The sequence below is a fragment of the Vicia villosa genome, linkage group LG1 (genome assembly GCF_029867415.1).
Source record: "Vicia villosa cultivar HV-30 ecotype Madison, WI linkage group LG1, Vvil1.0, whole genome shotgun sequence".
NCBI lineage: Eukaryota > Viridiplantae > Streptophyta > Magnoliopsida > Fabales > Fabaceae > Vicia > Vicia villosa.
Window position 1 is genome coordinate 219,897,531 of NC_081180.1, and position 72,089 is coordinate 219,969,619.

The following is a 72,089-nucleotide window of genomic DNA, read 5'->3' on the forward strand; positions in this document are numbered from 1 at the left end:
TACTACCTTCCATGAGGCCTCCACTGATTGGGGTTCCACCATATGATGCTCATGTTAAGGATCGCTCCTGACATGCAACTATTGGTCTTACCACCTCCTATCTCAAGTTACTCACAAAAGTCTGGGTTAGAACTTTATCTCATCACAGAGGAACCATCGAGCACCAAAAAGAAAAAAAAGAAGATAAACAAACAAAACACACAACAATATATACAGATAAAAACACACAGATAAACAAAAATAGGCTTAACACACTTAAAACTGGATCCCCAGTGAAGTCGCCATTTTTCTGTAGCGGGGAAAATCTGATATCGAAGCCATGGGATTGACTCGAATCAATATTTCGTTTGAAATCGCCACCGCGCTTTATTTTTTCAAAGGAAAAGGGAAAAGAACGAAAAACTCAAAGTTTTGTTTTTAAAACAAGAAAGAGAACTCAGGTTCGGGTGTTGATTATATGAGGGGAAGGTTTAAAGCACCCCTCATATTTGTGGTACTCCACAGGAACCTTTTTTAAAATATGTGTGTGTGTGCTAAAAAGAGAGTTTGTTTTATTTTTTTTAAAATAAGCTCGGCAAAGCGTTAAGCTTTGTGCCTACATACCTCCTCGGTGCAATGGAGAAGTCAGAGCTAATGTAGTTCCGCTTAAAGGGAAAAACGTTTTAAAAACGAATAAACACTTTATCGTCGTCGGAGAGAAATACTCAGCCATTGATCTTGAGCATGAGAACAAATGAGTTCTTTGCATCGCAAATGAAAGAAGGACTCCAACTCGGATAAAATCAACGAGTATGCCACTAGCTCTCTCACACGGAAAAGATCTCATTATATCAATCAATTTCAAAATCGTGGGGTATCGCCACTCGTTTCGACAATTAACAGTGTCTAAACTTTGAAGAAAAAGCCACTAAGGGCAAAAGATGTTTTAAAAGAAAAGGTTTTGAAAAGGTTTGCAAACATAAGAAGGTTTTTGAAAAAGGGAGAATATTTTGAAAATTTAAGAATGGGAGGAGATGAAGAGGCTATCCTATTGCGTAAAATAAAAGCTAAGGAAAGGAACGGTCTAACCGAAATAAGAAGCCAACACTTGACATTATAAGTCAAGGTAGATTTCCCATCCTTTGGAATATCAATACTAAAACATTAACACATGGGGATCCAGATGAACATATTATCTTAGCACCACTTCGCATTAAGCACATTAAAATTCTGACAAAAATCGGGCAGAGTAACGGCTGTTCTCGGGTAAAATCCTTATATCAATGCCTTGGAATTAACCATCAAGGGCTTTCAAGGAAATACCTGCACACATAAACAGACAATAATCCAATGCCAGACAGACAGAATAACAGCAGAGTAACAACAGAATAAGGGTCCAGAGGCACTAAGTCCATAAGTCTGAATCTTCAAAATGCTAGGGATAGTAACCAATAGTCCGAAAGAGAGCCTTAAATGTTTTTTATATTTTTGTTATTTATTAGTATTTTAGCATAAAAGTAAAGTATGGTCCAAGTGGACAAAAGAAAAATAGCGGAAGCATAAACATATGTCCAAATGGACAAAGAGAAAATAGCGGAATATAAACGTCCAAATGGACAAAGGAAAAATAGCGGAATGTAAATATGATGAAATGATAAAATAAAGCGATAAAGCGAGAAATATAAAGAGCGGTATAATAAATTGCGGAAATTAAAGTCAATTATTAAATGTTAAAGATAACCATCTTGAAACTTGTCAAGTATGTTATCAAAGTTAGTAATGAAGATCGATGGTGAGTGAAGGATGCAATCGGATTTAAATTCAATAGAAATTTATCAGAAGCTTGATAAAATCATAGCGACTACACGATAAACCTCCACAAGTCTTAAATCAACCGCACACAATTCTCTTCCATATTTGATCTTTTGATTCGGGACACGAAATATTGCGCTATGTTAAGCAGATCGCCAAGTGATTTATGTAGAAATCACCCTACAACGAGGCCGGTCAAAACTTTATGTGCTAATGCATGCGAGAGAAGTGATATGTAGATCATTCTCCGAAAGCAATACCGCACGAAAAGAAAATAGGTAACGATCTAGTCTTTACTAAGAATCCATAAGAATTCTCAAAGTGTTAAGACTTTCATCGATCAAAAGAAAAAAAGGAGAAGAAGATGATAAATGCATAAAGTAAAATCATCTCACACTATCATTAATATCATTCATCTAATATTATGGATTTGGTCCATTCAAACTTATCAACATCCTAGATCCAATGATATTAATGAAATCGAGGAAGAAGAATAAAATTCACAAAAGATAATCAACTCACACTATCATTAATATCATTCATCTAATATTATGGATTAGGTCCTTTCAAACCTATCAACATCCTAGATCCAATGATATTAATGAATTGGAGGAAGAAGGAAGCCAAAACAAGCACAAAAAAGGCAAAAAAACCACATTCTGCCAGCAGGAAATCGATTTCATGCAGAGGGAAATCGATTTCCATAGTGCAGTTTTCAAAAAAACAAGTTACGTTCAGCAGGAAATCAATTTCAGCCTTAAGGAAATCGATTTCACCAGTGTAAATTTCAGCAAAAACATCATTTAAAGGCATGAAACTTGATTTGAACAAATATACAAACACCTTATGATCACACATTAACTTGAGCACGAAATTTCCATCACAAAACCAACAAATATCATCAATATAGCATCAAGATGCATTGAACACAAGCAATAAAGATCTACATCATGGATCTAGCAAATTACCACTTCTTGAACAAAAGTCTTGAAGTAGCTTCAAGAGCAAGCACAAAGTGTATAAATCCTTCAAATTTGGAGATGAACAACCAAAGAAAAGAGAGAAATGTAGGAGGTTTAGTTCAAAATTAGCAAGATTCAATGTGAATCTCACTAATCTTATGAAAATGAACTTTGGGTGAGGGTTTTGGAAAGGGTGAGAAATGAATTTGCAAGCAATTTTTTGGCTCTCCAAGCTTGAGAAATGAGAGAGTAGAGGTCTCTATTTATTGAATTGGAGCAAGAGTAGTGGCAATTTGGTCTTTTTGCATTTGGTAATTAGCTTATGTTTAATTGGTGTTTAAATGGTATTTAAATGGTAAAAATGGTAAAATGGTATTTAAATGGTAAAATGAAGGGAATTAATTTTGATGAGGTGGAAAATTGGTAAAATAACAAAAATGATCAAAGAAAAAGGTGCCAAAATGATGTCAAGCTTCCCTCCTATTTTTTTTTGAATTTTCGCCCCAGGGAAATCGATTTCCTTCTTAGGTAAATCGATTTCCTTCTTCAAATTTTCAAAAATTTGCTTCCTTGCACTGTTTTGATTTTTGCCCGATCTTTTACCTGTAAAATATAAACAAAAGAGACAAAATGCATATTTTTGGATTTTGGTTAGTATAAACAAATAAAAAGCTAAAAGTGCTTGATGATTCCCCTCAGAGACGATCACAATATCAAGGATAGAGCTTCACAATGGTGCTCTTGATTAATGATTGAATGCAAGTGATGTATGATCTTAGGGTCAAAAATTGGGGTATGACACATATCCCTAATGGAAGTCAGAGCTTTTTGTAGTTCGGGGAACTAATTAGGGAAATTAATTGTTTTTGGGTGCCTTGCTTGAAGCTCAAGGTTGAAGCTTGAATTAAATCTCTATTTACAGTAAAGAGACATGAAGTCATCTTTACAGAGAGGTATTTCTACTATTCCACCACAAACATTTAAAGTGACAGAAAAGCTGAACTTGTTTCATAAGAGAGGGACCTTACTTGGATGTACAAATATAGCAGTCACGTGTCTCTTGAATGAAAGAAAGATTCTCGACCAAATTAGGGAAATTTACACAAGCCTGGGGTTATGCCAGAGCATGTCTTTCGAAATCCTAAATGGGAGAATGTTTAAAATTAAAATTTAAATGTTTTTTTGTTTGTTAGAATGTGGTGAGATAGGAGAAATATCTCTCTATAGAGACAAGTTATGTCTATCTAGTGTTTTGAAAGATTTAATTTTTAGCTGGCTTGTATGAGGGCCAAGCTTGAGGCTTTTTAAAGGTTTTTTTTATTGACACTGGGAGATGACTCCACTAGGAATTGACTTTGTCTTAACGAAATTTGTGTTCCGTACAAAGCCCAGAATTGAGGCTGACTCTACCTAGGGAGACTATATTTTGTGCCTTGTATGAAGCCCAAGGTTGTGGCTGACTGTTGAGGAAACTTAGTATGGATGACTTTAATTTGTGGCTTGTACAAAGCCCAAGGATGTGGCTGGCTCTCTAGGGAAAATATCCTAAAGGTTAGGAATCTTTTGACACAGGAAGTGATGTTTATCTGCCTTGTACAAAGCCCAAGGTTGTGGCTACTTGATGGGGAAGGATTCTCTGTGGAGACTCTATTATCTGCTACAAAGCCCAAGGTTGTGGCTGACTCTAGATAGGGGAACACCTATGAGTAGGGTTTTTGACTCTAAAGGGAGTATCTGCCTTGTATAAAGCTCAAGGTTGTGGCTGACTCTTAAATGGGGAAAGATCTACCAGTGTGGGATCTTTTGACTCAGAGGGGATTACTCTGTTGAGGATTACTCTATTGTTTTATGGACTAAAGGTTGACCCTTCTGGGGATTGTGCTTTTGTTAAGCAGGGATTGATGAATGAAAAACCCAGGTTTGAAGATTGACTCTACTAGGGAATTTGTTTGAGTAATTGACCTAGACTCTATTGGAGAGTTTTGAAGGTTTGAAAGATGATTTTGGAAGCTAACCCTTTCCAGGGAATTTGGATTTGAAGGATTGATTTTGGAGGCTGACCCTTTCCATGGGTTTACTCAGCTGGAGAGTTTATCTTTTAAAAGTTGAATTTTTGGAGGCTGACCATTTCCAGGGGTTTTTGACTTGTGAAGATTGATGTGGAAGCTAACCCTTTCCAAGATATTTGGATTTTAAAGGAGTGTTTTTGGAGGCTGACCCTTTTCCAAGGGTTTTAATTAAATGTTTTAGACTTCTTGTTTAAAGCCCAAGATTAAGGCTGACTCTGACTGAGGATAGACAGATGTAAAAAAATTTTGGAGATTGAGAATAAAGGTGACAGAGACTGTCCATGTCTCTCATTCCAAAAGGTGACAGAGACTGTCCATGCTAAGGAGGAAAATTATTGGAGATTGATAATAAAGGTGACAGAGACTGTCCATGTCTCTCATTCCAAAAGGTGGAATCAATACTGAGATTGAGACATTCTTAGCTTATTTAAAGTCTGGTTTGAAGAGTAGAAGAATCTCACCAGGGTAGGCTTAAAGGTGACTAAAGACATGTTCCTATGGTTATAAGAAACTTGATGGGTCCTTGTATACAAGCTCAAGAGAAAGCTGTGAGTATGCTTTTAAGAAGCCTATGGGTCCTTGTATTGTAAGCCCAAGAGGAGGCTAATCGAGGGTCATCGAGGGTCCTTGTTATAGCACAAGAGAAAGCTATGTGGTTTTGAACTTAGTTTGGCTCTAAGCAAATGGGTAAGATGTTTCACTGGGAATAATTCCTCTTGGGTGGATGTGCCCTATTTTTGTTCTAAGGATTTTTTCAAGATGTTTCACTGGCAATAATTCATCTTGAGGTTTGAACTAAGGAAATCTAATTAGGAAAGAGCCTTCACTGGGAAGACATTATCAATCCTAGGCCATAGTCCTATATATATATATATATATATATATATATATATATATATATATATATATATATATATATATATATATATATAGTTTATTTGTCCTAAGGTTGCATTAATGCGTAGTTCTAAATAATATATATATATATATATATATATATATACAGATTATATTTGACAGTAATTTAAATAAAAGCTTGTAAATTGAAAGCTATAAAGCCTAACTTGGATGAAGAGGAGGCCTTTGAAAGATGTAAGTACAAAGATTTACCAGTAGCTTGGTTATTTATTGATAACAATTTGAGTTGTTTATTGAAAACAGTTTTGAAATGTTTTTTGTTTTGAAAACAGAAGAAGTGAAGATGGACACTAGGTCACATAGGTATCTGAAGAGTTTCACCGGGAATAATGCCCTTCAAATACCAAAAGAATGTTTTGAAAACAGATGAGAAGATTTTGTAAAGAAATACAGTTTTGAAAAAACAAACTATGAAAAGAAAAGGGTGTTGGGCCTTACACTCTATTAGAGGCCCACTGAAATTGATTTACTGTTTATGAAAAACAGTTGGAAATGATTTGCTGGATATAAGGTTTTGTTGAATGAAAACCATAGTCGTTTGTTTGATCGAAGTTGAAAAGAGTTTAAGTTTTGACAAAAGTCAACTTAATTAGGGTAAAGACAAAGTCTATACCTAATTAAGACCTAAATGATTAGGGTTTTATCACAAAATTACTTATGAAATGATTAGGTTTTGAAACTTAAAAGAAAAACTATATTTTAAAGAATTAAAACATACTTAAAACATATGATTTTAAACCTAATTAAAATATATTAAAATAATATATTTTTTGTGATTTTTTTGGATATTCTCAAAATAGATATATTAAATGAGAAGTGTGTGAAAAATCAAGTGAAAATGATTTAATTTGATAGGTGAATTAATTAGTTAAAGTTGTGAAGAAAATTAAATGGGAAAAGTGGTAAAAAATTGGTTTTGTCTCTACCAAGGCTTGAACTCACGCCCTTAAAGTCACCACCACAAAACAAAGCCAACAGAGCCACAAGCGTGATAAAATGGGAAAAAATAACAAAAGGTCTGAGGGGGGGATCGAACCCCAGACCTTGTGGCAAGAGAGAGTGGAAGCGCATGTGACCAAGTGAGCTAAACAATGTATTCGTTTATAACAAACTTCCAATTAATTATATTTTAAACTCGCCCCTAAGAATTCAAAAATGGCGCCACCCACCATCTTCGTCTTCAACCTCAAGCTCTCAAATTTTGAATTTATGAACTTGCTCATTTCTCAACCAAACAGGATGATGTAAACATGAATTTCTCTCTAAATTTCCTCACGAATCCAGATATGTAACTAACATAACCACATCTACTGAATTAACTGAAATATGTGAAGAACCCTAGAATTTAAAAACAAAATTAAATGATGATGCTGAAGAATAAATGAATGATGATAGAGGGTTTTTAATCCTCTGATGATGCTGAATGAACTGGTATTGAGATATATTGCAAAGAGTACTTAAATAAGAGTGTTTAGAGTTTGAAAAAATACCTCTGAAAATGGTGGTCGATGGCTATGGTGGAGAGCTTCTGCGTATGGATGAATGATCACAAAAGCTTCCTGGTGACTCAATGATGCTAACTGAATGCTTATTGCTACTTGAATACTTCAAAATTGCCCTACTCAACACCTTCTATTTGAGCTTCAAGTGAACATGGAGGTTGGTGATTCTGTGGTTACAGATGTGCTTCCGGCATCTGAATAGCTTCACTACACTCCTAGGAACATGTTGATGTGCTTAGATTTGTTTGACACCCTCTAAATTGTTCTACAGACCTCCAACTGGAGAAAGCAAGAATTGGAGTTGCTTTGGTGTGTCTAATACTGAGGTATCCACTTTTATTTATAGGAAAATGATGCAGAGTAGTTTAGGAGAGTGAGCTTGTTTAGTGAGGTAGTTTTGGTTTCTTGGCCATGAAGAAATTTCAAAGAATCTCAAAATGCAATGATGGCATTTTCGATCTAGCTCCCCATCCGTTGATCCCTTCTCATCTTAGGGGACAATTCTGATGTGTAGAGCTCTCTACTTGGCTTAGAGAAGATTCCAATTGATGAATCACCATTTGCCATAAACTCCTAAATGTAATGATTACATAATCACATGGCTTTGATTTTTGGATGTTTTGGAATCTTGATGCAAATGATGCAAATGATTCTCTCCAATCTCTTCTGATGTATTTGAAGTGTAAATGTACCAATTAGTGTAGGCCTTTGCACAAAAATGACCAAAACCAAAGTTGGTCATGACTTGTAATTTCACTCCATGAACCTAACTTTGAACAAGCATAACTCTTAGCTCAAAATGAAATTGGAGAAGGTTGAGCATAATTTGGAAAGCCCTTGACATGTACTTCAATTCATTAGTTTGAAGTTTCTTCAAAATCATTTAGGAAATTTGTGTAAAATGGGCTTAAAGTTTGAAGAAAACTAGGGTTTCTTTTCTAGTTTCATGAAGGTAGTCACTTTGAAGCTCCATATCTCTTCAATGGTTGATTTCTAGCCAAACAATCATATGTGAGAAAGTTGTTCATTGGATCAAAATCTACAACTTTGATGTTGGAAGTTTTTTTCAGTTTGTACTTGAAATTTTGAGATATTCTCTTCCAAAGTTTTTGAAAAAAAAAGACCTTTAAAAGTCATGTTTTGATCCAAAACCCTAAAAGTCAAAGGTAATCTTGTACAATTGACTTTTTCCAGATGAAATGAAGTCTTGGACTTTTGTGATGAATCAAACTCTCCTCAAATAAATGATATGAATGGAACATATTGAGGTAATAGAAGTTCTTGAGCCATGTTTTGAGTTGTGGAGCCATGTCCTGATTAAAAGTCAACTGTCCAGGTGAATTAGGTCAAAAACCCTAATTTGTAGGTCAAATGAAATTGATGACTGTGGATCTTGAATTGAAGTACAATTCTCATTGGATATTGTCACATGGATCATTTTAGGATGATTGAACACTTTGAGTGATGCCCTGGAGCTTTTTAAGGTTTCCCAGATGTGGTCCCTGATTTTAGTCCTTGATGGGCTCAAAACCCTAGTTTGATGACCTGAGCAATTCTGAGTCTTGATGACTGGTGTCTAATCAATCATAGATGGATAAATGAATCATTTGAGTCCTATGATTGTATCAGGGGTCCTTTTCTTATTGATTGATCCTTTGTCTGAGCTTCTTTGTTCTTGAATACCATTGATTGAGTACCAGGTGAACAAGTGACTGCTCAGGGTACTTGTATTGAGTAGGTTAAATGTCTGGAGGCGTGACATCTCAGGGGGGGTCAAAATTAGGGTATGACACATAGCTTGTGAGTGAGGTCAAAGAATGCTGAAAAGACCTGTGTTGGTTTGTGGGGTCATTTGATCATCCCGAAAGCACTGATTTTACTGGTACGGGTGATGATGTAAGTAGACGGACTATTGGGGGTTGTCAGGCATAAGAGGATAGGTTGACGTGAAATAGAGACAGCCAAGCTGTTGTTGTAAGGCTTAAGACAATTGGAATTCCCAAGGTTTTGACTGGATGAAGTGAAACTTCCTCTAAACTAAAAATAGTGAAGGAAATTCACAAAGCATCTGAGTAGAAAGGTAGTAAGGGAAGTTTTCCAGAGGTGTCAGGTTTGAAGTTTGTAGGATCCATTACCAATGATGGTACCAGTGATAAATGTGACTAGGCGATGATGATCCGACGCACTTTTTAATTAACATTACATTTCACTCCATTTTCTTCAAAATTCGATCTTGCACCCGCAGCCAATCTTCAAAGACAATGCAATTTTCTTTATTTGGTTATTTTTTAATTTTTATTATTTTCATATAATTTGTATATCTTCACAAACATCTTTTCTTTTTTATTATAATTTTAACTCACTAGAATTTAATTAAATTTTATTCTATTATAAAATTATATATATATATATATATATATATATATATATATATATATATATATATATATATATATATATATATATAATACTAACAAAAAAAACAGTTTTTTGAATCCCTATTTATACTCCCACATTTTATTTTGTTACATTTCATACTAGCATTTTACTAAATAATCAAAATTTTATAACTAATCAATTTATTACCATAATTTTACTAAACAACCAAACTTTTATAACCATTTCCTATTTATTTTACTAAATGAGTGTCACACACCGGTACTCATACAAACGCATGGATATCAACTAGTTATAAATAGAAACACACCTATTAAATGCATTTTAACATCAAATCTTGTTCAATTATGATACACCTATTATAAATAATAGGTGGATTAATACACAATATTTCATAAACAAAATCAGTTAAGTTTCAATAAAACTACAATGATTTCCCTAACCTTAAACCTATTTCTCTTGTTCATCATATTCACCACATCCTTATGCATTTCTTCAAGTACATATGATGTCCCAACCACAACCATCAAGTACTCATCCATATTAGGTCCAAACCTTGATAAGCTTCCTACTCAAAATGAAACTAGAAAACTATTCCAATCATGGATGAAAGAGCATGGAAGGGTCTACAAAAATGTAGATGAAATGGCCAAGAAATTTAACATTTTTAAATCCAATTTGAAGTATATCACAGAGACTAATGCAAAGAGAAAATCACCTCATGGACACGTTCTTGGTCTTACAAACTTTGCTGATTGGAGCCACCAAGAGTTTAAAGAAACATACTTGCACAAGAATGACATGTCCATGTACAATAACACAATGAAGATTAAGAATGTTAATAGTGTATCATGCAGTGCTCCTAAATCCATGGATTGGAGGTCGAAAGGAGTTGTTGGTTCTGTTAAGAACCAAGGCACCTGTGGTAAGTTTGTTGTTCTCCTTCATTCTTAATATTGACATATAGCATAATTTTAAATTGCATTGTAGTCGCACATGCAGATATTGCTATTACCATTCCAATTCTTGTGGTTGCTTTAATGCACATTTTAGCTATCAATATAAGAAAAATTGTAGTTTACAAGGGAGAAAAACCCTAGCAATGTCTAACCAACTAGAGTGCACATAAGTTAGCATTCAAAATGATGGGACTTTTTTGTGAAAGGAAAATATTGTGAAAACCTGGTGATAGTTTAAAAAGATTATAGGATAAAATCCTTAGCAACTTAATAATCTTCAAGTAATAGAAATTGATTATTATAATTATATTATTATAAATATTAAAACAAAATTTATTGATGTATTATATATTAATATTTTTAATAATATAATTAAAAAAAATAAATATTAAATATAAAATTAAAAGTTCAATATAATAATACAAAAATAAATATTTCCACAAGAAATTTTTTATTAAAATAAATTAATAAATATGTATATTTACTAAATAAGTAACCGTGTGTATATATATATATATATATATATATATATATATATATATATATATATATATATATATATATATATATATATATATATATATATATATATTAAATAGAATATGCATATATTTAGTAAAATAGTATATTTTGGATAAAAATATTTGAAATATGGAAGATAATTGATGAAAATATTTGAAGAAATATGAACAAAGTTGTATGTGTTATTTTTTTTATAACGAATTTGCACTTTGCAGGATTTAAATTAAAAATTTTGAGAGGAGCACACTTTTAAGATCTAAACCTTCACGACTTGACATCACACAAACACATGATGTGTTGCTAATTGCAATTGAACTCGTGATGTTAAATTATATTATAATTGCGGTCGAGTTTCGGGTTGGCTTAAAATTTGCAATTTTATTTTCTTAGAATAAAATGCTCTTTTTATGATTTGCATTTTGTTTTTGTTAGGGAGTTGCTGGACATTCTCAGCTGCGGGTGCAATTGAAAGCATAAATGCAATAGTGACAGGGAAGCTTGTGGACCTATCAGAGCAAGAGATGTTGGACTGTGAGCCTTCAGGTGATTGCAACTTTGGATATATGTCCAAAGTATTTGATTGGGTTTTATTAAACAAAGGAGTTGCATTGGAAAAGAATTATGTTTATACAGGAAGGAAGGGTGTTTGCAAGTCACAGGTTTTATATAACTTCCACTATTCAACTTTAAAAAGAAATAAATTATATTTAATTTTTAGTTTGTTATGTTAATTTAACCATTTAATTTATTCATGAATTGTAGATTCCAAATAGTGAAAGTAGTACCTTTGATACATACGATCTGGTGGAGAAATCAGATAATGGATTATTGTGTGCAGTTGTTAATCATCCAATTAGTGTGTGTCTTTATGCAACTCCAGACTTTGATCATTATTCACATGTAAGTACATATAGGATTATTCAAGAGTTTATTATTTTTTACACTTCTGATCGTTTTTTTTAATTGTACAGTTGAAACTATGTATTAAAAAAAAGAGTAAGGATTCAGACACAAATATATAGGAACATCAAAAGTGTTCAAAGAAGCCACCCTAATTAGCAGCCAGAACAAAGAGAAACAGATAAGAAAAACCAAAATAAAAAAACTACCACTAAAAAAAGGCCAAAAATCCATCGCCCACTAACTACGGACCAAGCACCCATTTGTTTGGGTTTTTTTTTAAAATGATTTTTTCAGTGTTACAAAATTTTGAGTAAAAAAAATTTAAAATTTTTTTTTAAAAGCTTTAAATGAAAATTTGGTTTGAATAGTTATTTTTAAAATGTGATTTTAAGTATTTCATCTATTTATGAAAAAAAATTGGATATCAAAATTTCAAAAAGTCACTTAATTTTGAAGCTATTTCAAATAGATCTTCATAAAAATTATTTTTGAAATACAACTTATTTAAAAATTGCGATTTTGACTAGATTTTGGTCTCAATAATGTATGTTTATGTTATAGGATGTCAAAATAAGTGTTTCATTTCAGAAATACAAATTTTTTTTTAAAGCTAAAACAAGCGGGCCCGAAATCACTTGACATGACCAACTAGATACTTCTAAAACTATAAAGAGAGCAAGTAGAAGAAGGTAGAATCAACAACCCTAATTGTCTAATCACCTTAGCGGATCCCACTCTCAGTCAACCTGCAAAATGGCAAGATCCGACTAATGGGCTTGAACCCACTTCCAAGACAAGCTAGTAATCATTGACATCCAGTGAATCATTGTGGAGCTTCTTTTGCAAAAAAAATAAAAAAATTGTGTTCCTCATTTTACAAATAACCCTGACCATAAAATGTCAAATTGAGACCAAGTTTAAAGACACAAGTTTCGCAAAATTTAAACCTTGAAACAACTAAAAAAATCCAGGAAACGAATGCCACAAAGGCCCCAGTCGTCTCATTCACCTAAATATTTATACCAAATAGCAGAAAAAACCTCACACAAAGCAAAGAGGTGATTTGTCGACTCCTCCTAGCCACCACACACGGAATTCTTAGTCTCTCATATGTAGGTCTAAAATTATACAGAATACTAATATTTTTTATTTGACAAATATGATATATTTATCGGCAGGGTATATATGATGGTCCTAATTGTCCGAAGAACTCTGATGAAACAAATCACTGCCTATTAATAGTGGGTTATGATTCAGTAGACGATCAAGATTACTGGATCCTGAAAAATTCATGGAGCACGCGTTGGGGAATGGAGGGCTATATGTATTTAAAAAGGAACACTAATAAACAGTATGGGGTGTGTGCAATAAATGCATGGGGTTTTAATTTAATCAAACATAATAGAAAGGACTAAGAATATGTTAATGCTAGATTTCAAAGTTGTTAAGCACATATAAATATGTTATATGAAAAAGTGTAAGTTTCACACTCAATGTTATAATTCATGGCAATAAAGTGGTTTATCATTAAAATTTTGTAACTGAAAAGAACTATGATTCAATTATCTAAACTAAACTTCAGTTGTTGGACTATTAGTTTTGAATTCTTTTGCAATTTATTTTCTTATCGGCATGAAACACACCACACCTCCTTCCAATAAAGAGAGTTTGTGAATGCATTGTGAAATATTAAAGTTTGAAAGAGATAATTACATCCTTCACTGAAGCCAGTCTAACAACTATTAGGATTTTCGCCGTAAGTTTGTATAAACATCATAACTAGAGAAATTTTGTCTTTATATATATATATATATATATATATATATATATATATATATATATATATATATATATATATATAGGGGACGACTCAAGTGAGAACACTTGGTTATTATGAGAAATGAGAACAATGAATCACGACCATTAAATTTGATTTTAATGGACTGGATTGATTTCTCTTTCTAAGATCTTTAATATTTAATGGACTGGATTTTAGAAAGAGAAACCAATCCAGTCCATTAAAATCAAATTTAATGGTCGAGATTCATTGTTCTCATTTCTCATAATAACCAAATGTTCTCACTTGAGTCGTCCCCTATATATATATATATATATATATATATATATATATATATATATATATATATATATATATATATATATATATATATATATATATATATATATATATATATATATATATATATATATATATATATATATATATAGGAGGGATCAAATTACACCCGAAGAGTTACACCATGAGTTACACTCGTTCAATAACTACATCTCGAATTAATATTTTTTAAATTCAACCGTTGAATTGAAACATAATATCATATAGATCATACCTATAAAGTTTGAGCTTAATCTATAATGATTTACTATATCATCAAGATATCCAAACATTAACGTCAAAATGAGCTTTCATATAACGTTAATTTTAATGTAATTCAATGACATAGTAAATCATTATAGATTAAGCTCAAACCTTATAAGTATGATCTATATGATATTATGTTTCAATCCAACGGTTGAATTTAAAAAATATTAATTCGAGATGTAGTTATTGAACGAGTGTAACTCGTTTGATCCCTCCTCATATATATATATATATATATATATATATATATATATATATATATATATATATATATATATATATATATATGAGAATGTTTTTTTTATATGAGAATGTGAGAATGAATCTGAGCCATTGAATTTTAAAATAAATGGTGGAGATTATGTGTGAATATTTTTTTATCTCTCCTCCATCTTTAAAATAAAAGATTGAAGAGAGATAAAAAAAGATTCTCACATAATCTCCACCATTTATTTTAAAATCTAATGGTTCAGATTCATTCTCACGTTCTAATATAAAGAAAACATTCTCATATGATATGTCCTATATATATAGTCCGAATCTGTTAACATCAGGTGTAAATATAAAGTTTTACACTAAATCTCAACCGTTAACAGGAATGAATCAAATTGTTATTTTGTTTACTAAAAAAATAAACTATTTTTTAGAGAAAAGAAAGATAATATATTTATTTTTTATTTAATTTAATATGAATGTTTCATTTATTTTTATTAGTGGTTAAGATTTGATATAAGACTTAGATTTCACAAAGCAAATCCTCATAAAACAAAGCCTCAACTTCATACATATTAGTGATATCTCCTTTGATATACACCATCATTATGAATGGATTGTATTCTTTAGGTAACCCTTGAAGAATAGAAACAAATTGATCTCTCTCAAAGATTGGATCACGTATAGCCAATAGAGAATTTGCAATAGTTATAATGCAAAGAATATACTTAGATATGGATCTGGTACCTTTTTTGCTTTCTTTAATTCAAATCGCAACTGATTGACACGTGCTTTCATTTGAGAGTTGAAATGTTTGTGGACTTTTTCTGACACTTCTTGTGCATGCCTGCATGCAAGAACACGAGACAACATAAATTAAGAAATGGTGGATAGCCACGATGTGAAAAGGGCTTGATCTTGAACTACCCATGCTTCATATTCTTTTGACATCAAATTGGATATAGGATCTAGATCACTCTTGAACATAGGAGAAACCTACAGATTGACCAAAAATGTGTGCAGCTTGTGCGAGGGGGATAACCTTGTTGGATTAGCAAAGCTGTCAATTTTTCATACCATTTGCGACTAGCATGCTTTAAGCCATAGAGACTTTTTTCAGCTTGCATACCTGATTAGGCTTGTGACATGTAACTCCTTCGGGTATTGTCATATACATATCTTCTTGTAAATCTCCATGCAAAAAGGCATTATTAACATCGAGCTGGTGCAAGAACCAATTATTGATGGCAGCAGTTGCAAGGAGCGTCCTGAAAGTTGCCAGTTTTTCTACAGGTGAGAAGGTGTCAAAGAAATCAAGCCCTTCAATCTGATTGTAACCTTTGGCAACGAGTTTTGCTTTGTACCTCTCTATTGTGCCATCAGCGCTATGTTTTAGCTTGAACACCCATTTGTTCCTAATAGGCTTGACATGTGATGGAAAATCTACTATGGTCTAAGTTCCATTCTTGTCCAATGCTTCTAATTCAGAATTCATAGCTTTGATCCAATGTTCATACAAAAATGCTTCTTTGTAATTCTTGGGCTCATGTGTATGTGTGATGGTGGTTGTAAAGACACAATGTGATGCAGACAAACATGAAAAAGAATCATAATTGGAAATGGGATAAATAACATTGTTTTTACCTGAAGATTGCCTGTGTGTTGAAGCATCCAATGTATTGCCCACATAATCTGAGAGATAATGAGGTCCATATTCATTTCTAATAGGTTTATATTGTGTTGAAGGTTCACTATATTGGGAAATAATTTCATTCCCCATGTCAACTGGATCTGGAGCATTATGAGTATGGTTCAAATCATTATTATGATCATGTTTGAAATTCTCTTATATCATACTTCAAATATCCTATGACATGTCGAGACATCTGATCTGAACAAAACACATAGGTAAGGCATAAACATACATATTCAATACTGAAAAGTAAATAACACGCCAGAGTTGTTAACCTCGTTCAGTGTACAACAACACCTAATCTGGGGGCTACCATGCTAGGAAGGAAATCCACTATTAGTAGTATCAATTCAAATCTAAACAACCTCTGGTTTACAACTTCTCTTTTAATCCATACCTAATGCAACTTCTACCTAGAAACCTCCTAGATATGAGAAACCCCTCTCACTTCCAATCACCGTAGTGATGTCTCACAATAACAATCCCTGTTACTGATATTGACAGCCCTTTACCGCAATCTTCAATTACAAGATATACTAGATTAAGAACCTCTTAATCAAGAATACCTGATCTTTCTTAAAAGCTTCGATCAAGAACAATAATAGAGAATTACAACTCTATAACATCAATCGTACTCCCATATCAACATGATATTCGAGAGGCTCACACATATCAACTCTCCTAGAGAATGGGTTACAGACTAACCCTTAATAATACGAAGCTTTACATTTTTGGTTAGTCCCTTTCCTAGGTTACAATGCTTCTATTTATAACCTTTTTCCCTACTAGATTGTTAGAACAAGAAATGTTCTGATTAATATTCTTAGTTTTGATGATAACATTATATATGAATTTTGTATAAAAGAATGTGGTACTCTAATTATTCACGTTTTCCATTTCAAGAAAAGTATAAAAGAGTATGCACAAATCAACGTTCAGAAGCACTGACCCAGAAGTTCTGGATGGCTTCATCAGCACATGGTCTGGCAAGACATCAGAAGATGGTCTTGCATAATCAGAACATGAACTGGAAAGCATCAGAAGATGGAAGTCAGAAGCAAAGCTCTGAAGCTCTGATGGTATCACACTCAAAGCACTTCAAAGTCTGAAGACAGAAGTTGCATCTGCACCAAAAGCTGAAGACTCTGATATTCAAATGTTTATTCTACATATTCTGAGTCCAGAAGAAAGTACATGTACAAAAGGCTATAATGTCAAATCTCTGACTGACAAAAGGAACGTTAGAAGCTACAAAAGGCAAAGTCAGTAAAAGTAGTGAAAGCATGGCTCGAGGTAGTTGACAAAAATGTGAAACATTAAATGCAGCAGTGTACTATTTACGCAATGCATTAAATGCTCCCAACGGTCATTTCCTCTCAGCGCCTATAAATAAAAGTTATGATTCATAAGCAACAACAACTCTCTCACGTAAAAATACCAAAACGCTGTCAAACTGAAATCAAGAAAATCAAAGAAGAACTTCATCTTCAACCTCACAACTTTGTAATATTTTAGTGAGTGTTACAAACTAGAACTTAAGAGAAATATCACTTGGTAATTACAGTTTTATTAGAAGCAAATCAAACTCTTGTAATATTTATTTTTACATTGATTGGAAAAGGATTTCCTAGAGTGGTCAAGTTGTGATCAGTAGACTCTAGAAGACTTAGAGGGTATCTAAGTGGAGAACCATTGTAATCAGTTTGATTAGTGGATTAAATCCTCAATTGAGGTAAATCACCTACTCAGGGGTGGACTGGAGTAGTTTGGTTAACAACAAACCAGGATAAAAATAATTGTGTTCTTTATTTTGATCTACCATTTTTGAGAAGTTAAACTTATTCAATCCCCCCTTTCTAAGTGTTTTTCACTCCTTCAATTGGCATCAGAGCGCCGGTTCTAGGTGCAAGCACTTAAACGTGTTAGATAAAAGATTCAGGGAGAAAAACACAAAATGGTTGAAACAACTACTTCTACCTCTACTCCTGAGCAAAACAATAATGGTAACAATGGAAGCAATAGCTTCAATGGTTACAATAGACCACCAGTCTTTGATGGTGAAAACTTTGAGTATTGGAAGGATAGACTTGAAAGTTACTTTCTTTGTCAAGATGGTGACTTATGGGATTTAGTGTTGGATGGTTACATACATCCTGTAAATGCTCGTGGAGTCAAGATTACAAGACAAGCTATGAGTGATGACCAAAAGAAAGAATTCAAGAATCATCACAAGTCAAGAACTATATTGTTAAATGCTATCTCTCATGCTGAGTATGAGAAGATAACAAACAGAGAAACAGTTCATGATATCTTTGAATCTTTAAAGATGACTCATGAGGGTAATGCTCAAGTAAAGGAGACAAAGGCTCTAGCTCTAATCCAGAAATATGAAGCATTCAAGATGGAGGAAGATGAGAACATTGAAGCAATGTTTTCAAGATTCCATACTCTGACTACTGGAATGAGAGTGCTTGATAAAGGCTACACCAAAGATGATCATGTAAAGAAGATTATCAGAAGCTTACCCAAAAGATGGGGACCCATGGTGATTGCCTTCAAGATTGCCAAGAATCTGAATGAGGTGTCTCTTGAAGAGCTGAAAGTGTCATACCCCAAAATTTGCCCTCCTCTATGCATCTTCAATGGCTCAAGGTTGAAAGGCTTATTCAAGTCACTCTCTCCTAATCAAAGATCTCCAAAACTAGGGTTTTCATTTTATCAAAGGATTGTGAATATTCAAGGCCTCAAATGGATCTCAAGGTCTCTCATATGTCTCAAGGCACCTCCATGTCAAAAGTCAAGCTTCTATTCCAAGGATTGCTCACTCAATGGCTCAGACGACCAATAATCGACTGTGTTGACCTAAAAGTCAACTATAGTCAAAATACAATCAAACTTCAAGATTTTTGGTCAACATCAAGTATGTGAAGTTATATCCATCATTTGATCAAAGACTGATCATGATCCATTAATAAAAACTCAAAAATGAACAAATTTAAAAAGTTCAAATTAGGGTTTTTATAGGAAAAGTCAACTCAACTTTGACTGGTCATAACTTCCATGTGGAGTATCAGAAATTTCTCACTCAAAGCCTATTTTGAAGGAAATTGGATTCTCTACAACTTTGTCTCTCACAAGCCAAGGCCAGAAATGCTTCATTTGGGAGATATGGTGCAAAAGATTATAGGTCCTCCCAAAAGTCAACAAAAAACACCTTTTGGGTCAAAGCTCATAACTTGAGCATGGAAGCTTCAATAGAGATGAAACCAAAAAGGTCATTTAGAGGACTCTTTAAGCTTCCCAAAAAGTCATAGAACATCTTCATATGATAAATATTGAAAGAGTTATGTCTTGTTAAAGTTGGCAAAGTTTGAAGGAGTGTGTGAAGGAGGTATTGACTAAAGTTGAAGATTCTCTAAATGGGCCCTTATTTCTTTGATCCAAACTTGATTTTAATATTGTTATAAGCCCCCTGGCCCAATCCCATGTCATGTTATTATTTAATTAATTAAATTTGATGTTTATTCATTTTTAAATTGAATTTAATTAAAATAAATAATAGAAAATCAAATATTTGATTTTAGGACTATTATGTAATGAAAGTATCAAAATTATATCACTATAATTAAATCAAATCTCGTGGGCAAAGAGATTGGAGAGAGATATGCAAATTTGGCTAATTTTTGGAAAGATTTAAAGGTGATTTGCAATCAAAATTAAACCAGGATTCATGAAGATTGGACTGAATTCTATTGCCCTAATAGGTTATATTATAAGTATGTAATCTGTGGAGAGGCAGAGGGGTTGGTTTTTTTTGCCGCAGAAGAGCATATTCCCGAGCTCTAAAATCATGAATTGAGTGACCATGGCAGAAGGAGTTTAAGGCCAATTCGAGTCATCCCACGCATCCCAGAAGGTCTCTCGTCACTCTCTGAAGCCAATAGCATCGCTACCATCAATTAGAGCATCTGGATTCACGTCCTATAGGCTACGGTTTGCTTGGTTCTGTTTCAAATTCGATTACACCCCTTCGCATATTATAAATTGGTTTTGATTGTATAGTCGTGTTTAGAATGATGATTCCAAGCTTTCTACATAGTTAATTGAATTTTGGTTGTCGTTCGGAAGATTCACCATTGTTAGGGTTCCAAGTTCTTCAAATGAGGAACCCTAATTAGAGGCGAATTTAGGTGAAATTAAAAGCGTCATTGAATTCCTGGGACTGCATATACGATACCTGTGCTATCATATCGTGTTTATTGGTATTGATTTGTAGGTTTGGAAGGGGAGAGCATACAACCACGCATGAAAAGCGTGGCTAAAAGTCTGTATATTTGAGAAAGAAACGAAGAAGAAAGGGAACAGTGTTGGGCGCAAATCCTTTTGTTTTCAAAATTTACGTCGTTTCGTTTGTATATTATGCATGTGGCGTATTTGTTAAACAGCGAACGTGCCTGGTCTAGTTGGCAAGACGCTTGTACTGGTGAAGGAAAGAGCAGGGGTTCGAACCCCATACGCGACAGGGAGTTTTTTGATAACTGGTATCTTTTAATCTGCTCATGGATCCGGTGCATGCGATCAACGCGCGTCCACGATACTCCTTACTCTCTGGCCATCGGATACGGGTCCCAGTTTGATCCAACGCCTGTCAACACGCAGACACACCATGAGGCCTCATGAGCCATACACACCAGATCCGGTCCAGGTTTCTTTTGTTTTATTTTTATATGTTATTTATATCTTATTTAGATAATTGTTTAATTATATATATATATATATATATATATATATATATATATATATATATATATATATATATATATATATATATATATATATATATATATATATATATATATATATATATATATGATCGTACCTGATCAGAAGGATCGTCGTAGGCTGCTCGGACTGGATCTTCTAGGAAGGAGGAGGAGGGGGGTGTACCTGCAAGGTACTCCAATGCCAAAGTAAGATGACGAGCAAAGGAGCGCAAGTACTAGCTAAGAGTGAGTAAGAATTGAATACCTGACCCTCTAGTTGAAGAGGGTATATATAGCCCCCAGCGCTGGGCCATGATCTCGCTATTGGGTTGGATTCCCAAGCCCAACTAGGAGACTGCCAGGTTTCCTGAGCGGAAATATCGGAGGTGCGTGTATGCCCTCTGTCCTGGTTAACCGCTCCGAAGTCCAAGGGAAGACGCGGTCTTTTAGGAGCCACGTGGGATCCGAGTTATTCGGAGGATTGGATATGAAGGAGCCCTGCGCGGAGCAGGGTCCTCGGCAAGGATGATGTCCGGGGGAGAATGAACGCCGAGCGCGGTGTTGGTGCCGAGCAAGGCGTGTCGGAAGGCCATGAACTATACATGGGCCTCTGAGGCTTATTGGGCCGAAAGCGGTGTTGGGCCTAGCCTTGGCCCAGTCCAGAACAGGAGCCCCCCAAGTCGGAGTTTTCCGGTTAAGAAACTGTGACTTTGCTTCTACGCTCGGACCCTCATTTCTCGTGGTTGCTCGGTGGATCGGTCCTCGTTACATATACGCGCTCGGAGGAAAGTCCAGTGGTGGGCGAAACGTCGCGCGTGGGAACCACGCGCTGACGTGGCATAGGCATTGATGGCCTAGGGTCTAGGAGGCGGCGCCTGTCAGGAGAGGTGACGCTTCGCCTTCCGAGCCTTTTTCCCTATAAAAGGGGGCGAATTCTCTCATAAGGGAATTTTCCTTTCTCTATTTATCTGCTCGGCTTCGATCAAGGGTTCCTCGGGGCATAATTTCCCAGCTCGTTCGTCATATCAAGATCGTTGCTTAGCGAAGGATTCTCCCCGGCCATCTACATCATGTCTGCAAGTAAGTTCGTTTAGCCTGTCGTTGCTTTACTATTTTTCATAGAACTTGTGTTTCGCTTTCGAGGTCTTCGCCATCGTCATCCTCCCCGGGTTATCCAAGCGATGCCCGGGGTCGGCGTGGGTTGGCAGGCCGTAGTACGTTGGCGTTAAGATAAGCTTTCCGATTGTCGTGTCATCTGTGAGTCCTCGGCTGACGAGCGTTGTTCCTCGATGGGGTTTGGCCGGGGGCTCCGCTGCTCCTGCTCTACCCTTTCGCTTGTCTTGCGGTGGAAGGGTGGATTTGATAGACTATCGAATTCACTTCTCCCTTCTGCGTGCAGGTGAATCAGATTCGAGCGCTTCCTCAAGAACTGGCTCGGACACCGACTCGACGACCAGTGATTCCGACAGCTCGACGGCAACTAGTTCCGACGTCGAAATTATTGAGGAAGAGGGCACTCCCTCGGCCGAAGGCGTTCACACGGGATCCCCTGGTTCGAATGCCGAGGGAGGGGTTTCCCCTATGCCGTTATTCAGTTATGAACATACCGTTGCGCCCGATTGGATAGCCGAGGAGGCTCTGTCTGTTGTTTCTCGGTATACCGCGTCTCTGGATGGGGCGTTTACAGAAATTGAGGTCCTGGGGGAAGGTGATCCGCCCAATTATCAAATAGGTTGCCCGTCTCCAGACGAACGCATATGTTCTCGGTTTGCCGGGGACGGATTTGCGATGTACGATTACGTGTTTAGGGAGCTCGGCTTCCGGTTACCCTTCTCTGATTTTCAGGTTTCAGTCATGGCGTTTCTATCTCTGGCACCGTCCCAAATTCATCCGAATGCCTTTGCCTTTATGCGGGCATTCGAGATTGTTTGTGATTATTTGGGTATAGGTGCGACGTCTGCGTTGTTCGGAAGGTGTTTTCGTGTTCAACGGCAGGCGTCAAACGGGCGGTACAGCTGGGTTTCGTTCAGGAACGCCGAGCGTAAACTCTTCGGAATGTATACTGACTCCGTGAAGGGTTTTAAGGATCGATACTTCGTTGTCCGCCCCCTAAGTCCAACGGCCTATTCTTCGGTGTCGGATATGGTGGCCGAGCGGGATGCCGAGGGGGAGATAGTAAGGGATGAACATGGGCAGGAAGTAAAGGAGTTCTGCACGACGTTTCCGTTTTTCTGGTGGAAGGGTCATTTTGCGTCTCCTCCGAAATACTACGCTTGGGAGGACGATGACTTGGATGATCAAGACCGGGAGTCGTACTCGGTCCTCTGCAAATATGTAGATAGCTTTACCCTGTCTCGTTGGGTGACGAGGAATGGAGATCCCATACTGAACGAGGACGGGGTGCCGATCACGGAGCAGCGGCCTATTAATACCAAGGCTTTGCTAGCTTGTCGGACTCCCGAGGAGACCTGGGCGTTGTTAGGTTGTGTCTATTCCCCTTGCTTTGTGATCTCTGTCCGGTATTTTGCTAACTCGTTTATTTTTTCTTTGCAGAGGCTATGCCGGAGAAGGAGGATAATATCCTGAAACAAGCATTGGATGCGAGGAAGAATCAGAAGAAGAGGAACCAGGGTACCGGAGCTGGAGAGAACTCAGGCTCGGCAGGCTCCCCTCACAAGATTCATGTCGACGAGAGGTTACCCAAGAGACCTCGTGCTTCCGAGGGGGGACGTCCGGATCAGTCGAACCTGGGTCCCGGGCGCGCCTTCGTGTTGCCTTCTTGCTACAAGGATGGAGGCTATTTTGAGAAGTTCCCCTTGGCTACCTCACCGGATGAAGCTCGTCGGATCAGTGATATGGATCCCCCGTCTCTTCAGAAACAGTTGGCGTGCGACAGTGCCGCCGTGGTGAGGGTCTTGGAGATGGCCCAAGTGTTGGCTAGTGGAGGTTCGGGCTCGACCGAGGCCCTGAAGGAGGCCGAGGCGGCTAAGAAGGTGGCCGAGGACAAGGTGAAGACCATGGAGGTCGAGCGCAAGGAGTTGAGGAAGAAGGTCGATGCGGCCCTGAAGCAGAAAGATGCGGAGGTCGCGGCTGAGAAGAAAAAGCTGGCTGACCTTCGACTCGAATGGGCTCCCTCGGCTGACGAGTCGCCGGATGTGGCAGCTCTGAAGTCCAGGGCTGAGTTTGCGGAGAAGATAGAAAGCCTGAAGATAAGCCTGGCCGACATGGCCGACGTCGGTTTCGAGCGTGCTCTTAACCAGCTGAGGCTTCTGAACCCTGGTTTGAAGGAGGATAATGTCGGGCTCTCTTCGAGGATCGTAGATGGCGTGTTGGTGCCTGAGTCCCCGGGGAGTGAAGAGTAGAAAGTGTAGTTCCGGGCCTGCGTGTCCGTTTTTCTCGGCCTGCGTGCCATTCTTTTTGTTGGGCTATGCCCGGATAATTTTTGGGGCCTGCGTGCCCGGTAATGATTGTAACCTTTGACATCGCCGGCCAAGTTGGTCGGCAATTTTAATGTCTTACAATTCTTCTTGCTTATATCTGTTTATTTTTACTTTCGGCGTTATCACTGTATGTTTGTTCTTTTCGATAACATTCCTGCCGTGCTTGTATGACGAGGTATTTCCTCTGAACTTAAAGTATTTTGCGGTTGTTCTAGGTGACCGATGACTTATGCTCGGACATGCCGGAGAGTCACCAGTATACTTGTGATATTATTGGTTTTGTGGGCTATGCTCGACCTAGATTGATTGCCCGGGCGTGTTGAGTACGGGCCGGGTGCGCAGAGCAGGTATGCGCTTTTAGCGAGCGCGAGACCGCGGTTGCGGCCAAGCGTTCGCGGCGTGAACGATCCCATCGCGAGCTGGGGTTCTGCCATGCAGGTACTTCCACGGGGGGTCTAGGTGTAGAATCCGCCGAGGGGTCGGTCCGTCTATCCGACGAGAGGAACCGATCGTTGCTGTCGTGGAACACTCACGTCCGTACCGACGACGTGGCTCCGTGCCCGTCCGTTACCTGAGTTTGGTTGGGGGCCGGGCGTTTTAGCTTATGTTTAACTGTAATAACGTCTGAGTTTTTCAGCATTCCAGGGTCGAGCAAGTTTTTCACCGAGAAGATTCTCGAGGTAGTAGGCGCCGTTCTCGGTTTTGTCATAAACTCGGTACGGGCCTTCCCAGTTTGGGGCTAGCTTGCCTTCGCGCGAGTCTTTCATGTTTCTGCGAAGTACTAGGGCGCCGATTTCAAATTCGCGCTTTATAACTTTGGCGTTATGGCGAAGAGCTATTTGCTGTTTTAGTTTAGCTTCTCGGAGGGCTGACCCTGCTCGAATCTCTTCTACCATATCGAGTTCTTCCCTCATGGCCTCGTCGTTAAGTTCTTCCTCGAGGGGGAATTCGGTGCGCCGAGAAGGCTCTCGGATTTCTACGGGAATTACGGCTTCGGTGCCGTAAGTTAGTCGGAAAGGAGTTTCGCCTGTGCTCGAATGAGGCGTCGTCCTGTACGCCCAGAGTACACTATGTAGTTCCTCGACCCAGGCTTTTTTGGCTTCGCCGAGTCTTCTCTTTAATCCTCGGAGGATGACTCGGTTGGCCGCCTCGGCCTGCCCGTTCGTCTGAGGGTGCTCGACTGAGGTGAAGTGTTGCTTCGTGCCAAGCTTGGCCACAAACTCTTGGAATTTTTTGTCAGTGAACTGGGTGCCATTGTCGGTGATTATGGCCTGAGGGACCCCGAACCGGGCAAGTATGTTTCGTTTGTAGAAACGGAGCACGTTTTGAGATGTGATCTTGGCAAGCGCCTCGGCTTCTATCCATTTCGTGAAGTAATCGACGGCGACCACGAGATATTTATTCTGGTACGAGCCGACCGGGAAAGGGCCGAGGAGGTCCATTCCCCAGGTGGAAAAAGGCCAAGGAGAGGAGAGGGATTTGAGCTCGGTGGGGGGAGCTAGGTGCATGTCGGCATGCCGCTGACATTTGTCGCATTTTTGAACATGCTCTTTGGCGTCCTGCTGCATGGTCGGCCAATAGTAGCCGGCTCTGAGGGCTTTCCTTGCCAGCGACCGGCCGCCGAGATGCTGGCCGTTAATCCCTTCGTGGATCTCCTGCAGTACTTCCATTGCCTGCGAGTCGTCGATGCATTTGAGAAGGGGAATGGAGAAGCCGCGCCGATAGAGTTTATTTTCGATGACTGTGTACGAGCAGGCTCTCCTTTTAATAGCTGAAGCTTCCTTCGGATCATCGGGGAGTTCGTCGTTCATGAGGTATTTGTATACCGGAGTCATCCAGCAATGGTCGTCTCCGATGGCAAACACTTGTATGGCCGGCGCGTTTTTGGCTACGCTTGGATCGGACAAGACTTCCTGTATCACCGACTTGTTCCCTCCCTTCTTTCTCGTGCTTGCGAGCTTGGATAAGAGGTCGGCCCTCGAGTTGTGTTCCCGAGGGATGTGTGCGACGTCTGCCTTCGCGAACCCTTTCATCTTTTCTTTGACGAGCGACAGATACTCGGCTAGTGTGTCGTTTTTGGCCTGGTAATCGCCGCTAACTTGCGACGCGACCAGTTGTGAATCGGTATAAATCATGACTTCCCGAGCGCCTACGTCCTCTGCAAGGCGTAGGCCCGCTAGGAGGGCTTCGTACTCGGCCTGGTTGTTCGATGTGGCGAAGGAGAGGACTAAGGATACTTCGATGACGAGTCCCTCGTCGTTCTCCAAGATGATCCCAGCTCCGCTGCCCGCGTGGCTTGAGGCACCGTCTACGTAGATGGTCCACTTATTCACGGTGGGTGTTAGGGAGTTGGAGATCGTCGTCATCTCGGCCACGAAATCGGCGAGTGCTTGGGCTTTTAGCGCTTTCCTGCCCTCGTATTGTATGTCGAACTCGGACAGTTCGAGGGACCATTTCAGCATCCTTCCGGCCATGTCTGGTCGGCTGAGAAGCTGTTTGATCGGTTGGTCTGTCCGGACGACGATAGTGTGGGCAAGGAAGTAGTACCTCAGTCTTCTGGCGGCCGTTATTAGGGCCAGCGCGATTTTTTCTATCTGTTGATAGCGGACCTCGGGTCCTTGTAAGGCTTTGCTAGTGAAGTACACTGGCTTCTGCCCGTCTTCCGTTTCTCGGATCAGGGCCGCGCTGGCTGCCTCGCCAGAGACGGCCAAGTAGAGATAGAGAACCTCGTTGCTGTCTGGTCGGGATAGCACCGGGGGTTTGGAGAGCACTTGTTTGAGGTGGGATAATGCTTGTTCGCATTCCTCGGACCACTCGAAAGCTGCTTCTTTCCGAAGAAGCTTAAAGAATGGAAGTGCATGCTGGGCGGATTTCGCGACGAAGCGGGACAATGCCGTGAGCATTCCGTTTAGTACTTGGATGGATTTTTTATTGGTGGGGGTAGGGAGGTCTGAGAATGCTCGGCACTTATCAGGGTTGGCTTCTATTCCTCGTTCTGTTAAGTAGAAACCGAGGAATTTGCCTGCCCGTACTCCGAAGGTACACTTCTCCGGATTGAAGCGCATCCTGCAGGACCTGGCCTGCTTGAAGACCCGCTCGAGATGTAGTGTGTGGTCGGAGTCTTCTCGAGATTTGACGATCATGTCGTCCATATACACCTCGAGTGTGTCGCCGATTTCCCCTCGGAAGACCTTGTTCATCATCCGCTGGTAGGTTGCCCCGGCGTTTTTGAGTCCGAAGGGCATTACGTTGTAGTAATAATTGCCCGATTCGGTCATGAAAGCCGTGCATTGCTTGTCGCATTTCGCCATGGGAATCTGGTTGTAACCAGAATAAGCGTCCATGAAGGACAACAGTTTATAGCCGGCCGAGTTGTCGACCAGTCTATCAATATTAGGTAAAGGGTAGGCGTCTTTTGGACATGCCCGGTTAACATCAGTATAATCAACACACATTCTCCATTTTCCATTAGATTTTTTAACAAGTACAACATTTGAGAGCCAAGTTGAGTACTTGGCCTCGGAAATAAAATTTGCCTCTAGGAGGTCTTTTACAGCTTTCTCGGCAGCCTCCGCTTTCTCGGGAGACTGCCGACGCCTACGTTGTACTACGGCCTTGGCGGTTGGATTGATGGAGAGGTGGTGACAGGCGACCTCAGGGTCGAGTCCGGGCATCTCTGCGGCGCTCCAGGCGAACAGGTCGGCATTGGCTCGAAGGCAGGCTATGAGTTGCTTCCTCGGCAGGTCAGGGATACCCTTGCCGATCTTCACTGCTCTGTTGGGGTTGTCTCCCAGGGGGATCAGCTCGAAGTCTCCGTCGGGAACAGGTCGGACGGGATTCGATTGTGTTTCCTCCCCGGTCTTCAGTTCTTCTTGTGTGAACCTTGCATCGAGGTCGACTGAGCTGACGTTGGCCGTTGGAACCTGATCTTCCCGAGGACGCTTATCTTCGGCTCTTGGTTTCTTGTTGGAGCTGGTCGGAGGAGCGATCAGCTCTAGTCCTTTGACGGATGCATCGAAGATCCTTCTCGCAGCTTCAATGTCGGCGTTGATGGTGGCCACTTTCCCTGTCCTCGTGTAGAACTTCATCTTCAGATGGACTGTGGAGGGCACGGCAGTTAGCTCGGCCAGTGTTGGGCGTCCGATGATGCAGTTGTACAATGTTTTGCAGTCGATTACCAGAAACCTGGTTTTGACTTGTCTGGACGCTTCCCCTTCCCCGAAGGTGACAATCAGCTCGACGTAGCCCCATGGTTTGGTGGTGGCTCCGTTAAAACCTTGGAGGTCGGAACCCACATAGGGAGTGAGGTGCGAGTCGTCCAGCTGAAGTGTTTGGAAGAGGTGGGAGTACATAATGTCGACTGAACTGCCTTCATCTACCAGGACCCGTCGCACATCGAAGTTTGCCATTCTGGCTCGGACGAGAAGGGGAATGGTGGCATTTGGAGCTCCGCCGGGCAGTTCTTCGAGATAGAAAGTGATTGGCTCTGACTTTCCTCGGAATTTCCGAAGAGTAGGGCCGAGATCTGCATTGGCGCTGAGTAGCTCGTCGAACTTTCTCTTGACCGAACTGACGGTGAGAGAGCCGGGGTCGCCGCCGTTGGAGATGACCATTGCGGTGGGGAAATGTTCCCAGGTGCTGAGGGCGGTCGTCACGCCGACTGAAGGGATGAAGTCTTCCGGTCGGGTTACGGACAGCGCGACTTGGAGCGGTCTGCTGTCTGGTGAGTTCCCCTCGTCAGAGTTTCGAGGGATGTCTCTTCTGGAGGGTTCTCCCTTCTTGGTGTATTTTGCCAGGTGGCCCTCTTTGATCAGGGTCTCTATGGCATCTTTGAGATGTACGCATTCGTCGGTCATATGCCCGTGACTCTTGTGGTACTTGCAGTATTTGGACTTGTCCGTCCCCGGTCTTGTAGGATTTGACTTCGGGGGCCTGATGTTGGATTTCTTGAACTCGGCGTTCTGGCAGTCGGACAGGATTTTCTCCCGGGAGGTGTTCAAAGGAGTGTAGTCGTTGAAACGCCCTGCTGGTCCTCGCCGTTCTTTGACATCTCGGGCCCGGTCGTCCCTTCTTTTGTCTTGTCCTCGGCGCGACCCCGAGTCTTCGAGGTTTGAGCTGCGAGCGGCGCCACTGCCCCTCGGGGCTCTGATTGCGGCTGCCTCGCCTTCCTCAAAATCGATGAATACCTTTGCTTTGCTGAGGAGGTCATTCATCGAGTTTACCTTCTCGATCTTAATAGCTTTCTTGAAGTCACTGCCGGGGAGAAGTCCTCGTTCCAAGATGTACCTCTTCATGTAGTCTTTTGTCTGCACTTGGACGGCCTCCTTGTTGAATCTTTCAAGGTAATCTCGGAGAGGCTCGTTGGGTCCTTGGACTACGGCCTCGAGATTGGCTTCCGATTTCGGTTGCCGTCGGGAGGCTGTGAAGTGGCTCAAGAAGAGTTCTTTGAGCTCGGTCCAAGAATGGATGGAGTTCGAAGGGAGGTTCCTGTACCAATTCATCGCTCCCTTCCTGAGGGTGGTCGGGAAAATGCGGCACTTGATCGAGCCTCTGACGACGTGATAGTCCATGACCGCTTCGATACTCCGGATATGGTCGTCGGGGTCAGTGGTTCCGTCGTATTGGTCCAATGCTGGCGGTTTTTCCATCCCCCGAGGGAGGCGGGCTCTCCGTATACTAGCGGACAAGGGGCTGCGGAAGTCCTCCTCGTCGCTCGGCCCTGGTGAATCGTAGTGCCTGTTTCGTCGGGGATCTTCTTGGTTGTTACCCGTCGTTGCTTTGGAGGGACCCCGACGGCCCTGTTCGGGGGAGGGGCTTCTTTGTTCAGCGGTTTCAGGTTTCTGGTTCTTCCTGTTCTTTCTGTGTGGAGAACGGGAACGAGTCCTCCGGCGGCGATGTCTTCTCGGGGGAGACCTTGAAGAGGACGGGGAACGCCGACGGTATCTTCTCGGCGGTGAGCGCGAGGAGGAATAGGAGTGTGACCTGTAGCGTCTCCGTGGGGAAGGGCGACGTCGCCGCTGTCTTTCCAGCTCGTGAATTCGGTCATCCTGAATTCTGAGGAGGCTGTTGGTCAGTTGTATTTCCTTGAGCAAGCGGACGGTAATGGGGTCAGTGCCTTCGGGAATGTTGAGCGGCTCCTCTTCTTCTCCATGACGGGCTCTCTGCCTCTCGGAGGTGTGGGTGAATGAGGAAGCATGTTGCCCGTCGCGAGGGTCGGTTTCATTCACATTCTGGGCATGTTCCGGCACGTTGGTCGTTCGGATCGGTTCGCCGTTCTGAACGTGCCCTTCTGGAGGAACATGGTCAACATTCTGGACCTGTTGTAGGACCTGCAGCAGCTGGGTGTCCTGGGTTTCATGCCCGGACCTTTGTCGCCGACGACTCCCCCGACGATGATTAGCTAGCTCGCGGGAGGATTCCTCGATCAGCTCTTGAAGGAGGAAAGGGTCAGCGCTTGGGATGTTGTTGTTGTCAGCCATGACGATTGGTGATGGTTAGCTTTGATCTTTGTTCTTTAAAGATGGGGAAGCAAGTTTCCCACAGACGGCGCCACTGATCGTACCTGATCAGAAGGATCGTCGTAGGCTGCTCGGACTGGATCTTCTAGGAAGGAGGAGGAGGGGGGTGTACCTGCAAGGTACTCCAATGCCAAAGTAAGATGACGAGCAAAGGAGCGCAAGTACTAGCTAAGAGTGAGTAAGAATTGAATACCTGACCCTCTAGTTGAAGAGGGTATATATAGCCCCCAGCGCTGGGCCATGATCTCGCTATTGGGTTGGATTCCCAAGCCCAACTAGGAGACTGCCAGGTTTCCTGAGCGGAAATATCGGAGGTGCGTGTATGCCCTCTGTCCTGGTTAACCGCTCCGAAGTCCAAGGGAAGACGCGGTCTTTTAGGAGCCACGTGGGATCCGAGTTATTCGGAGGATTGGATATGAAGGAGCCCTGCGCGGAGCAGGGTCCTCGGCAAGGATGATGTCCGGGGGAGAATGAACGCCGAGCGCGGTGTTGGTGCCGAGCAAGGCGTGTCGGAAGGCCATGAACTATACATGGGCCTCTGAGGCTTATTGGGCCGAAAGCGGTGTTGGGCCTAGCCTTGGCCCAGTCCAGAACAATATATATATATATATATATATATATATATATATTAATATGTATATAACTTATTTTTAAATTAGGATTATAATATAAAATTAGGGTTATGATTATTATTTTCCCGATTATATTCCCGACTATTTCCTCAATTAATTTATTTAATTATTTTTAATTACAAAAATCACAAAAACCCTAAAAGGGTTTATTAATGCGTTAGGGTTCACCCAATCCCACTGGCCGGTGGCCAAAGTATTAGGATTAGGGTTTTCTAACGGACTTAGGTTTTAGCCAAACAATTTTTGAATCTTATTCGCTTCGATTAAATTAATTGATCACGGTGGGTAATAATCAATCCTTTAAATAATTAAATACAAATTAAAATACATTTTATTTTGCTAAAAGGTTTTAACCATCTCATTGCTTACGATGATTAGCATATTTCCCTTTAAGAATTCGTTATTATTTATAATCGAATTTATCGATTACGAGGGATAACGATAAAAATTGAATAATTAAATTATAAAAAATACGCTTATTTGTTATTAGTGATAATCGAACCTATTGATTAGAATTGGTAACAATACACTACTAATCTATTAATTATGGTGATCAAATCTATTGATCATTGCGATTAATAGTACATATTAAAAATCAGGGTTGTACGCCACTTAAAACATTCAACACTCATCTCTTCAATACTGCGATTTTCAAAACTACGATAAGGTAATTCAAAATACCTTGCGAACTTCGCATTTCAAAACTACGATAAGGTAATTCAAAATACCTTCAAACATCCATATCAAATCTAAGGCGTACGACGCTGCCCCGAACTACGTTGACTCTGATTCTCCCTAAGGAGATACGTAGGCACTTGGCAACAAGGCGAGTCCCCTTCCCTCTAAATCTCATTTTTTTCCCGATTTGTTTCCCTTAATTATTGACCCTTGAAAGCATGAACCTTGCCTTAATAATTTTACATGTTACTTTAACTCAAAACCTTAGGAAAGGGTTGAGGGTGCCTAACACCTTCCCTCGACCTGATTATAATAATCTTACCCCGATCACTTAACTATGTAGGGTTTCCTATTCGCCCTGGTAGAATAGGTGGCGACTCTAATCTTAATTTTTAGGGCAGGTTGCTACAGCTGGCGACTCTGCTGAGGAATATAGTGATAACAAAAGTGTAAATTATTATGCTCCTATAGGTTTTGGCAGGGTTTAGGTTTTTGGCAAACTTTTTAGGGTTTGGCTAATTCGCCATTTTAGGGTTTATTTATTTTTGTAAATATTTAAATTTTTATTTTTATTTATTTATTTATTTATTTATCCTTCCATCTATTTACGTCAGTTAAATAAATATATATCTATTTAAATATTTGCTGCTTTAATGCATTTTCTAAATTGTAAGCAGCCGGATTCTGAGGTTAGTTTTTTAAATATTTAAATTTAATTTTATTTATTTATTTACAGCCTTAAATTACCGTAACTTAAATCTTTATTTAATTGCTGCTTTACTATATTCTTGAATTATAAGCGGCTGGACTTTGAGGTTAGTTTTTTTAAATATTTAAATTTAAATTTATTTATTTATTTACAGTCTCAAGCTACAATATTTTTACAGTAATTTAAATAAATATTGTTGTAATTGCTTATTTACTCCTATTGCCTTTTTATTTTAAATTGCTTTTTTTTATATTTGTGGGATATTATAAATTGTTGTCAAACCTAAGTGTGGGAATTATCCTTAAGACCAGGGGACTTGAATCGCCTACGAGTCTTATTGATAATTCCACTCAGAGTGGGTTGAATATCCGGAAATGTCCAATACGAGGCTTGACCTTGTTGAAGGCAGGACTTGGTATTTGACTGATCTCTCTGGGAATCTACGCCAAAAACTCGAACCTCATGGATAAATGAGTTGTTCTAAAATCCAAAGAGACAAAAAGTCTCGGAGGCTACTAACGACCCCATGAGACCCTTGTTTAGAACATACCAATGAGAAGGGTAGCCTCCCTAAGCCATCATGCCGAACCTGTGAACCTAGGACTTTTGTGCTTTTGTGCTTGTTATATGTTTGCGATTTATATGCTACGAATATATGCGTTTCAATTTTGCAGGTATTCCTACGCGTTCCCTGGCCCGCAGGGACTCTATTTCCAAGACCGCGTCCTTCCCACGAAGGACATCTTCATTAGCGTACGTCAATTGGCCATGAGATCTAGTGACCGTCTTGAACGGTGACCCCGTGCTTGCTCCTACGTACTCCCTAGCCTGTAGAGATTTTCTTTTATGTCCATATGTTTTTTACAACGACGTGTCCTTCCCCTGAAGGACACCCTCATCAACGCACGTCGATTGGCCTCTCGATGGCCATGAGATCTTGTGACTGTCTGGAACGGTCACTCTATGTTTGCTTCCTGCGCACCTCCTAACTTGTAGGGTTTGGATTTCCATCTATACATATTTCATCCCAAGTGTTGCACCCCAAAATTTGCCCTCATATATTTGCAAATGTCATCTTATTTCGAATAAGTGACATAGCACAGTTGGTAAGGAAGTAAGGTTTGCAAGTACAGGGTCTCGGGTTCGAATCTCACTTACTGACATTTTTCCCTTTTATTTGTTATTAATTTTATTTCTGTTTTAAATTATTTTCAAAAATCACAAAATTGTATTTTTTTTATTATTTTAAATTAATTTTCGTTTTTATTAATTAGAGATTTTTTTAAATAGTTATTTTCACTTTTCTCACTTTATATTAAAAAAAAAAGTAACCAAAAAAAAATATAAAATAAAAAAAAGATTCAAAAAATATTTTGTTCATGTGTTATTTTAGGATAGTTTTTATGAGATTAATCCAAATGAGTCTGATTTAAAAAACCAAATCAAATAGGTTTTAAATTTTGGTTATTATGGATTTATTATCATTAAAATTGTTCTTTTCCTTTTCTAATGTTTTAACCTAATGTTAATGTAATATAAATGGACAACAATTCTATTCCAGGGGAGGAGGACGGTACAAAAAAAAACACGCCGTTAACCCTGATTCACCAACACCCACTATCACATATTTCTCACACTAACCATCTCCAGATAATATTTTTTACCAATCTAACATTTTCACAGTCATCATCTTCTTCAAACACAAAACCACATAAAGCCACCATTGCATTTTGAAACTCTAATAAATTCAAAACCACACCATTATTGATTTCACTTGGTAACACTAACAATAGAGTCCAAACTGTAAAGAGATTTTTTTTGATGCAGGTTCTCGACGAGACGACGGATCCGAAAAGAATCAAAACCAAAAGAAGGAAAAGTGGTGAAACTGAGATCGCAGCAAGCCGCAGCCGTGAACTCACCGGATTCCGCCGTGAACCGCCCAGGTCGCACACAACACGATAACGTCCTCGCCGACGATCGGCCATAGGTTGCAGCACCGAACATCTCACCCGTTTATCAGCGCCTTTCGTTTTTGTCGGTGAGTCTCCTATCGATTTATGTTATTGTGTGTTCCCTTGTTTCAATTTTTTCTCCCTATTGGTTACTGGAAATATGTGAAGAGAAAAGGAGAAAGTTGAAACGTGAAGAAAGAGAAATAGAAGGATTGGTTTTCATTATTTTCATGTTCTTTTCTTTTATTTTTTTTTAATTATAATAGTGCATGCCGTGTGTTGATATCTCATTGGTTGGACATGTTAATGGTTTGTTATTATGAAATATGGTCATGTGTGTGGAAAAGCTTTACTAAACTTGTCCCATTTTTGTTATCACTTATCATTATTCTTAAAAAAACATATATATGTAGCCTTGGGGTATATGTGATGGTAGATGTTGCTGTTTGTTTGACATAAATTAACTTGAGTATGTATTCTAAAAGAAAAAGAATAAAAGCAATATGACTAGGCTTTGGTGGTTGTTTGTTTTAATTTCTATTCTGATATTGCCACGTTTCAACATTCCCTCGGCCACTTGACCAAGTTTTCATGGGAAACAATGTTCCTCTTTGTGCCAGGCTGTAGCGTATTTGTTTTTTTTATTCCTTGTTTGATAAAATGACTTAAGTAAATTAATCACTATTCTAACAAAATAAAAAAAAAATATGTTAGTTAATTAGATTTTCTCTTATAATGTTAAAAACACAAAAAAGATGTTTTAATTTTATTTATGAATTTTTATAGATTTTTCTTTGTTAAGTTTTATTTTGTCATTTTTCATGGATTATTTTTATGCTTCATTTCTAACTTCTTTTTGATCTTTGCGAGGTATCACACTTGAGACTCTGGATATTTACCTACTGCATATATTTATCTATTTATTCTCTCGCATATATTTCGACTATTACGTAACTGCAAAAGTCTTGTAATAGCTTAAACTAGGACTTTACTTTTTCATCCCCATTCGGCAAAATGTAATCCCCATCCCGAAGCCATGTAATAGCGTAGGAACTTTACCTTTCTGCACTTTATTTTCTGTAAATATATTAACCGCTAGTAATTAGGGCGTGTATGGCAAGATAACTTAATCAAACGCTAGCTCACTAATTCAAAGATTAATTTACCTGAACATAACACACGTGATTGCTGCACACACTCACCCCTAGGGTACGCCCCTTTTGGTTGCCTTCGATTAAAAGGTCGTGTCCCTCGAATGTAGAGGTACCTGTTAGCAAAAAGTCCCTCGGCTAAAAAATCATCGCAAAGATCATAAGTCCCTCGATGACCCACGATGTTGCCTACGATGATATGATCTAGTCCCTCGAATGGTTGCCTACAAAGCGATGATCGTCCCTTCGAGATTGCTAAAGGCACCTCTACTTGTTGCCTTCAAACGACCTCGATGACCCTTCGATGACCCGCACGTCCAATAAAACAAGGACTACCTACTTCTATATAGTATGGATAGTCCTGGGAACTTTAAAAATTATAGAAAAAGACCAATCCATTAGGGTAGTGCTCTTAAACTGCCTAGCTCAATAAAAATATCTTTTCAATACTATTTCAAAAAACTAAGGCTACGCATTTACGCTAAAGTCCTTATACTTCTTTTTTAACTCGAAACAAACAAAATATGAGCTAAGCAAGTTAAGAGCCCGTAGATAACTACGGATGAAAAGGGTGCTTACACCTTCCCTTTTCATAACTTACCCCCGAGCCCGTTTTCTTTCAAAAAAGGTCTTTTTCTGTACTTTTTACCTTTCCTAACATTGGACAAAATAAAAGTCGGTGGCGACTCATGCTCACCGCAACATTGTTGCTTTAAAATAATAAAGTCAGTTCACCGAGTTACAGAACTGGCGACTCTGCTGGGGACTAAAAAAAAAGAGGGGTTACCTTAGAGCTTAGATCATTAATATTTGTTTGTTTTGTTTGTTTTACTTTTAAGGGTATTGCTTGGGTATATTACTCTGTGAAAGATCCTACACCCGGATCTAGTGTACCATAGGTATGTGGCAATAGACCAGGGAAACTGTACGACATGTATCGTTATGGTTGAAATGGTGGCCACCGTTAGTGCGACGCTTTGGTTTGTCCTGATGGCCCTTGAATCTGATCGAGGAGACATTTGGCTACCGCGTGGTGTCATGAGCACTAATTCGCCCTTAGAACCTTAGTTGAACTTGACTTTGGCTTATAAGAAGTAGCGAGATGGCTGGCTTTGGATTCCTGACTGAAGCCGGTTGATACTCGATGCTACACTCATTGAGATTGGACTCAAGGGATGCTTTTGGCTGGCCGACTGAGTGCTATGTTGAGACAATGCCCACGAGAAAGATCAGGGATATGAGCACCATAGAACCCGGTTACTTTTTTTAAGACAGGTTGAACCAACTAAACTCAAGAAGGGAGGGTATGCACCTATGGACTTCATGCTGGCCTTTAAACCTAAGGCTACTTGTGTGACGTGTTTGTATTTATTATCTAACCGTTTGGTTTCCTTGCAAGGTTTGTTTATACCCTAACCGTTTGGTTTCCTTGCAGGATTTGTTATACCCTAACAACTTGATCTTCTTGCAGGATTTTTTTCATACCCTAATGATTTGATTTCCTTGCAGGTTTTATGTGTAGGACTCCCTTGTCCATATTACCTTATGCTTTTACCAAACATGTTTACTAACCTTTTTCAAGGATCTTAGGAATCCATGGCGCATACTTTCCAGGTACTATGGAAAGACTATCAAGAGCCTAAACTTCTGACAAGGGGCAAGAGGATTTATTTTCCTCTAGCCAGATGCCTTCAAACTCAAGGGTACAATTCCTATCAAGGGGCAAGAGGATTTATTTTCCTCTAGCCAGATGCCTTCAAACTCAAGGGTACAATTCCTATCAAGGGGCAAGAGGATTTATTTTCCTCTAGCCAGATGCCTTCAAACTCAAGGGTACAGTTCCTATCAAGGGGCAAGAGGATTTATTTTCCTTTAGCCACATGCTTTTAAGCTCAAAAGTACCATACCCCGAATCAGAGGCTATGACCCACTGGATATGGTGAGCCTGATTCTTAAAGAAGGACGTTCAAAGATGGAAGTCGTAGTTCTTCAACAAAGCTGCAACTACATTTCAATGTTGCAAACTGGGTTCCAGAAAGATCTTTGAAAACATTGCATATGCATTTGCATACATATCATTGCATAACAGGTTTCCAGACAACGAGCTTATCATTTTCTGCCTCAAATCCCTAAAGCTTGATACTTACAACTCCTTTGTGGCTTCGTCAGAATCTTCTTCTTAGAAGTAATCTGTAGTTCAGATACGAACACTTGGTTTGGTTTCCTCTCTGGGGTACTTGGTCAGTCGATTGATAATTGCCAACCAGTCCGAGATAAGGTACAAGACCTGATTGATGCAAAGGCTATCATATTCACACCTGCAGGCCAGATTTGAAGTTCTCCTTCGACTCAATGGACCTTCTGAAGCAATAAGTCCATACGGAGAAAATCTCCTCAATGTTGGCAATTCGTAATTTCTTATGCATTTTCATGCGTAATCTTTCTTGTTCTTGTTCAATACTGTCTATATGCAATACTTGTTTGTTTTTGAACTATAATAACGATGCATTGGATATGTTTTTCTTGAAAAAATTCATTCGCTCTTGCTCTAATATGTTTTTATTTTCTTGTGATACCAAACTCTCAGTGATAAAGCATGATGACTTTGAAGGGAGAATGACGAACGCATAATACCAATAATCTCAAATGGTGTGCTTTCGAGTAAAACCCTGTTGATGATGTACAGGTATTGTTTCAAATTCCCAAACACTGGAGATATAAGGAAGTTAATCCCTTGTCAACCCCTTTGAGCCTTGAAGTAGGAGTTTCTTTTCTATACGAAACAAACCCTCACATTTAACCTAGGGGCAGGGTAGTGTTCGGTTAAACTGATTGAGTGTTCAAAATTCAGCAGGAGCTCGCATCTAAGGATACAACAATGGTTATCCTTCAAAAGGTTGGGCAAAAGTCGAGACCGCAATGATTATCCCTCACATTTGGATGTCAAAATATGACGATACAACAACGACTATCCCTCGTCGGCCAAGAAATAAGGCAGTCACAATCTTTTCAACGAATCAAAGACATCTCAGGGTCATACGACTTGTTCAAAAAAGAAAATAATGGAAAAAGAAAAAAGAAAAGAAAGCCCGCTAAGTCAACGAACTTGAAAACAAATGACTTAGGCAAAAGTTAGGGCATCCCGTGGACTTCAAACTCGAAATTCAAAAGAATTTACCCAGGCAAAAGTTAGGGAAACAAAAAAGATCCTCAACAAAAGGGGCAAATTCGCGTGTCTATAAATTCAAGATCGTGTGATCAGACGCCAAGAATAAAAGGTAAGTGACTGTCATGTCCAAACACCTTGTCGATTCCTCAATCGTCTCAAACTCCTCTTGAAGGATGAATGCTCGCGTCGAGTTAAATGAACTTAGGTTGGAGAACATCATGAAGGGGGTGGGTACCAATAAAATTTTGAGCCTATATATCTTTTTTTTCTAAAACCATTAACCTGGCCACGTTACAACCCTCAAAAGTCCTAATTGAAGCAAGGTTAATTCGAAAGCATACTATAACGAGAAAACGGTAAACCGACTCCTAGGAGTTTCGCTAAAACATTTGAGTAGGTATCACGCCACTTTTCACAAAAATCGATGTTTTGACATCCTTTCAAAAAAAAAATATTTCAAGACAAACATGAACTTTGCATTAGATTTATATTTCTCATACTAAACATTCTTTGCATATGAACAAGTACTTGACACCAGGAAAACTTCCATCATGAGCTGCAGATGAAAAGTTTAACCCTCTCAAGGGACAAGTTGTCTTCGGAACTCCGTTGAGTTCGAGCATGAACATCTCAAATTATAATCACCCTCAGGGTCACAAAAACGGTTGAAATACCCCATGGACTAAGCGTTCAGATATTCGGGGCAATCAAGCCAAGATTCAAAGGATCTCTCAAAACTGCTGAAATTACCAGGAGCCTTCACCCAAGCACAACTAGAATTACCTCCAACCCTGATCAACCAGAGGCATGATTCCTAAGTTCATGATACAGGGGCATGTTGCTTATGATAGCACGAATATCAGAAAGTCCCCCGATAGATAAAGCTGCAGAGACGTCTCGTACGCCCGACTCAGTTAGTCAAAAGCTTGTATATACAAGGGGCATGACATATCTCATTCATCAGGGGCAATCAAGTCAAGATTCCGAGAATCTCTCAAAGATGCAAAAAACAATCAGGGGCATGTATCCAAGTAAATCTTAGTCTATTTCCAATCAACATGGGGCATGGTCCTGGGCCAATGATTACGAGGGGCATGACGCCCATAGTGCACATCTCATAAAGTCCTCGCGAGGCGAATCTTTCCGAAGTCCCTACTAGCGGGGGAAAATATATGCAAGTCTAGTTTGACACCTTGATCAATACTCAGTGGTGTGTCCTAATCAATATAAATCCAGGAATGACAGATAATATAATACTGGGGGCAATGTTCAAGGCATCCATGCCTTCCCACAGCTCCGATTTCACAAGATCATATCCCCACCGAGTAATCATTAAGAAGATATCTTCGAACATACTCGTCCCGACAAAGACATGGCTCCCCACTAAAGTTTACATCTTCAACACCACTGGTTCTCCGACACGTTGCTCTTCTCCAACATGGCTTACTAATATCTTTATCTCCAGTCAGGGTACATCAAGTTACTGGTTATCCCCAAGCAAGAATCATAAATTCCCAGTTGAGCATCTTCAAAACAAGATCAGACATCAAAACCATAAAGGCATAGAGATTTATTTTCTCAATAAAGACAACATAAATCATATTCACATATCATATGGCATAAACATATTCATACATTGCATATATTACCTCATAATGAATTCATCCATAACATACAAAGTTTCTCTTTTATTCTGAGGGACTCATTACATAATACATGCATCATGATATTGCATAACTATACCTATTGCAGGATACAGGCACAGACAAATGAACGAAATATCCAACTTTCAAAGATCTAATTCAGTTACTACGAACGGTACTGACACGGTCAGCACTCAAAGATCTAATTCATTTACCACGAACGGTAATGACACGATCACTTTCAAAGATCTAATTCAGTTACTACGAACGGTACTGACACGGTCAACGCTCAAAGATCTAATTCATTTACCACGAACGGTAATGACACGATCACTTTCAAAGATCTAATTCAGTTACTACGAACGGTACTGACACGGTCAGCTCTCAAAGATCTAATTCTATCATCACGAGCGGTGTAGACACGATCACTGACCTTCCCAGTCTAATTCAGTTACTACGAACGGTACTGACACGACAAGAGAATCTAATTCTATCATCACGAACGACGTTGACATGATTATCTCTCTAAGATCTAATTCGGTTACTACGAACGGTGCTGACACGATCGACCTTTAAAGAGATCTAATTCCATCATCACGAACAATGTGGATACGATCAATTATTTCCTAAGTCTAATTCAGTTACTACGAACGGTGCTGACACGACCAACTCTCAAAGATCTAATTCATCTACTACGAACGGTAATGACACGATCAACATTCAAATACTCCTCAACACAGGGGATCAGTCTAACGCACGACTTATCCTCCAACCTAACGCACAACTCATTCCTTCAACCTAACGCACGACTCATTTCTTCAACCTAACGCACGGTTTTCCAGACATCTACTGATGCAAGCTAGACCCAGTCTAATGTACGACTCAACCTAGGTCTTTTCCTCAGAAACAGTCTAACGTACGACACAAGTACATCAAGTCAGATGGCATCTTCAAGCCCATCTCAATCATACATCTTCTCCAAACACCTGGATGGCATCTTTAAGCCCATCTCAGACAATTTTCTGTCACCTCTCTGAATGGCATCTTTAAGCCCACCTCCAACAGCATCCTGTCAGTCCAACTAATGGCATCTCTAAGCCCATTCAATCCATCAATTGCACTACTCCCTGCACCAACAAGTGCAAATTTTAGGGCAATTAAGTGTTCAATCCTCTTCCACCTTCAGATCACGAATGGCGGATACGCCAATCTACCTCTTCAGGTTTAAGAAGAATGAACAGGGGCAGCTGTTGCACCCCAAAATTTGCCCTCATATATTTGCAAATGTCATCTTATTTCGAATAAGTGACATAGCACAGTTGGTAAGGAAGTAAGGTTTGCAAGTACAGGGTCCCGGGTTCGAATCTCACTTACTGACATTTTTCCCTTTTATTTGTTACTAATTTTATTTCTGTTTTAAATTATTTTCAAAAATCACAAAATTGTATTTTTTTTATTATTTTAAATTAATTTTCGTTTTTATTAATTAGAGATTTTTTTAAATAGTTATTTTCACTTTTCTCACTTTATATTAAAAAAAAAAGTAACCAAAAAAAATATAAAATAAAAAAAAGATTCAAAAAATATTTTGTTCATGTGTTATTTTAGGATAGTTTTTATGAGATTAATCCAAATGAGTCTGATTTAAAAAACCAAATCAAATAGGTTTTAAATTTTGGTTATTATGGATTTATTATCATTAAAATTGTTCTTTTCCTTTTCTAATGTTTTAACCTAATGTTAATGTAATATAAATGGACAACAATTCTATTCCAGGGGAGGAGGACGGTACAAAAAAAAACACGCCGTTAACCCTGATTCACCAACACCCACTATCACATATTTCTCACACTAACCATCTCCAGATAATATTTTTTACCAATCTAACATTTTCACAGTCATCATCTTCTTCAAACACAAAACCACATAAAGCCACCATTGCATTTTGAAACTCTAATAAATTCAAAACCACACCATTATTGATTTCACTTGGTAACACTAACAATAGAGTCCAAACTGTAAAGAGATTTTTTTTGATGCAGGTTCTCGACGAGACGACGGATCCGAAAAGAATCAAAACCAAAAGAAGGAAAAGTGGTGAAACTGAGATCGCAGCAAGCCGCAGTCGTGAACTCACCGGATTCCGCCGCGAACCGCCCAGGTCGCACGCAACACGATAACGTCCTCGCCGACGATCGGCCATAGGTTGCAGCACCGAACATCTCACCCGTTTATCAGCGCCTTTCGTTTTTGTCGGTGAGTCTCCTATCGATTTATGTTATTGTGTGTTCCCTTGTTTCAATTTTTTCTCCCTATTGGTTACAGGAAATATGTGAAGAGAAAAGGAGAAAGTTGAAACGTGAAGAAAGAGAAATAGAAGGATTGGTTTTCATTATTTTCATGTTCTTTTCTTTTATTTTTTTTAATTATAATAGTGCATGCCGTGTGTTGATATCTCATTGGTTGGACATGTTAATGGTTTGTTATTATGAAATATGGTCATGTGTGTGGAAAAGCTTTACTAAACTTGTCCCATTTTTGTTATCACTTATCATTATTCTTAAAAAAACATATATATGTAGCCTTGGGGTATATGTGATGGTAGATGTTGCTGTTTGTTTGACATAAATTAACTTGAGTATGTATTCTAAAAGAAAAAGAATAAAAGCAATATGACTAGGCTTTGGTGGTTGTTTGTTTTAATTTCTATTCTGATATTGCCACGTTTCAACATTCCCTCGGCCACTTGACCAAGTTTTCATGGGAAACAATGTTCCTCTTTGTGCCAGGCTGTAGCGTATTTGTTTTTTTTATTCCTTGTTTGATAAAATGACTTAAGTAAATTAATCACTATTCTAACAAAATAAAAAAAAATATGTTAGTTAATTAGATTTTCTCTTATAATGTTAAAAACACAAAAAAGATGTTTTAATTTTATTTATGAATTTTTATAGATTTTTCTTTGTTAAGTTTTATTTTGTCATTTTTCATGGATTATTTTTATGCTTCATTTCTAACTTCTTTTTGATCTTTGCGAGGTATCACACTTGAGACTCTGGATATTTACCTACTGCATATATTTATCTATTTATTCTCTCGCATATATTTCGACTATTACGTAACTGCAAAAGCCTTGTAATAGCTTAAACTAGGACTTTACTTTTTCATCCCCATTCGGCAAAATGTAATCCCCATCCCGAAGCCATGTAATAGCGTAGGAACTTTACCTTTCTGCACTTTATTTTCTGTAAATATATTAACCGCTAGTAATTAGGGCGTGTATGGCAAGATAACTTAATCAAACGCTAGCTCACTAATTCAAAGATTAATTTACCTGAACATAACACACGTGATTGCTGCACACACTCACCCCTAGGGTACGCCCCTTTTGGTTGCCTTCGATTAAAAGGTCGTGTCCCTCGAATGTAGAGGTACCTGTTAGCAAAAAGTCCCTCGGCTAAAAAATCATCGCAAAGATCATAAGTCCCTCGATGACCCACGATGTTGCCTACGATGATATGATCTAGTCCCTCGAATGGTTGCCTACAAAGCGATGATCGTCCCTTCGAGATTGCTAAAGGAACCTCTACTTGTTGCCTTCAAACGACCTCGATGACCCTTCGATGACCCGCACGTCCAATAAAACAAGGACTACCTACTTCTATATAGTATGGATAGTCCTGGGAACTTTAAAAATTATAGAAAAAGACCAATCCATTAGGGTAGTGCTCTTAAACTGCCTAGCTCAATAAAAATATCTTTTCAATACTATTTCAAAAAACTAAGGCTACGCATTTACGCTAAAGTCCTTATACTTCTTTTTTAACTCGAAACAAACAAAATATGAGCTAAGCAAGTTAAGAGCCCGTAGATAACTACGGATGAAAAGGGTGCTTACACCTTCCCTTTTCATAACTTACCCCCCGAGCCCGTTTTCTTTCAAAAAAGGTCTTTTTTTGTACTTTTTACCTTTCCTAACATTGGACAAAATAAAAGTCGGTGGCGACTCATGCTCACCGCAACATTGTTGCTTTAAAATAATAAAGTCAGTTCACCGAGTTACAGAACTGGCGACTCTGCTGGGGACTAAATAAAAAGAGGGGTTACCTTAGAGCTTAGATCATTAATATTTGTTTGTTTTGTTTGTTTTACTTTTAAGGGTATTGCTTGGGTATATTACTCTGTGAAAGATCCTACACCCGGATCTAGTGTACCATAGGTATGTGGCAATAGACCAGGGAAACTGTACGACATGTATTGTTATGGTTGAAATGGTGGCCACCGTTAGTGCGACACTTTGGTTTGTCCTGATGGCCCTTGAATCTGATCGAGGAGACATTTGGCTACCGCGTGGTGTCATGAGCACTAATTCGCCCTTAGAACCTTAGTTGAACTTGACTTTGGCTTATAAGAAGTAGCGAGATGGCTGGCTTTGGATTCCTGACTGAAGCCGGTTGATACTCGATGCTACACTCATTGAGATTGGACTCAAGGGATGCTTTTGGCTGGCCGACTGAGTGCTATGTTGAGACAATGCCCACGAGAAAGATCAGGGATATGAGCACCATAGAACCCGGTTACTTTTTTTAAGACAGGTTGAACCAACTAAACTCAAGAAGGGAGGGTATGCACCTATGGACTTCATGCTGGCCTTTAAACCTAAGGCTGCTTGTGTGACGTGTTTGTATTTATTATCTAACCGTTTGGTTTCCTTGCAAGGTTTGTTTATGTTAGAACAAGATTTGTTCTGATCAATTATCTTAGTTTTGATGATAACAATAATACGAATTTTGCTTAAGATAATATGGTACTCTAATCCAATGCAATTTCCTTTTCAGGAAATATATAAAGAGTATGCATAATTCAGCGCTCAGAAGCTTTGTCTCAAAGGGTTCAGCATGCAACATCAGAACATGGTCTGGCAAGACATCAGAAGATGGTCGAAGCAGAATCAGAACATGGGTCTATGGAAGCATCAGAAGAACATGAGATCAGAAGCACTGAAGTTCTGATGGTATCACGCTCAGAAGCACTTCAAGGTCAGAAGATCAGAAGATGCTTTGCACCAAGCTGTTTGACTCTGATGATATTCAAACGTTGTATTCACAAACATCAGATCAGAAGGAAGTACAAGTGGCAGGCTACGCTGACTGACAAAAGGAACGTTAGAGGCTATTAAAGGCAACGTCAGTAGACACAGCGTGAACAAGGCTCGAGGTAGTTGACAAAAGCGTATAACATTAAATGCGATGCTGTACGGAACACGCAAAGCATTAAATGCATTCAACGGTCATCTTCTCCAACGCCTATAAATATGAAGTTCTGATGAGAAGCAAGGTTACCAATTCTTAACGAACTAACACAATTTCTGTGAATATTAACTTGCTGAAACACTGTTCAAGTCAAAGCTCAGAATCTTCATCTTCATCAAAGCTCACTACATTGCTGTTGTAATATATTAGTGAGATTAAGCTTAAACGTTAAGAGAAATATCACAGTTTGTGATTATAGCTTTTAAGAAGCAATTGTAATACTCTTAGAATTGATTACATTAAGTTGTAAGGAACTAGAGTGATCGTGTGGATCAGAATACTCTAGGAAGTCTTAGAAGTTATCTAAGCAGGTTGTAACTAGAGTGATCGTGTGGATCAGAATACTCTAGAAAGTCTTAGAGGGTATCTAAGCAGTTGTTCCTGGAGTGATCAGTGTGTGATCAGAAGACTCTGGAAGACTTAGTTGCTGACTAAGTGGAAAACCATTGTAATCCGTGCGATTAGTGGATTAAATCCTCAGTTGAGGTAAATCATCTCTACGGGGGTGGACTGGAGTAGTTTAGTTAACAACGAACCAGGATAAAAATAACTGTGCAATTTATTTTTATCGGTCAAGTTTTTAAAGCTACACTTATTCAAACCCCCCCCCTTTCTAAGTGTTTTTCTATCCTTCAATTGGCATCAGAGCGCCGGTTCTAAGGTGCAAGCACTTAACCGTGTTTAGAAAAGATTCAGGAAGAGAAAAACGCTTCAGTAAAAGATGGCTGATGAAACTGCAAAGTCTACATCTACATCTGGCTCTGCTGAGCAACACAACGGTAACAATGGTTATACTAGACCGCCGGTATTTGATGGTGAAAACTTTGAATACTGGAAAGATAAACTGGAAAGTTACTTTCTTGGTCTAGATGGTGATCTATGGGATCTTCTGATGGATGGTTACAAACATCCGGTAAATGCCAGTGGCGTAAAGCTGACAAGGCAAGAAATGAGTGATGATCAGAAGAAGCTTTTCAGGAATCATCATAAATGCAGAACTGTCTTGCTGAATGCTATCTCTCATGCTGAGTATGAGAAGATATCTAACAGGGAAACGGCCTATGACATATATGAGTCCTTGAAAATGACTCATGAAGGAAATGCTCAAGTCAAGGAGACTAAAGCTCTCGCTTTAATCCAGAAGTATGAAGCCTTCAAGATGGAGGATGATGAAGACATTGAAAAGATGTTTTCAAGATTTCAAAATCTTACTGCTGGATTGAGAGTTCTTGACAAGGGATACACCAAGGCTGATCACGTAAAGAAGATCATCAGAAGCTTACCCAGAAGATGGGGTCCTATGGTGACTGCATTTAAGATTACGAAGAATCTAAATGAAGTCTCTTTGGAAGAGCTGATCAGTGCCCTGAGGAGTCATGAAATTGAACTTGACGCAAATGAACCTCAAAAGAAAGGTAAGTCTATTGCATTAAAATCCAATATCAAGAAATGCACTAAAGCTTTTCAGGCTAGAGAAGAAGATCCTGAAGAATCAGAATCTGAAGAAGAAGATGAACTGTCCTTGATCTCCAGAAGGCTAAATCAACTCTGGAAGAACAAGCAAAGGAAGTTCAGAGGCGTCAGAAGTTCAAAGAAATTTGAACGTGGAGAATCTTCTGATGACAGAAGATTTGACAAGAAGAAGGTCATGTGCTATGAATGCAATGAGCCTGGACACTTCAAGAATGAATGTCCAAAACTTCAGAAGGAAAATCCCAAGAAGAAGTTTCATAAGAAGAAAGGTCTTATGGCAACCTGGGATGAGTCAGAAGATGATTCAGACTCTGAAGATGAGCAGGCTAACTGTGCGCTGATGGCGACAGAAGATGACGGATCAGAATCTACATCAGAATCAGATTCTGAAGAGGTATTTTCTGAACTTACTAGAGATGAGTTAGTTTCCAGTCTAACAGAACTTCTGGAATTCAAGTCCCAGATTAGTCTCAAATACAAAAAGCTGAAAAAGCTATTTGAATTTGAAACAAAGAAGCTTGAGTTGGAGAATTCTGAATTAAAAGAAAAACTTTTAAAATTATCCAATGATGTTGGATCTCCTTCTGATTCAGAAAAATCCACTCCTAGTCTAAACCATATTCTGAAAGAATATGATTTAAGTTTCAGGAAGTTCTTATCTAGAAGTATTGGCAGAAGTCAGCTAGCTTCTATGATATATGCTGTGTCTGGAAACAAAAGAGTCGGCATTGGTTTTGAGGGTGAAACCCCATACAAACTTGAACCTGTTGATGAAATGAAAATCACATACAAGCCATTGTATGAGCAGTTCAAGTATGGCCACTCACATGATATTAGGCACACATCACATGCTCAAAGTTTTCACATAACACACACCAAAAAGCATGTGACACAACCTAGGAAATATCATGAAACTCATATTAAGAATTATCATGCTGTTCCTCCTATTGCTTACAATGTTAAAACCAAGTTCAATCAGAACTTGAGAAAATCTAACAAGAAAGGACCCAAGAAGATGTGGGTACCAAAGAAAAAGACTATTTCTTTTGCAGATTCTCTTGGCGACAAAGAAGATAAAAGTCAACATGTCATGTCACCTGGACTCAAGTTGGTCTCAACACTTGAAGGGAAGAAGGACTGTCTTCCAAGTTCTGGTACTTAAATCTGTTGAAGAAACTATGTTCGTAGGAGATCAGAAAAGAAAGTTTATTAGTCTTGGAACCATCTGTTTTGTTTGTTTCTAAAGCAATGGTGTTTCGTTCTTGATTATTCTGAATGCTCTAAATGCTACAGAATATACATTTTTGAAACATTGATGGTAGAAGAATCAATCAATATCTGGTTTGATGATAAACTTGGTTCCGATGAAACAAAGCAGCTTAAGAATTTCTGCAGATACAGTTTTGTCTTATCAGAAGCTGCAGAACAAAGAAGTGAATCTCCAGAAGCTGTGTATATCAGAAGTAATGGATCAGAAGATCATTCAGATTTACATCAGCACACTTCAGAAGGAGTGTTTCCAGAAGAGAAACTTGATCAATTCAGAAGCAGTGATCGGAATCAGAAGGCGTAAAGCCTATTGAATATTTCACACCTGTCATCCATTATCTGATGATGAACACGTGTCTCTACGGTCAGTACGAAGCGTGCAGTTGAAAAGACACCGACCTAGGTAACTGTATTAAATCATTTCATTTACCATGCTATCTCTCCTAATGTCATTTCTCATTTAATGCAAAATGATTTAATTATTATCAAATCTTTTAAATAGCCCGCTTCAACTTCATTCTTTTCTCCTTCTCTCTATTTTGTTCTACATCTTTTTTTCGCTGCATCTGTTTTTTTTCAAACCCTAGTCTTTGTTCTGATCTTACGGCATAATCATCATGAACTCTTCCTCTTGTTCATCTTCCTCAAAAGAAAGACTTACTTCTTCACAAATCCTTCCACGAAATTATGAATATGCTCCTTTGAAAACTTGCTTGATACCCACGAAGGACTTGGAGGTTTTATGTGAAACTGCTGTGGACTTAAACAATCTTAAAGCGAATGGCTTTAAGTGTGATGCAAGAATCCTTGAGCAAGGATGGTCCAAGTACCTTAATAGATTGGTTGGTCCAATTTATCCTGATCTTGTGAAGGATTTCTGGGTACATGCAACGGTTACACCAACGGCCATCATTTCATTCGTGCTAGGGCATGAAGTGGTTATCTCTGAAAAACTGATCAGGAAGCTATACAATCTGAATGATGAAGAAGGTTGGTCTGGTTTTCGACATGCATCTGTTGATTGGTCGATAGTTGAAAAACAAATCTCTCAGTCTTCTGGGATTGACTCAAATAACACAGGCACCTTGAGGCCATTTTATAGAGTATGGGCTGAGATTATTCTGGGTTCTCTTCACCACAGAAAAAGGATGCTCTCCTCTTCTTACATCAGTCCAGATCACAAGCACACTCTTTTCTGCATTGGCAAAAAGACTGAGATCAACATTTCTCATATTCTGTTTGAGAATCTGAAGACTTCAATCTTTGAGTCAAGAGAAGAAGAAAGGGCGAAGTACCCTCATCTTTCAAGAACGACTATTCCGTTTGGAAGAATGATTTCAGACATTCTTATTGAAAGCAAAGTGCCGGACTCCATCAGAAAACTCAATGCATCCCATTTGCTTGGAGTAGTTCAAGGTCCCATTTTCAATGGTGTGGATTTGTTCAGATTAGAACTCATTCAAAATGTACCTTCTGTGTGCTCAAGCTTTCCTGACATTCTCTCAAGAAGAGTTGCTGTTGAAGGTTTTGCCTCCTTGTTTCAAGAAGAACTGCATCAGGTTGTCAAGTCTTACCTGGAAGATTGTGTTAGGAAGCAATCAGATATTGATCCTGCTTGGATCCGTGGCAGAGTACTTCCGTCCAAGGCTGACCTTTTGAAGAAGGATCAGAAGGAACAGAAGGCCAGGTTTAAAAGAAAAGCCCGAGAAGATGAGGCTAAGGAAGCCAAGAAGTTGAGAGTCACCTTTGATCCTGACAAGGTGGACTCTGAAGAACGAAGGGAGAAAAGGATTAGAGATTCCTTTCGCAGAACCAGATCTTCTTCTTCTGTGCAAATCTCCAGGCAGGTTTTTACTCCACCTCCCTCTATCCCTAAACCATCCTTCCAATCACCTCCATCTGAACCAAAAATAAACTTCACCTTACCAAATCCTTCTCCATTAACCTCCTCCTCTCCCATTCTAAATCCCACTCCTCTAAATATTCTTCCCCTAACTCCTTCTGATAAGACTTTCTCACCAATTCCCTTTACAAATAATCCATCCTCATCAATCATTCTCTCAGTTATTCCCTCCTCCTCATCCACCGCACCTCCACCTTCTGTATCCCATCCCTTACCTACCAGAAAATCAAAACCCTTTTGTCCTCTCTACCCGGACTACAAATTCACCCTCAATCCGCCTGAACCTGAACTCTCTACCTACCTGGAACTTTTCAGATATGAGGTAATCAATGGCTTAGACCTTCTGAAGGAAGCCTTCCTAAATGGTCTGAATGATGTTTCTACAAGAAATATCTCGAAAAGATTTCGCAAGGTGTTTCAAGAAGAAGCAATGGGAGTACATAAAAGACTAGTGGCTGCTGCCCCACGGCCTCGTGGAATTCTGAGGAATTATGAAGACTTCTGGTTTGCTAGTCTCAAAGGAAGACATCTGTTGGAAGAGAAGCCCTTCTTGGATGAGATGGAACAATTAAGACTGGCTGCTGAAATGGAAGCAAATCCATGCAGGGATATTGTTATTTTTATTCCTGATTATCCTGTTTTGCTCGGAGACTTCAAGACTCTCTTTAACTATCTGAGGTAAAACCCTTCTGAGAAAGACCCAAGCTTGGTCATTCCAGAAATTGTTGACCCACCAGAAGTTGAAGGTCCTTCTGCTCCCAGGAATCTAGCTGCCATTCTTCAGGCACTTGAGAATGGAGACTCGGAAATTCCTGCTGCAGAATATGGAGATGCTTCTATGCAAGAAGCAGATGTTGAAGATCATATTGCTGAATCAGATCCTGTTGAGGAAATCCCTGCAAATGATCTATCCATGGAAGCCACAGATCAAGTTGTTATTCCTGTGGTTGAAAGCGGTGAAGCTTCTTCTGATGAATCTTCTCGTCTTGCAAGGACTCTGGAAGAAATTCAGAAGAGACAGGATGAGCAAAGCTCACTCAATGCTGAGTTTAGAGCTTTCATGGTGAGGCAAGATGGACACAACAATGAGGTTCAAGAGATGCTGGCCAAGATCCTGTCAAGGCTAGGGCCATCTTAGATTGAGTCTGTGTTGTTTCTTTCTTTTCGTTGCATCTGTTTTTGTGCATCTGATCTTACTTATCTTCATGTACTTCTGTACCTGATGTTTGAACTTCAATGAAATCATCTTCTTCCTCCGTTTTTTTTTGTTTGTCTCTGAATCTTTTCTGTTTTTTGATGATATGACAAAAAGGGGGAGAAGTATGTGATAAATGATTTGATTTAATCAGTTGCTTTCACTAACAAGAACTGCAAGTTCTATATGGTTTAAGTGTTTTGCAGGTATAAAGAAGTGAAGAAAATCTTCAAAGCAAACACAAGAAGCAAAACCATAAGAAGCGTTATTCTGTAAAAAGAATAAGCTCATGGAAACTGAAGCAAGCTGAGTGCTGTCAAGCTTCAGAATCAGAAGCACTGATAATAGAATTTGATACATATTTGTCTATTTGCTCTGACAAAATTCTATTTGCTCTGATACATTATTTTAGCCTATATGGCTCTGATACATATCATGTGTTCTAATATACATTTTATGTTCTGACTCGTTCATGCTGACTTTTGTCGTTTAGTTTTTGTTCTGTAACATTTCAGGATGTAGAGATGCTCTGATGATGCTCTGGTACATTCAACAAATGTTCTGATACAAATCTAGCATGAAGTGATGTTGGTAGAAATTCAAAGCTCTGAAGCTATCCGAGGGAAGCAGAAATCAGAAGCTGTGAATGTTCTAAAGACCCAGAAAACTCAAGTTCTGAAGCTGTCCTAAATGGAAGCAGAAATCAGAAGCTGTGAATGTTCTGAAGATCAAAGAAATTCAAGTTCTGAAGCTGTCCTAGATGGAAGCAGGAATCAGAAGTTGTGAATGTTCTGATGATCAAAGAAATTCAAGTTCTGAAGCTGTCCTAAATGGAAGCAGGAATAAGAAGCTGATGAGTGTTCTAGGGATCTAAAGAAATTCAAGTTCTGAAGCTGTCCAATGGAAGCAGAAGTCAGAAGCTATGAATTCTCTGAAGACAGAAGCTTATGTGATCGTCTCTACCGAAATAATCAGGGAAGTCTTTTATTAAAGTTCTTCGAGTATTTATTTCAGGGGGAGATTATTTATCTCAGGGGGAGATTGTTAATCTCAGGGGGAGACATATTCATATGCTTATGCTATAGCTGTGTAATTTGTCTTTTGCCGACTGCTCTTTCTGATCGCAAATTCATATGATTTATATATGTTTTTGTCATCATCAAAAAGGGGGAGATTGTTAGAACAAGATTTGTTCTGATCAATTATCTTAGTTTTGATGATAACAATAATATGAATTTTGCTTAAGATAATATGGTACTCTAATCCAATGCAATTTCCTTTTCAGGAAATATATAAGGAGTATGCATAATTCAGCGCTCAGAAGCTTTGTCTCAAAGGGTTCAGCATGCAACATCAGAACATGGTCTGGCAAGACATCAGAAGATGGTCGAAGCAGAATCAGAACATGGGTCTATGGAAGCATCAGAAGAACATGAGATCAGAAGCACTGAAGTTCTGATGGTATCACGCTCAGAAGCACTTCAAGGTCAGAAGATCAGAAGATGCTTTGCACCAAGCTGTTTGACTCTGATGATATTCAAACGTTGTATTCACAAACATCAGATCAGAAGGAAGTACAAGTGGCAGGCTACGCTGACTAACAAAAGGAACGTTAGAGGCTATTAAAGGCAACGTCAGTAGACACAGCGTGAACAAGGCTCGAGGTAGTTGACAAAAGCGTATAACATTAAATGCGATGCTGTACGGAACACGCAAAGCATTAAATGCATTCAACGGTCATCTTCTCCAACGCCTATAAATATGAAGTTCTGATGAGAAGCAAGGTTACCAATTCTTAACGAACTAACACAATTTCTGTGAATATTAACTTGCTGAAACACTGTTCAAGTCAAAGCTCAGAATCTTCATCTTCATCAAAGCTCACTACATTGCTGTTGTAATATATTAGTGAGATTAAGCTTAAACGTTAAGAGAAATATCACAGTTTGTGATTATAGCTTTTAAGAAGCAATTGTAATACTCTTAGAATTGATTACATTAAGTTGTAAGGAACTAGAGTGATCGTGTGGATCAGAATACTCTAGGAAGTCTTAGAAGTTATCTAAGCAGGTTGTAACTAGAGTGATCGTGTGGATCAGAATACTCTAGAAAGTCTTAGAGGGTATCTAAGCAGTTGTTCCTGGAGTGATCAGTGTGTGATCAGAAGACTCTGGAAGACTTAGTTGCTGACTAAGTGGAAAACCATTGTAATCCGTGCGATTAGTGGATTAAATCCTCAGTTGAGGTAAATCATCTCTGCGGGGGTGGACTGGAGTAGTTTAGTTAACAACGAACCAGGATAAAAATAACTGTGCAATTTATTTTTATCGGTCAAGTTTTTAAAGCTACACTTATTCAAACCCCCCCCTTTCTAAGTGTTTTTCTATCCTTCAGTTTATACCCTAACCGTTTGGTTTCCTTACAGGATTTGTTATACCCTAACAACTTGATCTTCTTGCAGGATTTTTTTCATACCCTAATGATTTGATTTCCTTGCAGGTTTTATGTGTAGGACTCCCTTGTCCATATTACCTTATGCTTTTACCAAACATGTTTACTAACCTTTTTCAAGGATCTTAGGAATCCATGGCGCATACTTTCCAGGTACTATGGAAAGACTATCAAGAGCCTAAACTTCTGACAAGGGGCAAGAGGATTTATTTTCCTCTAGCCAGATGCCTTCAAACTCAAGGGTACAATTCCTATCAAGGGGCAAGAGGATTTATTTTCCTCTAGCCAGATGCCTTCAAACTCAAGGGTACAATTCCTATCAAGGGGCAAGAGGATTTATTTTCCTCTAGCCAGATGCCTTCAAACTCAAGGGTACAGTTCCTATCAAGGGGCAAGAGGATTTATTTTCCTTTAGCCACATGCTTTTAAGCTCAAAAGTACCATACCCCGAATCAGAGGCTATGACCCACTGGATATGGTGAGCCTGATTCTTAAAGAAGGACGTTCAAAGATGGAAGTCGTAGTTCTTCAACAAAGCTGCAACTACATTTCAATGTTGCAAACTGGGTTCCAGAAAGATCTTTGAAAACATTGCATATGCATTTGCATACATATCATTGCATAACAGGTTTCCAGACAACGAGCTTATCATTTTCTGCCTCAAATCCCTAAAGCTTGATACTTACAACTCCTTTGTGGCTTCGTCAGAATCTTCTTCTTAGAAGTAATCTGTAGTTCAGATACGAACACTTGGTTTGGTTTCCTCTCTGGGGTACTTGGTCAGTCGATTGATAATTGCCACTCTAAGGGATTTCCATTGGTGTGTCATAACATCTATCTTGCAAGGATTTTGCTAGGGTCTAACGTCATCTCTAAATCCGTATAGACTATCCTTAGGATTATATCTGTCGCACGTCTGCGTCGCATTGCATATAGGGAGTCATAATACACATAAAAAGAAAGAGTCTTTGGCATACGCATGCATTTGCATTTTCATGCATTCATACATTTACATTTGCATCGTTACCCGCATCCACACTTACCGTGCTAGCCGATTTCCCGATACTCAAGGAGGAGACCAAAGAGGATCAAAAACTATGGAGAAAGGACGATAAATGAGCCTGGCCTTACAAAGAAAAAAAGGGGATGTCTTTCACCGCGCCAGCCGCATGTCCATGCCTTGTCGTAACCGGATTATAAATACAACAAAAGTTATCATCGAGCAAGGATTAGTTCAATAACAAAGTTCCCTCATAGATACACTCAAGGGGTATCTAGTCATAAAGGGGTTCATCTTAGAACAGGGCAAAGCTTACAAGGACACTCTACGATAATCTGGAGGGCGAGGGTCAGTCCAACTAGGGCAATATCCTGAACAAAGATGCATAACTATGATGGAGGGAAGGCGACATATGTTAACCCCCCATCAAGGGGCAAAAAGGCCATAGGTTTTCTCCATCAATCTACGAACTTCGAAGATTGCGAGCGGTGTGACACTATCCTTAGAAAAAGCAAAAGAGGTTCAGTCAAAGGAAACTCATGAAGTTCCGATACGACGAAAACCCACCGCTAATGATTTATTCATGACAGGTTTGATGTGCCCACCAGAATTCGAGGTTACCCTTTTCTTCTACAAGTCTAGAAACTAAGGAGTAAAACAAGGTCAACGAATTCACAAAGGAGATTGCCCCTAGGATCAATAGGTTTATCATTTCAAGTTGTAACTTCTACGATCACAAAGTGTTATTCGATGTAAAACGTTGTACCTTTCGAATAGTAATTCAATAAAATAATCATGCATGTTTTAAAATCAATTTGTTCGCTTCGCTTTTGCATTACTACGACCTTCCATTTCAAATTATCACTCCCAATTATTAACAAACTTGAGGGAGAATGACGAATACAAATAACTAAATCTTGCTAAACGTATGCTTTCAAGGTAAGACCGATCCGAGGATGTACAGGCATTGTTTCAATTCCTAAACAGTGGAGGTATAAGGATGTTAATCCCTCGTCACCCCCTCGAGCCAGGAGTTGGAGTTTTTTTCTACTTTTCAAATAAACCTTGATTTAACCAGGGGCAGGGTAGATTTCAATTAATTCAATGGCGTATTTTGGTTGTCAAGAGAATCAGTCAATCCAAGCAAAGGTTCAAGCATAAGGATCAAGCAAAGCAAAGGTTCAAGTATATCTTCTTCCTCGCGTTCATCCAAGATTAAGGAAACAATGGAGGTAACATTCACAACATCTTCTTCCTCGATATATCATTCAAGATCGAGGACGTATCAAAGACGAAGCTTGCAAATCAAAGTCAATATGGTAGTCACAATATTCAATATCCAAGGGTCAACATTTCAAAAGGAGCTTTCAAAAAAACACCTGCTAAGTCAAAATGGAAAATTTCATGAAAGAAAACAAAAAAACAGCTTAGGCAAAAATTAGGGCATCCCGATGGATCAAATTCAAAGGAATTGGTTCATGCAAAAATAAGGGATAAAAACAAAGGCGAAATACAAAGGATAATCTTGTGACTGCCAAATCATCGAAGCTTCTCATAAAAGCTTGGATCTTTACAACATTTTTCCATCAGTGCTTGGATCTCTACTAAGGCTTCTGCTCAATATCAAAACGGAAGCGATTCTCTTGCAAACAAAGCACATTCATTGGATTAGGCGAATTTTTAGGACTTGGAGAACATCAAGGAGAAAGGGGTGGGCTAAATAAAAATTGAGCCTTATATCTGTTGTTTCTTAAACCATGAACCAGGCCAAGTTACAACATTCAAAAGTCCTAATTGAGGCAAGGTTAACCGCGAAAGCATACTAACCAGGATATTGTTATACTAACTCCCAGGTTTGTTAAAACTATTTCTAACCAATATGTTTCTTCAAACGTTCATTTCTAATTGTCCAGTCCTAATTCATAACGGACTTCGATTTCAAAACTTGCATACGCATCGCATTGGAGTTACTTCTCAAAGGGTACAATGCCATCTACGAATATACACTTAGCATCGAGGAGATCTCGAAATTGGTTCATCAAAGGCAATCATTTCTAATAAGGACTCTAGAATGGGGGGAACCACATCCAGAGGGTTCTCCTAAACAGGGGCAAAGTTTCTAAGATCACAGGGGCACACAATCAAACATCCTATTCACTAGGGGCATTCTTCCTAAGGTTCAATAGACTTGGGGCACACCTCGAAGCAATAACAAACAGGGGCATGTCAAACATGGGAAGAATTTAAACCAAAATGATAGAACACTATGGATAACCCTCCATATCCTGGAAATCAAGGGCATACCCTTCAATCTAAACGTCGAAGTATATGACAAGGTTATTTCTTGGGGCACTTCCCTCATAAGCATCTTTTTCCACGAAATATTGGGGCAATGGATACCAAATCCATAAGACGCACAACAAAAGGAAAAGGCGTCTTCAGGCTTTACAACCTCGTATCAATCTTTCTCCTATCTACAAAGTTCAAAAAACAGGTATTGGGAAGTCGCGCTAGCATCACACCCCACCTCATCTAACAACCTTACAACATCAACGAACCATACACTCTTTTGGTTATCAACAACCTATGATTGGGGCATCATGCAAATACATATAAATCATGCATTACATACATTGGTTGATGCATTACACCATGCCTTGTTAGGTAGTCTTCTTTAAGAAGTTATTTTCTAAGAACCTTTTCATATAGTCTTCTCTAAGACAATCATCGTCATTTCCAGGAACCTTTTCAGGTAGTATTCTTTAAGACATTCTAAGAACTTTTCTAGGTGGTCTTTTTTAAGACAATCATATCCTTTCCAAAAACCTTTTTAGGTAGTCTTTTTAGACATCTTTCAGCCTTTCCAAGTAGTCTTCTTTAAGACAATCCTCATCCTTTGCTGAAAAACCTTTTCAGGTAGTCTTCTTTAAAGACAAATCTTCATATCCATTCCTGAGACCTTTTCAGGTAGTCTTATAGAAAACATTATTTCGATCCACTCATTACATCAATCAAAATATGCATGAGCATAAACATCATTCCATACATCAAAACATCCAAGTCATCACTCTGGTACTAAACCACACTGTCCACCTGCTTCCCAGTAACCTTCCCGATGCCAATAACCTTACTGAGACATTCTTCCCAATCGCCTGATTGATGCTTTCCAGTAACCTTACCGATACCTGTAACCTTACTGGGACAGTCTCCCCAATCGCCTGACTGATGCTTTCCGGTAACCTTACCGATGCCAGTAACCTTACTAAGTGTTATTTTCCGATCGCCTGATTGATGCTTTCCGGTAACCTTACCGATGATAGCAACCTTGTTGTTCATTTCACTCATAAAACATATACATACGCATTAGCATATACATATCATCTGGCGCATTTTGATATTACAAAAACCCACTTTCCAACCCTCGTGTTGTGATAGGTTTGTTTTCCGACCCTCGAGTCGTGAGTGTCCAACCCTCTTGTTGTGATAAGTGTGTTTTCCGACCCCCGTGTCGTGAGTTTCCAACCCTCGTGTTGTGATAGGTGTGTTTTCTGACCCACGAGTCGTGAGTGTCCAACCCTCGTGTTGTGATAAGTGTGTTTTCCAACCCACGTGTCGCAAGTTTCTAACCCTCGTGTTGTGATAGGTGTGTTCTCCGACCCTCGAGTCGTGAATATCCGACCCTCGAGTCATGAGTTTCTAAACATATCATTTTCTCCGACCCGCGAGTCGTAAAACATTTGACGTGCTATTTTTCTCCGACCCGCGAGTCGTAAAACGTTTGACGTGCTATTTTCTCCGACCCGCGAGTCGTAAAACATTTGACGTTCTATTTTCTCCGACCCTCGAGTCGTGAGTCTCCAAACAAGTGACGATTCCCAACTATGATGACAAGGAAGTGGGCCACACCACAAACTTGTTTCCCAACTATGATGACAAGGAAGTGGGCCACACCACAAACTTGTTTCCCAACTACGATTCCCAACTATGATGACAAGGATGTGGGCCACACCACAAACTTGTTTCCCAACTATGTTTCCCAACTACGATTCCCAACTATGATGACAAGGAAGTAAACTTGTTTCCCAACTATGATGACAAGGAAGTGGGCCACACCACAAACTTGTTTCCCAACTACGATGATAAGGAAGTGGGCCGCACCACAAACTTGTTTCCCAACTACGATGACAAGGAAGTGGGCCACACCACAAACTTGTTTCCCAACTATGATGGCAAGGAGGTATGGCTGCCCGCGACAACTTACTAGAGCTAGTAATTGGGCCACACCATAAACTTGTTTCCCAACTACGATAGCAAGCAGTTACGGCCGACCACAACGATTTACTAGAACTATAGTAAGTGGGCCCTACCATAAGCTTACTCAAACTACGATAGTGAGTGGGTATATCGACCGCGACGACTTACTAGTGCTATAGTAAGTGGGTTACCTACAAACTGCAAACCCTTGATAGCACCATATCAAGGTAAACTCCTTCTACACAGCATTCATCACGTTAGTCCCTTGGCAGTGATCTCCTTCAAATCATCGCTGATTAATATCATGTTAGTCCCCTGGCAGTGATATAAAGCTACGTCTCTTTGCAAATAGGGATTTATTTTCCCTGATCACAAGGTTTCTCAAACAGTTCTTCAATTGGGTTTATCACGTTAGTCCCTCGGCGGTGATCTTCTTCAAAATTTCATCAATAACAAACAAGGTTCTATTTTTTCTATTCCAAAGTTACTAACTTCAACTAACATAAGTAACAATCATGCATCATTCAATTAACATACCTCATTCATACATAATGCATATACATACATCGCTCTCATTTATTTTGAGAAACTCGCTGCATCATACATTACATGCATCATAATATTGCATAAAATTCAGGTTGCCTTTTTAGGCTATGCTACAATCAAAGCATCTGGTTCCTTCCAGAAAGTATTTGCTTCATATGCCAAAAAATGGTATTTACCTTGGGTGGCATCTTTAAGCCCATCTCCCGCAGAACATCCTTCCCAACAAGTGCAAATTTCAGGGCATTTCAGTGTTTAATCATCTTCTACCTTTAGACCAAGATAGACAGACGTGCCTATCTATTTCTTCAGGTTTAAGAAGATTGAACAGGGGCAGCTTTCATACCCCAAAATTTGCCCTCCTCTATGCATCTTCAATGGCTCAAGGTTGAAAGGCTTATTCAAGTCACTCTCTCCTAATCAAAGATCTCCAAAACTAGGGTTTTCATTTTATCAAAGGATTGTGAATATTCAAGGCCTCAAATGGATCTCAAGGTCTCTCATATGTCTCAAGGCACCTCCATGTCAAAAGTCAAGCTTCTATTCCAAGTATTGCTCACTCAATGGCTCAGACGACCAATAATCGACTGTGTTGACCTAAAAGTCAATTATAGTCAAAATACAATCAAACTTCAAGTATTTTGGTCAACATCAAGTATGTGAAGTTATATCCATCATTTGATCAAAGACTGATCATGATCCATTAATAAAAACTTAGAAATGAACAAATTTCAAAAGTTCAAATTAAGGTTTTTATAGGAAAAGTCAACTCAACTTTGACTGGTCATAACTTCCACGTGGAGTATCAGAAATTTCTCACTCAAAACCTATTTTAAAGGAAATTGGATTCTCTACAACTTTGTCTCTCACAAGCCAAGGCCAGAAATGCTTCATTTGGGAGATATGGTGCAAAAGATTATAGGTCCTCCTAAAAGTCAACAAAAAACACCTTTTGGGTCAAAGCTCATAACTTGAGCATGGAAGCTTCAATAGAGATGAAACCAAAAAGGTCATTTAGAGGACTCTTTAAGCTTCCCAAAAAGTCATAGAACATCTTCATATGATAAATATTGAAAGAGTTATGTCTTGTTAAAGTTGGCAAAGTTTGAAGGAATGTGTGAAGGAGGTATTGACTAAAGTTGAAGATTCTCTAAATGGGCCCTTATTTCTTTGATCCAAATTTGATTTTAATATTGTTATAAGCCCCCTGGCCCAATCCCATGTCATGTTATTATTTATTTAATTAAATTTGATGTTTATTCATTTTTAAATTGAATTTAATTAAAATAAATAATAGAAAATCAAATATTTGATTTTAGGACTATTATGTGATGAAAGTATCAAAATTATATCACTATAATTAAATCAAATCTCGTGGGCAAAGAGATTGGAGAGAGATATGCAAATTTGGCTAATTTTTGGAAAGATTTAAAGGTGATTTGCAATCAAAATTAAACCAGGATTCATGAAGATTAGACTGAATTCTATTGCCCTAATAGGTTCTATTATAAGTATGTAATATGTGGAGAGGCAGAGGGGTTGGTTTTTTTGGCCGCAGAAGAGCATACTCCCGAGCTCCAAAATCATGAATTGAGTGACCATGGCAGAAGGAGTTTAAGGCCAATTCGAGTCATCCCACGCATCCCAGAAGGTCTCTCGTCACTCTCTAAAGCCAATAGCATCGCTACCATCAATTAAAGCATCCGGATTCACGTCCTATAGGCTACGGTTTGCTTGGTTCTGTTTCAAATTCGATTACACCCCTTCGCATATTATAAATTGGTTTTGATTGTATAATCGTGTTTAGAATGATGATTCCAAGCTTTCTGCATAGTTAATTGAATTTTGGTTGCCGTTCGGAAGATTCACCATTGTTAGGGTTCCAAGTTCTTCAAATGAGGAACCCTAATTAGAGGCGAATTTAGGTGAAATTAAAAGCGTCATTGAATTCGTGGACTGCATATACGATACATGTGCTATCATATCGTGTTTATTGGTATTGATTTGTAGGTTTGGAAGGGGAGAGCATACAACCACGCATAAAATGCGTGGCTAAAAGTCTGTACATTTGAGAAAGAAACGAAGAAGAAAGGGAACAGTGCTGGGCGCGAATCCTTTTGTTTTCAAAATTTACGTCGTTTCTTTTGTATATTGTGCATGTGGCGTATTTGTTAAACAGCGAACGTGCCTGGTCTAGTTGGCAAGACGCTTGTACTGGTGAAGGAAAGAGCAGGGGTTCGAACCCCATACGCGACAGGGAGTTTTTTGATAAGTGGTATCTTTTAATCTGCTCATGGATCTGGTGCATGCGATCAACGCGCGTCCATGATACTCCTTACTCTCTGGCCATCGGATGCGGGTCCCAGTTTGATCCAACGCCTGTCAACACGCAGACACACCATGAGGCCTCATGAGCCATACACACCAGATCCGGTCCAGGTTTCTTTTGTTTTATTTTTATATGTTATTTATATCTTATTTAGATAATTGTTTAATTATATATATATTAAGGGATAGGATCAAATGACACCAAGGTGTCAAAGTTTAATTTGACACCAAATCTCAACCGTTAAAATTATTGATCAAACGGTGATAGTAAATGTAATAAAATAATAATAATAAAATATTTAGCATATTTTTCTCCTAAAAAATAGGCTATTTAGTATCACCGTTTGATCAATTATTTTAACGGTTGAGATTTGATGTCAAATTAAACTTTGACACCTTGGTGTCATTTGATCCTATCCCATATATTAATATGTATATAACTTATTTTTAAATTAGGATTATAATATAAAATTAGGGTTATGATTATTATTTTCCAGATTATATTCCCGACTATTTCCTCGATTAATTTATTTAATTATTTTTAATTACAAAAATCACAAAAACCCTAAAAAGGTTTATTAATGCGTTAGGGTTCGCCCAATCCCACTGGCCGGTGGCCAAAGTATTAGGATTAGGGTTTTCTAACCGACTTAGGTTTTAGCCAAACAATTTTAGAATCTTATTCGCTTCGATTAAATTAATTGATCGCGGTGGGTAATAATCAATCCTTTAAATAATTAAATACAAATTAAAATACATTTTATTTTGCTAAAAGGTTTTAACCATCTCATTGGTTACGATGATTAGCATATTTCCCTTTAAGAATTCATTATTATTTATAATCGAATCTATCGATTACGAGGGATAACGATAAAAATTGAATAATTAAATTATAAAAAATACGCTTATTTGTTATTAGTGATAATCGAACCTATCGATTAGAATTGGTAACAATACACTACTAATATATTAATTATGGTGATCAAATCTATTGATCATTGCGATTCATAGTACATATTAAAAATCAGGGTTGTACGCCACTTAAAACATTCAACACTCATCTCTTCAATACTGCGATTTTCAAAACTACGATAAGGTAATTCAAAATACCTTGCGAACTTCGCATTTCAAAACTACGATAAGGTAATTCAAAATACCTTCAAACATCCATATCAAATCTAAGGCGTACCACCCTGCCCCGAACTACGTTGACTCTGATTCTCCCTAAGGAGATACGTAGGCACTTGGCAACAAGGCGAGTCCCCTTCCCTCTAAATCTCATTTTTTCCGATTTGTTTCCCTTAATTATTGACCCTTGAAAGCATGAACCTTGCCTTAATAATTTTACATGTTACTTTAACTCAAAACCTTAGGAAAGGGTTGAGGGTTCCTAACACCTTCCCTCGACCTGATTATAATAATCTTACCCTGATCTCTTAACTGCGTAGGGTTTCCTATTCGGCCTGGTAGAATAGGTGGCGACTCTAATCTTAATTTTTAGGGCAGGTTGCTACAGAAAGAATATGACTTGAGCTTTAGAAAGTTCTTATCTAGAGGTATAGGCAGAAGTCATCCAGCCTCTATGATATATGGTGTAAGTGGAAACAAGAGAATAGGAATAAGCTTTAAGGGTGAAACTCCATATAAACTTGAACCTGTTGATGAGATGATTATCAAATACAAACCTTTGTATGAACAGTTCAAGTATGGCCATTCTCATGATATTAAGCACACATATCACTCTAAAAGTTTCCACATAACACACACTAAGAAATATGTTGTTACACACTCTAGAAAATCTTATGATAAATCTTATGCTAAATCTCAGTTCAATCAGAACTTGAGAAGGACTAACCCAAAAGGACCCAAAAGAATGTGGGTACCTAAGGAAAAGATAATTCCTGTTGCAGATCTCCTTCAAAGCTCAAAAGACATACATGTCATGGTACCTTGACTCTGGGTGCTCACGACACATGACAAAAAGAAGGTCTATGTTCCAAAGCCTGGAACTTAAATCTGCTGGAGAAGTAAAGTTTGGAGGGAACCAGAAGGGAAAAATCATTGGCTCTGGAACCATATGCATTGGTAACTTTCCCTCTATAACTAATGTTCTTTTAGTAGATGGATTAGCTCATAACTTATTTTCCATAAGTCAATTAAGTGACAATGGTTATGACATAATCTTTAATCAAAAGTCTTGCAAAGGTATTAGTCAGAAGGATGGCTCAATCCTATTTACAGGCAAGAGAAAGAATAACATTTATAAGATTGATCTTTCAGATCTGAAGAATCAAAAGGTTAATTGCCTTCTATTTGTTAACGAAGAGTAGTGGGGGAGAGTTGTAACATCCCGATTTTATTAATATTTTTATTAATTATATTAGTAATTATACTATTTGGTATTTTTAATAGTTATTTATTTATTTAGTTATTATGTGATATAATAATTATTTGAAATATTTAATTGTATGTGTGCTTGTGTTATTTGGGTTGATTAAGTTGTATGAGAGATATAGTTAATTGGGCCTTAGTAGTAGAAACGTAATAGATGGATTATGGGTTAAGCCCATTAAGAGAAAAGAGATAGTAAGAGTAAAAAATTAGGGTTTTAGAGTTGGAGTCTCATAACTTATTTTTGGGGAGAAAGGAAAAATAGAAAAGAGAAGAGAAAGAAGGGAGTAGCACTTGAGAGAAGAAGAAAGTTATGGAGGAAGCCTTAATTTTCGCAGCAAGTTTCAGCATAGAGTCACCTTGGCAAATCGGGCATATCTCTCAATCCAACCGTTGGATCGTTGCGGTACTTGGACACAACGTTCCTGACTCATAGAGGTAAGTTCTGACCGGAGCGATTTTGATTTTGAGGGTTTTAAGTTTGTCTGATAAGCTGATTCCCGAACTGGTTTTTAGGCGTGTCTCCAATTGATGTTAGAAAGGATTTCTTTTGGAGAAAAGCTTAGAGCTATGGTGAAAGAGTCCATATTTACCAAGGTAAGGGTGGGGTTCGAATTATATAACCAGGAATATGATGATTGTATGTGGGATTAGGGTGTATTTAGTTATCCGGAATTAATTGAAAATTGTAGAGGTAGTTCGTATATGCTAGTAGGTGATTGTGATCGGCTTGTTTTGTGAATTATGATGAGTACGTTGTGTTGTTATTTCTTTGTGATTTTTGAGCGACGTGTATATTGTTGTTGTTTTATGCGAAGTTGCAGGATGTTTCAGTGATGATGTATACCTCTATTTATTGGTATAGCGACGATATAGGCTTATGCCTTTGTGACGATGATGTTGTTTGTTGTGTGTGTTTGTTGCATTCATATACATATGCATTTTTGGTGACGGCCTGGATTGGCAAATTAGTGACGAAGGCTTATGCCTTGATGCCTCTGTTAACTGACAATTGGCGATGGGGGTTGAAGCCCTGGGTACCACATGCATGTGCAATTGTAGAGTCTCATTATTTGTGGCATGAGTGTGATTTAATTGTGACGTGATGTGACTTGAGTTGTTGTTGAATATGACGATGTGAAGTGAATTGTGATAATGTGAAGTTGTAATTATAAGTTGTTATGCTAATGACTTGTTGTGACAGGTACCGTCTGGAAGATGAAACATAGTTGTTATAACTATTATTATGTTGTTGTTGATTTTGTTATTATATCTGTACAATTTTAAATTGTTGTTATAGCTGTCGTCTGAAAGTTGTAAAGTGATAATTTTGTATGATTTAATTCTAACATATTAATTATCATACTTTTGTTTATAATTTTCGATATCTCACCCCTTCTGAATGATGTTTCCCTACCATGGGAAATTGACAGGTACTCAAGATAGCGATGGAAATTTGAAGTGATTTTATGAAGTCTTTAATTGCTGTTATTCGAGTTGGTGTCTTGCTCTGATACATAGCACTCGGGGGGATAAAGCGATTGTTTTATTTATTATTTTGTTTGCTGAATTTTTAAGTGAATTATGTTTTAAATTGTAACTTAAAGTTACCGTGCAATGATGCTACGACATGATTTGAATATTTATGAAGTTTGATGATTCCGCTGCGAGTTAATTATTTAATTTGAAACAAAGTGATTTTTGAATAATGATTTAATTGTCCGTTTTAAGTTACGTGCTATGTATCTATATGAAGGCAAATAAGCCATAATTGTTTTTGAATGACAAATATGTGATACCTCAAATGAATGTTGTTTAGAATTTATACTCTGATTTTTATTATAATTATCGGGTAGATTTGGGGTGTTACATAGATGACTATAGCAGATGGACGTGGGTAAAGTTCCTAAAACACATGGATGAGTCACATTCTGTGTTCTTTGACTTCTGTAATCAGATCCAATATGAAAAGGAATGCAAAATCATAAAAGTCAGAAGTGATCATGGTGGTGAATTTAAGAACAGATTCTTTGAAATTTATTTCAAAGAAAATGGTATTGCCCATGATTTCTCTTATCCTAGAACTCCTCGGCAAAATGGAGTTGTAGAACGAAAGAATAAGACTCTACAAGAAATGGCCAGAACCATGATCAATGAGACTAATATGGCTAAGCATTTCTGGGAAGAAGCAAATATATTTAACTCAGATCATAGATATATCTAACTCAGATCATGAAGAACCCAAAGGAAAGGATGCAGTAGAAGATCAAGTTGCAGCGTCTTTAGAGAATCTCAGAATATTTGAAGAGCCAACACTCAGAAGATCTTCTAGACTCAACTCTGCTCATCCAGAAGATGTTATTATTGGGAAGAAAGATGATCCCATCAGAACAAGATCATTCCTCAAGAACAATGCAAAATGTCAATTTGGTCTAGTATCTTTGATTGAGCCAACTTCTGTTGATCAAGCTCTGGAAGATGCTAACTGGATAATTGTCATGCAAGAAGAGTTAAATCAGTTTACAAGAAATGATGTTTGGGATCTGGTTCCAAGACCTAAAGGATTTAATATCATTGGAACAAAATGGGTCTTCAGAAACAAGCTGAGTGAGAAAGGTGAAGTCATCAGAAACAAAGCCAGACTGGTTGCTCAGGGTTATAGTCAGCAAGAAGTGTCATTCCCTAAAATTTACCCGATCAATTCATGTCTTTTAATCCATCAATGGTCAAAATTAAGAGTCATGGGGTTTGACATTCCTATTGTCATACCCACGCTCTTATAAAATATCCTGAATTAAAATGGGGGTTATGATTACGGAGTATTTGAGCCCAGACATTTGGCCCAATCCAGTCCACCATAAGGTTTTATCATTTGGAAAGTCTATTTTAAATAACTGATTAATTATTGGTGTATAGTCTACTTTTATTGGATTTTTAAGTATTATGATGTTAATTTGATGTTGGGTTTAATTTATTAATTTTAATATTTTTATATTATTGTTAACTAATTATTAACTTTATTATTATTTATAAGTATTATTATTATTAGGATTAATATTATTAGGATTATTAGTATTAATTTAAATATTAGTATTATTAGGATTATTTTAAGTCTTTTTATAATTATTAAGTTAATTGAGCAATAGGTCCATTAGATGTAGAAAACCCTAATTCAAGCATTATAAATAGATACTAATTCTAACAGTCAGAGGGGGGAATTCAATTCACTGCACAGGGACGTACACTTTCATTCACACTAACCATCAAACTAACACTACCATTGGCTTCAAAACCACAACATATAACCATACACCAATTTCAATCTCCATAAAATCATCATTTGAATCTATTGTAATAACCAAAAACAATTATTCAATACTTTCACCATAAACTCATCACTAAATTAACAGAGACATACTACCACAATTTGTTTTTGTATTATACTTATATTATGGTTGTTGTTTGCAGGAGGTAACTTATTCTATGAAACTATTTGTGTTGTGTAATCTCTGTTTGTAGGAAATATTTGGTGTTGGTGTCTATTTGCATTTTGGGCAATATTTGCATCTAACGTTGTTCGTGAGATCGCAACAGAATCCAGCTCTATCACAATAAACAACCTAACTGAAAAATAGAAAGAAAAAAACAATTGAATTATTTTCAGAATTATGCTAATCACTTCGGACAATTATGCTAATCTTCTTTTGGATAATTTTTCAAGTGCAGTCCGTGTGTGTGTGGGAAACGGGGAGTCTACTCCATTTTGGTATGCGCATTGGACCGGACAGCATTCCTTGATGGAGAGCTTTCCGGAACTGTTTGCTAGGGCCTGTAACCATATTTCTAACATTGCTTCTGCAGGTTCTTTTCACAACAGTGGCTGGAGGTGGCACACGAATTTGATTTTACAACAAGCCAATTCTGTTTCGCCGCTTGCTGATAATGTGACGGATGGAGCTGGTTTAGACGACCGAACCAGTGCGGTGAACGAGCAGCAGCAGGGTGGTAGCAGCGGCTGTTTGACAGCAGTTGAGGCTGGCTCCAGAAATGCCGTTGTCAGCGGCGCTGAGCAGCATACTCCCACTATTTTTGGGGATCTATTGCGTAATATGGAGGTGTCTAAGGATGTGCCGGACTCTTTCTCTTGGTCTTTAGGTACAGATGGTATTTTTTCGGTTAAATCTTGCTATGACTTTCTAAAAGCTAATCTGTCGGGTCCGGAGTTGGTGGCGGTTAAAGTTCGGGCTCTATCCCATCTTTGGAATATCAAGGCTCCTTCCAAGGTCCTTTTCTTTTGCTGGAGATTTATTCATAACCGTCTTGCCACTAGAGATCTCTTAGTGCGCCGAGGAATTTTAAATGACGGTAGTGAATCTTTATGTGTTCTTTGTTTGAAGGAAGAAGAATCCCGGATTCACCTTTTTTCGAATTGTGATGTTTCTATCACAGTGTGGCGTCGGGTTTATATGTGGCTTGGTGTTGGGGATTTTTTGTCTTTAGAGGAATTCCAAGATTTTCTCTATCATTGTGACAAAATTTCTTGTCTTTCTAAGAGGGCTATTGTGTCGGTGGCTTGGTTGGCGACGATTTGGACTTTGTGGCTCAAGCGTAATGCTATCATCTTCAAAGAGGAAACTTTTAGCTTCTTAGAGTGTATGTCGGAGATTCTTATTATTTCGTGGAATTGGTTGGGCTCTTTTTATAAGAAGGTGCCTTTATGTAATTATTTTGGTTGGAATAACCAACCTCTCTTGTGTTTCACTTTGTAATTCTCCCTTTTGGGTGGAGCATCCCTTTTGCTCCTTTAATTCCATTGCCTATTGAAAAAAAAAAAAAAAAAATTTCAGAATCACCAATGGTTTCACCGCAGATCTCCACCACACGCAACGCGACATCATCAAGTTGACGTCACTCCACTACGACTAACTTAATCGTGGTTCATCTTTATGTTGATGTTGTTTTGTTTCGATACTTTGTTTCAGGTGCAAAATCAAGCTACAGGATGCCGCCGTCAAAACGAAAAACGCTGTGACGTAAATACTTCAACGCGCCTCCGTCAGCTTCGAACCGCCACGTCACCACCATCATCCGTGACCAGAAAAGCTTCCCGCGGCCATCCTTTTCCGATCTTTGCAATCGCCCACCGCACGGATAACACGCTCGGCCGCGGATCCCATCTCCGAATATCCGTGCCGACCACGACCTCCTCCATCTCTCTGCGCTTCACCGATGAATACGACTCTCTCATATAGGTATCAACACTTTCCAGGTTCCATCCTTCTTTATTTTTGCTGTTTCAGTTGTATCAGGTTTTTGTATGGAGAAAAAAGGGTTATCAGTTTGTGGCAAACTCATGAGATAAGAGGGATGAGAAACTAACAGAAAGAAGAAGTTTTGAGATAGGAGAAAGAGGTCTGAGAGGTCTGAACACGTGAGAGAGATATAAGATCGGAGATTTCAAAGTGAGATAGGCTCACCTTCTCTCTTCTACTTTGGGAATTCCTATTTCGGAAATGTGGCAAGGTATGTATTCTCAAACTAAAACTCTTTTTATTTAAATTTAAATTAATAATTAACATTTGACATAAAAGTATATAAGTTTTCCTTTTAATCTCTTAATCAAAACTTTTTTTTCTCATATTAATATATGTTTCTTTAGGTTAACGTAAATGGACACAAATTTTGTTTTTTTTTTACTTTTCTTTCATTTTTAAACTAATGAACACCTCACCATTAATTTATTAAAAGATAAATTAGCATTTTAGTATAAATCAAGGATGCTTTCGTTTAATTTATTTTTTACCTTGCCTTAGTTATATTTTCTTTTAAAAAAAACCCAAATATTAGAAAAGACCAAAATCAATTCAACTTCTAAAAAACACATCAATTTGCTAACGGTGATAATCAATCATTTAATTATTTAATCAATTGAAATAAAAATAAACTTATTTTTGCTAAATGGTTTTAACCAAATCTATTGGTTATGATGATTAGCATACTCAATTCGTTATCATGTAATAATCAAATCTATTGATTATGAGGGATAACGATAAATTAACAATTATTCAAAACACACTCATTTGCTATTCGTGATAATCGAATCTATCGATAAGAATGGTTAGCAATCCTTCATTCAATCCGTTAACTATGGTGATCAAACCTATTGATCATCGCAACTAACGGTAACATATTAAATCAGGGTTGTACGCCACTTAAAACATTTAAAACACTCAAAACTCATCTCTTCAATACTGCGATTTTCAAAACTACGATAAAGTAATTCAAAATACCTTGCGAACTTCGCATTTCAAACTACGATAAGGTAACTCAAAATACCTTCGAACAACCTCATACTAAATCTAAGGCGTACAACCCTGCCCCGAACTACGTTGACTCTGATTCTCCCTAAGGAGATACGTAGGCACTTGGCAACAAGGCGAGTCCCCTTCCCCAAAACCTCAATTCATCCAAATCTCACTTTTCGCCCTTTTCATTTCTTTAGCTATTAAACTTAATTATTTTAGCCATAAACTTCACGACACTCTTAAGCTACAAACCTTAGATGCCAACCTTAGGAAAGGGTTAAGGGTGCCTAATACCTTCCCTTAATCTTATTATAATAATCTTACCTGAATCTCTTAACTGCGTAGGGTTTCCTATTTGCCCTGGTAGGATAGGTGGCGACTCTAAAATTTAATTTTTAGGGTAGGTTGCTACAAGAAGGTATTGACTATAAAGAAATCTTTGCACCAGTGGCCAGGTTAGAATTTATTCGTCTATTAATTTCATTTGCCACTCAGAATAACATCACTTTGTATCAGATGGATGTTAAGAGTGCCTTTTTAAATGGTTATATAAATGAAGAAGTATATGTCCACCAACCTCCTGGTTTTGAAGACTCTAATTCTCCATAACATGTTTTTAAATTAAATAAATCATTATACGGATTGAAGCAAGCTCCGAGAGCTTGGTATGAAAGATTAAGTTCTTTCCTTCTGGA

The 72,089-nt window shown here is 38.6% G+C and overlaps 3 protein-coding genes across 3 annotated transcripts; 2 read left to right on the forward strand and 1 right to left on the reverse strand.

Annotated features, from left to right (window-relative positions):
- Nucleotides 1–10,068: 10,068 nt before the first annotated feature.
- Nucleotides 10,069–13,438, forward strand: LOC131595193 (ervatamin-B-like). The gene is made up of 4 exons (XM_058867487.1): nt 10,069–10,564; nt 11,553–11,779; nt 11,883–12,020; nt 13,202–13,438. The coding sequence occupies exons 1-4, from the start codon at nt 10,069–10,071 to the stop codon at nt 13,436–13,438; spliced, it is 1,098 nt and encodes a 365-aa protein (XP_058723470.1).
- Nucleotides 13,439–22,048: 8,610 nt separating this feature from the next.
- Nucleotides 22,049–24,437, forward strand: LOC131595197 (uncharacterized). The gene is made up of 2 exons (XM_058867495.1): nt 22,049–22,155; nt 23,629–24,437. Exons 1-2 carry the CDS (start codon nt 22,146–22,148, stop codon nt 24,435–24,437), a joined length of 819 nt encoding a protein of 272 aa, XP_058723478.1. The 5' UTR covers nt 22,049–22,145.
- On the reverse strand, nt 24,168–35,040 carry LOC131595206 (uncharacterized). The gene is made up of 2 exons (XM_058867506.1): nt 34,717–35,040; nt 24,168–30,832 (listed from the first exon to the last, which is right to left on the reverse strand). Exons 1-2 carry the CDS (start codon nt 35,038–35,040, stop codon nt 25,124–25,126), a joined length of 6,033 nt encoding a protein of 2,010 aa, XP_058723489.1. The 3' UTR covers nt 24,168–25,123.
- Between the last annotated feature and the right edge of the window lie 37,049 nt (nt 35,041–72,089).

Bases quoted from the DNA above. Each gene is read 5' to 3' on its own strand.
- LOC131595193 (XM_058867487.1), top strand. From the start codon at position 10,069: ATGATTTCCCTAACCTTAAACCTATTTCTCTTGTTCATCATATTCACC. The intron at 11,780-11,882 runs GTTTTATATAAC...CATGAATTGTAG, and splicing joins AGGGTGTTTGCAAGTCACAG to ATTCCAAATAGTGAAAGTAG. The intron at 12,021-13,201 runs GTAAGTACATAT...ATTTATCGGCAG, and splicing joins ACTTTGATCATTATTCACAT to GGTATATATGATGGTCCTAA.
- LOC131595206 (XM_058867506.1), bottom strand. From the start codon at position 35,040: ATGGCCGATCGTCGGCGAGGACGTTATCGTGTTGTGTGCGACCTGGGC. The intron at 30,833-34,716 runs GTAAAAAATATT...GTCCTACAACAG, and splicing joins ACTGTGAAAATGTTAGATTG to GTCCAGAATGTTGACCATGT.